This window comes from Triturus cristatus, chromosome 8 (genome assembly GCF_964204655.1).
Source record: "Triturus cristatus chromosome 8, aTriCri1.1, whole genome shotgun sequence".
In the NCBI taxonomy this organism is placed as follows: Eukaryota; Metazoa; Chordata; class Amphibia; order Caudata; family Salamandridae; genus Triturus; species Triturus cristatus.
The window spans coordinates 249,808,623-249,880,711 of record NC_140591.1 but is presented as its reverse complement, the minus strand read 5'-3'; positions in this window follow the sequence as shown (position 1 = coordinate 249,880,711).

Here is a 72,089-nt window from a genome sequence, read left to right as displayed (position 1 = left end):
GGGACCCCCATGGAAATTTTGCGAAAAAAGAGAGAGACCTTTTGGATCTTTACTCTTAACAGCGTAAAATATGGCCTTAATGAGGAAATTCAATGGAATGTTACTGAACCGTGGTGAAGTCTTTGGGTAGGTATCATCTTTTTTACCACCTTGAGATGCCAGCCATTCTTTGTCTATCGGTTTCTGAATCACACTGTTAGGAGTCTGTGGAGTAACTTACCGTTAGTATCTATAAAATCTGGATAACGGACGGTTGCCCGTTTATGAGATATGTGTTAGACTGCGATTACTGCCTTAAATCTTTTCAATATACCTGAATATGAATAGCTCTAATGAGTCCCTTGTAAGAGTAAAAATTCCTCTGTGATTGGTTTTTCTAAGCGGGACTTTAAAATTCGTGCTTTGGATAAATGTGGAGTCATTGATGGACCTGATTGTTTTTACAATAGTCTTTGTGTATGACTATTTTGAACTATAGCTTTTTCGTCCAAAAAGTCTGTCTTATTTTGTATATTTTTTCTTTTTGGAGTGATAGTATGTATCTCCTATGTAGATGGAGACACATATATATAATTTGTTGCACAATGTAGTGTTGAGTTTGGCGGAAATTAAGTGGTTTGATGTTTGCAGTCCCTGTCATATTTGACTGCTCAAAGGGAAACCATGCGATTATTTACATGACTTTCTGTGTACTGTCGTCGGATTCCTAATACTGATGACCTTCTATAGACCACTCTAAGATGGCGCTGTTGGAAAACGTTAAACCTAGAATCGTTCCCTTTCGTGGAAAGTCGTACGAAGGTGTGGAGTTTTTTGGAGACCTTGGTTGTGAGCTTTAACTTGTATATCATAGTTGGTCGGTTAATACATATCTCTTTAGGTAATGTACTATGGATTTAGTCTTTATGGTAACTTGGAAATGAGGCATTATGGCATGAATCATGCCTTTCTAAGATGGCGCTCTGGAATAACGTTACTCTGTTAGTCCTTTTTCCCTCTTTTTACGATCTGAAAAATACCATTACAAAATGGCGCTGACGAAAAAACATACTCTCTATTTGAGAATCGCTCTACCTTGGGGATCGAAAAATGAGGCTTTGGTCTTTATGGAGGCCTTAGACGTGAGTTTCGATTTGTGAAATATAGGTGGCCTATGATTACATATGTTTACGAAATCTTTTGGGGGGATGTAGCTTAGACTAGGCTGCTGTGGCAATTCATATAAGGAATTAGGGCATGTAATACATCTCTCTAAGATGGCGCTCTGATTAGCGTCAGTCCGTTAGTCCTTTTTCAGTGATTGCTTAACTCGCAGGTGTAGCTGCTTAGGCAATATTGGTAGATTTAATGCAGACTGGAGGAGTATAAGTAGAGACACGCATTTGGGTCAAGGCTCACTTGCTGACGGGAGGACGATCTGAGGACGCCTACGTGCTATCAAAGGACTTTGATATTTCAAACAATGGTGAGTCAGGAGGGAATGGTTTGAACCGTCATTTGAACTGGGGTAACTTTGAGTCCTTTTCTCCGTTGTTAGTACCTTTATTTAGCCCTTGATTTACCTTTAACCAACAGTTGGCTGGGTACTTGGTGATATTAAAAGACTAGGTACCGCAACCCTCCCTGAAAAAAATGTGGGCGTACATTTGTACGGAATAGTGGTGAAATTTTGGTATCGACCTTATATATACCTTTCAAGGAACTCTTTGATATATTTTTCTACATTCGCCTTCACTATCCTGGGTTAGGACTATGGGAATAAGTTTTTGATGAAGTAGTACACAGTTATGATTATCGGTGCCCGATGATTTTACTGTGGTCCCTTGTTTTTGGACCTAGACTCTACGTTGGGGTAACCAAGAATATTTGACTCTCACCTTCCCGTTTGTCCTCCTTATGTCCTCCTGTACCTTTGTCATCATAGGGACACCACAAAGAATTGTAACAGCGTGCATCTGTATCCTTGGGGATCCTTCCTATATCTGGGTTTGGATGAAAAAGAAATACCCTGATGATCTTTAAGCAATATCTTTCTTGAAGGTATTTATGACCCTTTGACTTTGGCAATAGTATGCAGTAAGGAATCCCCCTGTAATTAGAAGATAGGTGATAATGCAGTATACATTAACCTCTTTACACAGATATATGGAATACTACAGAATTATTGTTGGATGTACCGTGGCCTTACACTATACCTAGTGGGACTTGGAGGTTATCCTCACTGGTATGTAAACATTGCGCTGATGTAATAATAAGATCTAGTTATATTCAAATAGGGATTTAATATGGACAAACATAAAATGTAATTATCTTGATTTAGTCGTTGTGTCTTAAATTTTATTAGGGTATCGTCAGATAAAAAGGAAAACAAAGAGAAAAGGAAGGAAACTACTGTGATTACCTTTTACAGCACAAACAGCAAGCTTTGTAGATTCGATATTAATCCTCTTAATAGTAAGTATTTTTCCTTACCCTTCTGGCAGGACTAGAACAGAAAATATTATCTTTGTTTTTGGACCTATACTCCTTCAGTTAGAGTAGAGTACCATAGGGACTACTTCCTCCTACATCTTGATCATATAATTTCTGCCATAATGTACTTGTTTTTGATTACAAATAACAACTTAAATTGCATTGTTATGCATGTTGGCCTTCTAAAGCTATCTCTGGCTCTTTTTATAATTACTTTGGTTCACCTTGGTGCTTATATGTATGAATTGGCTCAATCGGTGTCTTTGTTGTAGTACATAAGATTCCTAAAAATAATGTTTTGTGGCTAGTGACTAATTAATTTTTCTATATATATGAACTCTTTTTAGGATATCCCAGGTTGGGAGAACTTGCGATACGAGAAGTAGCTGGTCCTGATGAAGGTGGTTTTCACGTTTTCTTTTGGCACCGAAACGCGTTGACCAAGTCTCTTTGTAGATCCTACAAACTTGTTGTAGTAGCTCCCTCTTGGGGGCCACAAGGACTACCTTATAATTAACAATGTACTAATTGGGACAACTATTGAGATTTATGTGTAAGGGGTGCTTTGTATGTGGTTGTATGAATGAAGAGTATGATTGTGCAGTGTTCTTCTCCCTGGGTTTTGTTCTTGTCATGATTTGGAATAATATTTTTGTATCAATGAACCAATATGAATAATGTGTAAAATATAGTGATGATGTTATTAATGAAAATTGATTTATATGTAAAATATTCTATTGTGTTTATATAAAGAAAAAGGAAAATAGAAAAATATAATAAACAGAAGTTAAAGATATAAATTGTTGTTCTTTATGTGCTAGCCCATGTTGACTAGGATCTTATGTAAAATAAAATAAAATTTTGATCATATATAGGAAATTAAAATAGAGATCGAGAGGGAGCATTATTTGTTAGGTTGTTTCATTTTCCCCTTTTCTCCCTGACCTTTTGGAAAAGTACTTTGTACAAAGGGGGTCCCAATACTTTCTGCACTGTACTAGGGTCTGACAAGTAAACCAATTAAGCAAGTCATGGAGTCACTAATCCATACATCAATTTACCATAGGGAGCACTTGCACTGTGGCATTGAACAGCAGTGGCACAGTGCTCAAAGCATCTATAACCAGCAAAAACACATGAGGCAACAGCAAAAAATGGAAGGGAGACCCACGCCAATTGTGCCAGGTCTAACACGTTTCCCCTCCAGTTGAAATGTGGGGAGAACTACCCTACCTCCTGGGAGTTCTCATCACTTAAGTGGAAAAACCTGGACAGACCATCATCATTGGCGTGTTCTGTACCAGGGCGGTGTTCCGCCGTGAAATCCATCCCCTGTAGGGAAATTGACTACCTCAACAGCTTTGGATTCTCACCCCTCATCTGTTATCAACCATCTGAGGGGCCTGTGGTCTGTCTGAACCCAGAAATGTGATTCCAACAAAAATATGGTCTCTACTTTTTCAGTGCCCAGACCACAGCAAATGCCTCACGCTCAATTGCACTCCACCTCTGTTCCCGTGGAAGTAACCTGCTACTGATGAAGGCTACAGGTTGATCTAGGCCCACTTCATTAATCTGTGATAGAACAGCCCCCACACCATGCTCTGAAGCGTCTGTTTGCACAATAAACTCTTTTGAGAAGTTGGGTGCCAGGAACACAGGCACCATGCACATGGCAGTCTTCAGGGCATCAAAAGCTCTCTGACAGGTGTCAGTCCAAATCACTCTCTTGGGCTGCTTCCTGGAAGTCATCTCTGTCAACGGTGCAACAATGCTGCCATACCCCTTGACAAACCTCCTGTAATACCCGGTGAGTCCTAAAAAGTCTCTCACCTCTGTCTGGGTTGTAGGGGGTTCCCAAGCCAGGATGGTTTCAATCTTGGGCTGTAGGGGCGCCACCTGGTGTCCCAAGTACACCACGGAACCCTGCCCGATCTGGCACTTACTTGCCTTGATTGTGAGGCCTGCTCTCCGCAGCACCATCAACACTTCCCAGAGGTGGTGCAGATGTTCCTCCCAACTGGCGCTGAACACTGCAATGTCATCCAGGTAGGCAGCACTGAACTCTTCCAGCCCAACCAACACCTGGTTGACCAACCTCTGAAAGGTGGCAGGGGAATTCTTCATCCCAAGGGGCATAACCCGGAATTGGTAGTGCCCATCTGGTGTGGAGAATGCTGACCTCTCTCTTGCCCCATCAGTCAAGGCGATCTGCCAGTGCCCAGACGTTAAGTCAAAACGTGCTGAGGTACCGGGCAGACCCTAACCGATCAATGAGCTCATCAGCCCTGGGGATGGGGGGGCGCGTCAGTCCTGGTGACTGAATTGAGCCCTCGGTAGTCCACACAGGACCGCAGTTCTGGCGTGACCCCCGGTGTGGCAGCCTTTGGGACCAAGACCACTGGGCTGGCCCAAGGACTGTTAGAGGGCTCAATCGCCCCTAGCGCAAGCATCTTGGAGACCTCCTCCTCCTTGATGCAAGCTCTCACCCTGTCAGTCACCCTGTAAGTTTTGTGCTTGACAGGAGGACTGTCCCCAGTGTCTACCTCATGGACGCACCAATCAGTGACACTGGGAATCAGGGAGACCAGGTCAGAAAACTGTCCCAGCAACTGGTGACAGTCATTCTGTTGCTCAGGGGTCAGGGTGGCAGAGGTTTACTCCATCCACTGACCCATCTTGCTCTGTTGCAGATAGGAGGTCAGGAAGAGGCTCAGTCTCCTCCTCCATTCCAGCAGCTGTTGCTAAGAGCATGCCCACTTCGGATCTCTCTAAGTGGGGCTTCAGGCGGTTGACATGCAGGACCCGCAAGTAGGTAATCGGAATTTTGCGCTCCACCACCTCAAATGGTCTAGTCCACTTATCCTGGAGCGCACAGGGCTCCACTGGGGCCATGACCCACACTCCCTGACCAGGCTGAAGCTGTACCAGAGTGGCATTCTGGTCGTACCACCACTTCATCTCCTCCTGGCTGGCTTCCAGATTCGCCTCAGCGAGTTTTCTGAAACGCCGAGTTTGGTTCCTGAATGCCAGCATGTAGCTATATACATCCTGGGGAGGTTTCCTGGGAGATTGCTCCCAGCCTTCCTTGACCAAACTCACAGATCCTCTCACTGGGTGTCCATAGAGAAGCTCAAAGGGACTGAACCCTAGAGATTTCTGTGGCACCTCACGGTATGCAAAAAGAAGGCATGGTAAGAGGACGTCCCACTTACGCCTCATAGGTTCCTCAAGACCCATTATCATTAGGCCTGGGCCAAAATTCCGTTCCGTTCGCGGAAATTGCGATAATTTGGCATTTTCGCGTTCCGCGGAAAGCGCAAAAATGTTAAAATTTCCGTATTCCGCAGCTTAGCGATAATTTGTTTCTTGCTCGCGCTGTAAAATAATACATTCTCGCGTGCGCGCGATCGCCTTACCTGAATCCCCGCGTTCGCCGACAAGTTTTCCCGATCCGGTCGCGTTCTCCACGAGATGTTGGATTGTTGGTAGCCATTTGCGCTGTCTCGCGACAGTTCGCGCCCGCAGTAACGTCATGCGTCACGCGATCACGTCTTACTTCTCGCGATCATGCACTGCGAGACAAGTGAAAACAAGATGGCCGCGCCCGCGAGCAAGCGCATGGGTAAGTTGGCGAGCCGGGACCACGCAGAAAATACCGCGAACGGGCGGGAAAAAAACTTCCGCATCTTCACGATATTTCCGCGTGTTTGCGGAGATTTTTAACATTTTCGCGATAATTTGCGAAAGTGAATTTCGCAAATTCAGCCCACCCCTAATTATCATGCCTTTTAGGGTCCGGTTGAACCTTTCAACCAACCCATTTCCTTGGGGATGGTAAGCAGTGGTGAACTTGTATGTTACACCACACTCCTGCCACAGGGACTTCATATACTTAGAAATTAAGTTGTTACCTCGGTCAGAGACCACCTCTCTAGGGAATCCTACTCGTAAGAAAATTCCCATCAGTGCTCGTCCAACCACGGGGGCCGTCACTGTCCTCAGAGGTATGGCTTCCGGGTACCGGGTGGCATGGTCCACCAAGACCAGGATGGACCTATTGCCCATGGCTGTCTTGGGATCCAGAGGCCTTACAAAGTCAATGCCCACCCTCTCAAAGAGGGTGCTGACCACAGGGAAGGGCTGTAGAGGAGCCGTGTGCTTCCTCCCACTCTTTCCACTTGCCTGGCAAGTCTGACAGGTCCTGCAATGAGTGTCTGAACTCTTGCGCATTTGGGGCCAATAAAAGTGGGTGACAAGCATTTCAAAGGTCTTGTCCTGCCCCAACTGTCCTGCTAAAGGCACATCATGAGCCAGCCCCAGTAGAAAGGCTCTGAAGCTCTGGGGTACCACCAGCACACGGGCTGACCCAGTCTCAGCAACCTTAGGCTCACTATACAGGAGAACATTCTCCCAGTAGATCCAATGTGATCCAGACTGATCACCTGCTGCCTGGTTTACAGCCTGCTGCTGCAAAACCACAAGAGAAGGGTACTTGTTCTGCTCCTCACAGAACTCCTCCCTGAAGAGACCTCCTTCCTGCTGCCAATGGGTCAGCTCAGGCAGGTCTCCCAGTTCAGCAATCTCTTCCCCGGTGTGCTCCAGGGCATCCCCCTCAGGGTCCACCTCCTCCTGGGACGTGGGAATCTCAGGGGCCGGTTTCCCGCACGCCCTACCTCTTCTCTTTAAGGCAGGCACCTGGGCCATTTTCTCAGGCTCCAGGTCCTCTTGAACACCCTTACTGCCTGCCATAGACCGAGTGGTCACGCAGGCCCACTCAGGCAAGCTCAACATCTCTAAATGATCTCTCCGCTCCACCTTAGCCCAAGGGGAGCTCACCAGATCATTACCTAACAGACATTCAACAGGCATGGCTGGCCTCACAGCTACTTGAAGAGTTCCTGAGACCCCCCTTCCCTACTCAAAGGGAACCTGTGCCACCTTGCAGTGGCTCTCTGTGTTGTCAGCGGCAACAACTGGGTAAAATGCATTTGGGACTACCTGCTCTTCAGACATCAGCCGACAACTGACAGCTGTCACACTTGCTCTGGTGTCTCTAAGAGCTTCTACCCTCTTGCCATTGATGGTCAGCCACTGCCTGTATTTCTTAGTGTTATCACAGTCTCCTAAAGAGACAAGGGACATCTCTGCGGGACCCCACCCACCTTGGGCAACCATCTCTTTCCCCAGGGCTACAGTAGCCAACTGCCGGGGTGGTGCACCAATGGGTGCTGTCTTCTCATACAAGGGACATCTAGCGTCATAAGAACAGTGGCCTACTTGACCACACTTAAAATAGGCCCCTTGTGAACAGGTTTATCTGTCGGGCCACTGCCTTCTTCTCAGGGGAAGGCTGGGAACCTTTTCCTTGGTTCCCTTGGGGATTACATTGGGGCCCTTTCTCGAACGCCCTCTGTTTACCCTTGTCCTCCCCCACTCTTCTGCTGGGGACCCTGCCCACCTTTGGCGAAGTCTCCCACATGACCCTTCTGGACCCGGGTGCTCACCCAACGGTCCCCCTCCTCAGTAAGATTCCTAGGGTTAGTTAGCTTGCTATCAATAAGATGCTGGCGTAGCTCTGGAAAACAGTTATTTGACAAATGCTCCCATGCTAACAAATCATAGAGTGCCTCAAACGTATCCACTTTGCTACCCTTCACCCAACCATCCAATGCTCTGCAAAAGAAAGACACATATTCCACCCAAGTGGTGGACTTCAGTTTTCTGCAATTTCTAAACCTTTGTCTGTATAACTCTGGGGTCAAACCAAATCTGGACATTAGGGCTCCCTTCATGTGGGTATAGGACATCTGCTCCTCTGTAGGCAAATCCAACAAAGTGTCCCTCCCATCACTAACAAAGCGGCCCCACAACCCGCTCCCCAATCCTTCTCAGGGACCCGGTGGGCCACCATTGCAGCTTCATAAGCCCTAAACCACTGACCAATATCCTCATTCTTGTGGAAATCTTTAACTACATCTTTGGGATGTAAGCTCTTGCTTCTACATGCACTGGGGGTATGCTGCCACCAGAGGGAGGAACCTCTAAACTTTTGGCCTTGAGTTCCAATTCCCTCAATCCTCTCTCATGCTCAAAATGCATTCTCTTTTCCTCTAAGGCTAGCTTCTTCATCTCTAATTCCATCCCAAGCTCTATTGGCTTGCTCTCTATGTCTTTCTGACCATTCATTGTGAGCCTAGCCTGCTCCAACGTATGCATCCTCTCCTTTGCTCTGTTCTCCAGCTCTCCTGGGGACAATCCTTTGGAAGAAACACTGCTGCCCACCCCTGAAGGTGTTTTTCCTCCAGCTAGGCCCACTGGCCCCTCAAGCTGCCCATTTAAATCCTCTGCCTCCATTGCTGGCTCCTCAGGATGCTCAAGGGCATTCCTAAATTCCACCCAGGCCCCCAGCGAATTTTGGAATTCCTCCTTCTTGGTGAGGCCTTTCACAGAGATTTTAAATTTCTTGCACAAAGCTTTGAGATGAGGCACAGTGTAAGTAACAATTCTCTCTTCTTCCAACACAATGTCTACAGATACCACAGATGCTGACTTGCTCATGGTAGCAAAAAGACTGGCAGTTGTCAGGAATCAAAAATAGAAAAGAAGTTCCAAGGAAAAATTCTCTCAAAGTATGTGGTTGTGTTATGGTCTGCCCTCACCAGTAGTGTACACCAATCACTGTATATGAATCACAAATGCATGTCCAAATCCTCACCGCTGACCACCAATGTTAGATTTGGGGGTCTCTATTTGGCATAGGTAGGTACCTGTGACAAATAGGGACCCTTGCGTCTAGTCAGGGTAAGGGGCTACACTTCTAAAATAACCCCTGCTCACCCCCTTGGTAGCTTGGCACGAGCAGGCAGGCTGATCTCAGAGGCAGTGTGTAAAGCATTTGTGAACACATACAGTAATACAGTGACAACACTACAAATTGACGCCACACAGGTTGTATTATAAAAATAAGTATTTTTATATAGACTTAACACAAGACCAAACTACAAAAAATCCACAATACTGTACTCAAAAATAGTCTCTCAAATGTTATAAAATAGCTCAGTTCTCTCAAGTTGCAAATGCGACACTTTACTCTCAATGTACCTTAGATGCATAGCGCAAAGAAAACAAAAGGGTTGCAGGGAAGGTGATGCGTCGGTTCCTTACACGCAGGGGAGTGGATGCGTCGGTTCCTTACTGCTGCGCAGGGGAGTTGATGCTCGCTTCCTTACTGTGTGGGGAGTTGATGCTCTCCGGTGCGATACGCTGACACCTCGATGCGATACTCTTCTCCGGTGCGATGCAACAAAATGGTGACTTGGTTGCGATGCGACAAGGTTGGTGTGATGTGTGCACGCCCGACGGCCGTGCGGCGACTCGATGATCCTTGGAGCCGCGACATGCCCTGTGACGCGCTTCTCCGGTGATGCGACAATGACCTCTGTGGCAGTGTCCCGATTCGGCGATGCGATGATGACAGCGGCAGCGGTGGCTCGCTTCCTCGACGATGTGATGACAGCGGCTGCGGCGGTGACACACTTCTCACTGTTGCGTCGCGCTTCCAGCTCCCAGTGACACGCAGTCTCTCAGAAGGCCCAGCACAACAGCAGGCACTTTAATTCCCAGCAAGGGAATTCAGGGGGGAGCTGGTTGGTGAAGTCTTGTATCCCTGAGACTTCAGGCAGGAGGCAGGAGGCAAGCTCTAGTTCAAGCCCTTGGAGATTCTTCTTCAAGTTGATAGAAAGGACACAGTCCTTTTCTCCTCTCTTTGGTAATCAAGCAACCACTGTAGGCCAGCCCCCAAACACACAGCACAGGGGTAGTTTCCTCCTTCAGCTTCCTGGTTCTTCTCCCCAGCAAAGGTTTGTCTTGATTCCCAGAAGTGATCTAAAGTTCTTGGGTCTGGATCCCAATATTTATACTCCTTTTCCCTTTGTTCTCTGAAGGCAGAGAGGCCTTTGCCTAGTCCAAACCAGTTCTAGTCAGTCCTGGAGCACTTTGTTGACATGTCTCCTACTTTCCTTTCACAGTGCAGGGCAGGGACATCAGACACACCACAGGAGGTGGAACCAGCATTGTGGAGGGAAGGCCCAGCCCTATTCAGGTCCCAGGTGCAACCCCTCCCACCCATCTAGATGCAGATCTCTCTATTCAGCCTTGTGCTGACTCACCCTGTCTCCTGGAATCCCCCAGCTCCTGTCAATCAAACTCCAGACAAGGAATACACAGCCGAGCAGAGGCAGGTTTGGATGGTTAGACAAGAACATGCCTACTTTCTAAAAGTGGCATTTTCAAACACAGAATGTTAAAACCAACTTCACTAAAAGATGTATTTTATCATTTTGAGTTCAGGCATACTAAACTCGAGTTTCTACCATGTTCCCTGAGTCAGTTAGGATTATAAAATGTAATAATCAAACTGCCCATTCTGGCCTATGGAAAACAGGTAGCCTTGCAATAGTGAAAAACAAAAATGGCTGTAATTCACTATCAGGAAATGCCACACACATCAGGCCGTGTCCTACTTTTTACGTACAATACACCCTGCCATTGGGCCTACCATAGTGGTGACTAATTTGTATAAAAGGGAAGGTTTAGGGACTGGCAAGTGGGTGCACATACCCAGTCAGCATGGCAGTACCAGACTGCAAGGATGTATGACGTTACAACGCATACTATTACAACGCATACCTTTACAACGCATTTTTTACAACGCACAATCCATTACAACGCATGACATTACAACGCAGGACACTACAACGCATTTTTAAAAACTACCTTTACAACGCATATCCATTACAACGCATACTACCATTACAACGCATACCATTACAACGCATAATATAAAATTACATTTAAGGTAAGTATTAGATAGTATAGGGTTAAAAATTACTAATCTAACTCCAGGGGGTGCAACAGTAGGGTAAGTGTTGGATAGTATAGGGTTAAAAATTACTATTCTAACTCCAGGGGGTGCAGCAGTAGGGTAAATGTTGGATAGTATAGGGGTAAAAATTACTATTCTAACTCCAGGGGGTGCAACAGTAGGGTAAGTGTTGGATAGTATAGGGGTAAAAATTACTATTCTAACTCCAGGGGGTGCAACAGTAGGGTAAGTGTTGGATAGTATAGGGGTTAAAATTACTATTCTAACTCCAGGGGGTGCAACAGTAGGGTAAGTGTTGGATAGTATAGGGGTAAAAATTACTATTCTAACTCCAGGGGGTGCAACAGTAGGGAAAGTGTTGGATAGTATAGGGGTAAAAATTACTATTCTAACTCCAGGGGGTGCAACAGTAGGGTAAGTGTTGGATAGTATAGGGGTAAAAATTACTATTCTAACTCCAGGGGGTGCAACAGTAGGGTAAGTGTTGGATAGTGTAGGGGTAAAAATTACTATTCTAACTCCAGGGGGTGCAACAGTAGGGTAAGTGTTGGATAGTATAGGGGTAAAAATTACTATTCTAACTCCAGGGGGTGCAACAGTAGGGTAAGTGTTGGATAGTATAGGGGTAAAAACTACTATTCTAACTCCAGGGGGTGCAACAGTAGGGTAAGTGTTGGATAGTATAGGGGTAAAAATTACTATTCTAACTCCAGGGGGTGCAACAGTAGGGTAAGTGTTGGATAGTATAGGGGTAAAAATTACTATTCTAACTCCAGGGGGTGCAACAGTAGGGTAAGTGTTGGATAGTATAGGGGTAAAAATTACTATTCTAACTCCAGGGGGTGTAACAGTAGGGAAAGTGTTGGATAGTATAGGGGTAAAAATTACTATTCTAACTCCAGGGGGTGCAACAGTAGGGTAAGTGTTGGATAGTATAGGGGTAAAAATTACTATTCTAACTCCAGGGGGTGCAACAGTAGGGTAAGTGTTGGATAGTATATTACTATATTATGCGTTGTAATGGTATGCGTTGTAATGGTAGTATGCGTTGTAATGGTATGCGTTGTAAAGGTAGTTTTTAAAAATGCGTTGTAGTGTCCTGCGTTGTAATGTCATGCGTTGTAATGGATTGTGCGTTGTAAAAAATGCGTTGTAAGTGTAGTGCGTTGTAAAAGTTGCGTTGTAAAGGTTGTTCCCCAGACTGCACACAGGCTCTGCAATGGCAGACCTGAGACACACTTTACAAGCTGCTCCAGAGAGTGGCACAATCAGTGCTGCAAGCCCACCAGCAGCATTGGTTACAAGCCCTGGGCACACGCAGTGCACTGTACTAGGGTCTGACAAGTAAACCAATCAAGCCAATCGTGGAGTCACTAATCCATACATCAATTTACCATAGGGAGCACTTGCACTGTGGCACTGAACAGCAGCGACACAGTGCCCAAAGCATCTATAACCAGCAAAAACACATGACGGAGGCAACAGCAAAAAATGGAAGGGAGACCCATGCCAATGGTGCCAGGTCTAACAGTGAGCCTGCGCACAAATATAGTATAGCTCCAGGTTGGAAACATCAAATCCTCCCTGGGAATATGGTCTTGTCCGCACATCCCACTTCAGCCTAGGCTGTTTACCACCCCATGTAAGCCTTATCATCTCGGTGCATAGCGCTGCAAAGAAATGCCTACCTGGGTTATATGGGATATGTAAAAATAAATATAGGAGTCGGGGGAGGACCACCATTTTAATGAGAGATGTTCTTCCTGCCATCGATAATGGAAGCGCAATCCATCTTGTGACACAGTTGGTAATGTTTTCCAAGGCTCTGCCGTAATTTAAGCACATCAATTTGGCACGGTCTGTTGTGATATGTATCCCTAAGTACTTAACGTCTGAATTGCACCATTCTATTGGGAAATCAGGATTACATGGTTTCACTGAATTAGTGAGTGGAAATATGTGGGACTTCCCCAATTAATGTGTATCCCAGAGAATTCTCCAAACCGAACAAACTCTCTCATAATAGGAATTAGATTCTGTTGAGGGTCTCGGAGATAGAGAGTAATATCATCAGCATATAGAGAGATGAGTATTTTCTGCATTTGGCAGCGCAGGACTTTGTCCTTATGGTGTTGTCTCACTTTGGCCACAAGAGGTTCAACTGCGAGAGCATAGAGTAGAGGGGAGAGCGGACATCCCAGCCTCTTGCCTCTTGAAACTGAAAAGGGCAGCGATATCTTACCATTAATAAGAACCTTGGCTGTAGGAGAGTTATATAAAAGGCACATCCATGATAAAAAACAATTTGGGCATTACCATGCATTGCGGTATGGCAGACAAATAATCCCACTCAACCGAATCAAAGGCCTTAGTGGCATCTAGAAAGACCGCCACGAGCCCCAAGTTAGGGTCTACATTTTGCAGTATAGCAAACAGAGTCTATGTGATGTCACCCTCTCTGGAATAAATCCAGCCTGATCGGGTAGCACTAAATTTTTCATCAGCAATCTCAATCTATTGGCCAGTATTTTAGCAAAGATGTTTGCGTCAGTTTTAATCAAGGAGAGAGGCCGATAGGAGTCGCATGTATCCGCAGATTTTCCAGGTTTGAGGAGGGATGTGATAAGAGCTTCCCTCGTGGAAGCCGGGACAGCGCCCGTCTCTTGGCTTCCTCAAAGACTTCTTTTAGAATAGGGAGAAGTTGGTTAATATATGTTTTACAAAAATCTTATTGGGAGTCTGTCGGACCCAGAACCTGATTCCATTTGCATAATAGAGGCACGAATTTCGTCATCTTCGATTGGAGCTGCTAGAAATTCCCTTTGTGCGTCCCCTAGCCATCTGATTGCTATGTCACTTAGGTAGTTAGTGCTATATCACTTAGGTAGTTAGACAAGTCCAGTGGTTGTTGTTGTTGTCTACGAGTACTATATATTTTAATGTAGTATGTGGTAAAGGTGTTGAGAATATCTTCATTATCTCATCTCATTTTCATCGGAGATTTCCATCACCTAGCTAGAGAAACGAGGTTTACAGATTCCTTATGCCAGGGCTCTACCTGGCCGCTCTCCTTCCCCGCACCTACGTGCCCTAAAATATTTCTCTCTAAAATGGGTTTCCCTTTCTGCAGTGTCTTTATATTCCGAGAGTTTGTCTCTGAACCTTGCTTGAAACTCTCCGTTTGTGCCTTTCTTCATTACACCCTCCAGTTGTTTCAGCTAATTTTCTAGTACCTGTAGGCTTCGCCTTATACCCCTCAAGACTCCAAAGCTTTTGGCTATAAAAAAAAACCCCACACTGTGACCTTAAAGGCCTCCCATACTGCACCAACAAGTACAACTGAGCCTACATTTCTTTGGAAGAAATCTGTGATTTCTTTTCCCAATTCAGTCTGGAAAACAGTGTCCAGTAGTGCCTATGGGTTAAGCCTCCAGGTTCTAGGGGTGGCATTTAATCCCGCAGGGGATAATGTCAAGCGGAGCATGATCTTAGTATGTGGAGAAGTGTGGCTCAATGGTTAGAGCGGCAGACCTTGAGTGGAGAAGTGTGGCTCAATGGTTAGAGCGGCAGACCTTGATGCAGAGCTCTGGTCCAGGACCAGGGTTCGATTCCCGCCTCGGCGGGGTCTCGGGCTAAATAATTCCTCGGACCTGATATTCTCGCCTCAGTGCCTATTCTAATCATGGGTCCCACGCTGCAACTCTGGGCAATAGCTTGCTTAATCTCCACAATGGCCCCAACAGCGCTGGGATGCCTGGCTTCACCATGGGGGTGCCCAGGAGTGGACACTTCACAGGGAAAGCCAGGAAGGGTTCCTACAGCAGTATGAGTACAAGCGCCGAGATGCCTCAGTGGTGAGTTGTGCGCTATACAAGTACCAAGTTTACAGTTTTTACAGTATGTCCTAGCCAGATGCTCTGCATTAGTTATCCAAGGCCCTATGCCACGGTTCACCACGCAGTAGTCTAGTCTCGACCATGTGGAGTGTAGTGCTGTATAATGTGTGCCTTCTTTTCTTGCAGGATGCATGTGTCTCCACACATCCACAAGACCATAGGCAGAGAATATGTCCAGCAAGATACCGTGTCATTTATTGGATGTAGTGTCATATTAAAGTCTCCTCCCCATATTACATGTGTGGACCCCTATTCAAGGATCTTTCCCCATAAGGTAGTAAAACAAGCATTTGCAATGCAATAGGTCTCGCATTTGCGAGAGTTTAAGCTACTGGCATGGTAAATAGCAATGCATTTCATTTATATTTTAAAAACCAACACATAAATAAAAAGCATTGTCATTTACAATGCCAATAGCTCAAAGTCTCATAAATGCGAGACTTATTGCATTGCAAATGCTGATTTTATTTTGCATACACATGTCACATGGTGGGAAAAAAAAGAACAGATGTTATTCTGAGACCTAAAAATGGTAGCTATATACTTCCAGTAAAAATTTTTAATTACAATAAAAAGAAATCACCATTGCAAATAATTGTAATAATGCTCGAGGTGCTGCACGGGTCAGACATGGACGTATGGGCGAATGAGATGTGATGCGGGCAAACAAACTGTGGGGTACCTATGTTTGGCAGCATAATGTCACGAGGTGAGGATACAGCGCAACTCGGATAGAGAGTGCGAGTGTACAGGAATACAAAATGCAGGTTGTGGGGAACAGAAACCAAGACCACAATATTACCATCATGGACATTTCTTGCCACAAATTATGTTGAATACGCACCATCGGAAAGTGGGCAAATATAGTTTGCCAATATATGGCATACCAAGAGAAAAACGGAAAAAATACATATATTCTGCTCATACGTAATTGACATAGACTCTGCTCACACCTAATTGACAAGTAAATATCATGCTCAGGTACCGTTTTCTGCTGGTTCTGATATTTAATGAATATTTCTGTCAGTATTTCCACATTGCATGTGCCAGGTAGACAAGCGTTAGTTTCTCAGTGGTTTTATGGATGTGGATTATGTTTGCTTTATGAAATGCAGAGGAAGGAGGCAGCTAGATCGATGAAGTGGATTCTGTGCAGGGTGTCTTTGTTTACCAGACTGACTGCAATGATGAGTGTAAAGCGCCCCTCCTCAGTGATAGGTTTGATGACAACGGAGCTCCAGCAAGCTCTTTAAACAAGGAGGGAGGGGAAGAAGTAGGGAGGGGGGAGTGAGAGCGGAGAGCGGGGGGTGGAGGAGCATGGAAAGAGACAACAATGAAACCATTAACAGCGTAGCGCTTGTGAAAGGGTGCCATGCTGATAATGTATGTATGCGTGCCACACACTTGTAAATTAAATAAACATTGGATAAATCTCACGAGCTGGCAACACAGAAAAGCACACATTAAGGAGGCTATGCAGTATGCTTCTGGCTACACAAATAGCCCACAATGTTTCCATATTGTTGTGCGGCTGATGTTTTAAATCGCCTGGGGCATGAAGCTTGTTCTGGCTGTGTGCGCCTGGCAGGCTGTAGAGAAGAATACAAGAGAAACTTTAAAAAGCAAGTGGGCAAGGGAGCTACTGTGCGCCGCAAGGCAGCTGGGTTCCGGGGAGAGACGCAGCTAGGAGGGTGAAGGGCACAAACCCACTCCTGCACTGGCAAGAGCTGTGGTGATAGAAAATGCGCAGCTGCCATTTTAAAAGATAAAACACAGCAGGCGCCCCGTTCATGAAAGGAAACATGCCGCGTGCCTCCTGTAGCAGCTGGTCGAAGTGTGGTTGGAAAAAAGCATAGCTGTTGTGCCTCCAAGAACAGCTTTGTAAAAGTGGAAGCACGGTCACAGGGGAAAAAGCTGGAGAACGTGTCACGTGCACTTAGACCATGTTCGTGATTAAAAGTTAACTCAAGCCCAAAAAATGCATTACGGTTGAGGAACGTTTGAAGTGAAGAGCTTCTAACAAATGTTTTATGTTTGGGGAAGTGCCGGAGAAATGTGTAGCTTTTGTGCCTGCAACAACTGTGTTGCAGTCAGTAAAGTGGGTTAGCATGTCACGGTGCACTTAGACCCCGTGACTGATCAAAAGCTAACTTAAAGAGAAAAAAAATGCATTACGGGCGGCGAAGAGAAGCAAGCGGAAGTGATCGCGTTTGCGATCAAACATCAAAGCGGCGAAAGTGAAAGTAATCGAGCAGAGCATCAAAGGGCTGGGTGAGAAGGGAGGGGGGAATGCAAGGGGCAGAGGAGCAGCTGTGCACGTGCACGCCATCGTGCACTCAAGCCCTAGGCCAGCAAAACCATGTGGGTAGCACTTTTGAAAGCCCACTTACAAAATGTTTCAAAGAGACAGCTTTTGCTGTCTCAGCGAGACCTAAAAAGTCTGGATCATCTACATTGGGCCCATAGCAACACACAAGTGTGACAGAGTGCAAGCCCAGCCTACCCCACATCATGCAATATCTCCCCCGTGGGTCAGAACTCATCCCTCCTGGAGTGTATGCAGTGTTTTTTATCTAAGGATCGCTGTGCCCCTGGGGTATGAGGAATACGAGGAAAAATATGGGATTATGGCGGGGAACAAAGTGTAGCATAGCGATATAGATGTGGTGTCTATCTAAGTATGTTAAGATTTGCCTACGTTTTCATGGGTCTCCAAGCCCTCTGACATTTCATGTCAAAAGATGTATGTTTAATACTGTGGCGTCTCGAGACATAGCTCCAATGTTACATACTTTCTGGAGAGAATTGTATACCCAATGCTGCCCACCTGTTTCTGTACATGTATCAACAAATTAGCCCATGTTAAGTTATGTCTTCTGTGAAAGTTAAACAGTGTTCCCCTTCCCACCCCCCCAACAACAGCAACCCAGACATGCTGGTATTTCTCCACCCTCCCGCCTACCAAAACAAACAAACCCATAAACAGTATGGTTAAATTACCCAAGTATATGGGGGAACGCCCTTGGGGGTATACTAGGGGGCACAGGAGGGAGCACTCTTCCCTGCTGCATGATGACATGTTCACCAGCACCCGTGGGAGGGAAGGGGTCCTAGTACAGTCCGCGCTAAAGTCCCATTACTTTTGCTACCTTGTACCCTCCCTTCATTTCTTTGTCCAATGTACTTATCTGAGAACAGCGTCGTAGCAATGTCCTTTATGAATGTCGGGTGTTGAGCTGATCACGCTGGAAGGCAATCTCCAGGCATGTTCTTTCTTATCTATTTTGATTGTTTCTTTACCCCCACCTTCCGCTGAGATCATATTGTTAGAGCATAAAGTCAGTATGATTTGTTTGTGCGAGGATGCATTGTACATTGGGGTATTATTTTTGATTTGTTTCCTCCCTGGGTCCTAGTCCGATTTTGGAGGAGACGGTCCAGACGGATTGTCCTGCGTTGATCATGGTGAAGCTTGTCACTTATTGTGTTTAAGGAAATCATCTACCTGCTGCGCGTTGATGAAAATTTTTTGTTTACCCTGATGTGTTACATGTAGATGTACTGGATACATTAAGGCGTAGTCTATTTGTGCCTGACTATGTTTTTGTTTGGTTGGGATAAGCTTCCGTCTCGCCTCTTGCACTGCAGCCGTGAAATCAGGGTATAGGGTAAATGTGTTGCCTTCAAAGTTCAAGTGTGTTTTTACCCTGGCCAACTTAATAGCCGTGCCCCGATCCCAAAAAGTAAGTAAGCGCGCAAAAATCGTTCGGGGAGCAGTTCCTGGAGGTGATCTAGGGCCTAGTGGGCGATTTGCCCTTTCCACTGTCAATTGCACCGAAAACGAATCAGCGCCAAAGATGTCACGCAGTAGACGTTCAATAAAGTCCTCCATGCACCCTGTATTTGTGTTTTACGGAACCCCAATCACACGTATATTGTTGCGCCTACTGCGCGCTTCTAAGTACTCATTTTTGGTGGCAATAACTTTGAGGATCTCCGCCTCTTTGATCCGTTCATCATGTTTATCTAATTTATGGACTATAGAGTCCATGCGTGTTGTCATTGAATCCATTTTGCTCTCTATAGAGGTGAGGCTGTGTTGCATATCACGTAGAAGGCTCTTGACATCATCCTCCTGCGTATCCGCTGAGTCCTGTGAACTCTTTGTGCTCATGTGATCCTGCTCATCAGAGTTCGAGCGCGTAATAGTCTTTCTGGCTTCAAAGGATAGTTTTGATTGTTTCCCGTCTGTCTTTCCCATGACTGGTGCAGTTTGACACTGGTGAACACGATCCAATTTGCATGTCCACTGTTTAAATCACTGTATTTTTGTACGAAGGGATCTGGACGCAAGTACCCCAGTTCCAAAAAACCTGCATCCAATGGTGAAGTATGGCACAATTGTCTCTTCAGCAGATTGTATTGTGTAGTGCAGTTTCTGTGACGGTTATGACAACAGGCCCTAGTGCTAATGAGCCAGTTGCCGGTGATTTTGCGTACCAGACCTCTAGATATGTATGCACCTTCACCAATATCGCAAGGCAGGGAGAATGCTGAGATGTGCTCATCTGTCTAAGAGTCCATCACTGAGTGCCGTTGCACGTATGTTTATCAATTAATATGCTCACTCTCTTCTTGCTGGTCTGAGTCACCACTTCATCTATACAACCAAAGCTCCTGCCACCTCAATGTGCGTTAATTTCTTCGCTTCTATCGCAAGATTGGCCAGTTTAGTAAAACGTGGTAGTCTGCGTTGGTGCCCCAGCAGGGGGGAAGGGCACCTCGCTACACCGCAGCAACGTCTTATACTTTGGGAGGAAAGTTTTGCCAACACACTACGTGGGTTTGCTTTTCCCTGGCTCCTGTATCGACCAGTCAATCACTCACCGCATAGTGGGAACTCCCAGCCGCCTTCCAGAATGTGTAATTGCAGCACTGTGTGCTTTTCGTAACGGCTCCACCCAGAGTACCACATTACTAAATTATTGCTCTTTTGTAGTCCGCTCGGCATACATAGCACAGCGAGTGGGGCAGAAGATCTTCTCCGCGCGGCTCTTCAGCCCTCCGCAATGCTTATTCAGCCGGCGTGGCATATACGCCGCATGGGCGCCTTGCGGCTCACGTTGTAGGCAAAGCCGATGTTGAGTACCGCAGCGTCTGTGCAGGACTCGGCGATGTCGTAGTTTGGGAGTGTTATTCCAGTGAAAAACACTCGCTGGTGGAGCAAAAGAGCGTTGCTAGTAAGCAAGAGTCAGCACGGGTCCTTAGCACCTTCCAAAGCTTCATACACTCGATCATGGGCAGGATAAATGACTGGATTATGCCACCGGGCAGCAAGAGCCTCACTGCAGTGCGGCCATCTTGGTCGTGCGTCACCTAGCGCCCCCAATTTTAAATAATAATTTGACCGAGTTGTCAGATTGTTTAATTTGGTTAGAAAAATAATCCCTCACAGTGCTACGCTTAAGCCTATGGAAGTTTTTCAAAGCCTCTGTAGGAGCATTTAGCCACAGGATCATAGGATTTTCTCCAGGAACGTTCTAGTTTCTTGCAGAGACTTTTCTCCACTCGTAATTCCATGGAGAACCATGGGGCTGAGGGTTTTTTCCTTGAAGATGTCACTGGCCTAAGTGTGGCCACTCTGTCTAAGGCGGAGGTAACCCAGCAATTGAAGCTAGATACATCACTGCCTGGGTCACCCGTCAGCTGGGGGGAGCAAATTGGAGTTTCTAGGGTGACCTTCCTCCAGTTTCTCCTCCTGTTAGAGATTGACCTGGAGCTAGACCATTTGGATTCGACCCAGAAGTTGAACGGTACAAAAAAATGGTCTTACCAGGTCAGGGGTAACAGTACCTCCACTTTAAGATTAGGATTGTTGGAGAAGATAAGGTCTAGCATATGGTCCACCTTGTGGGTAGGGGCGGTCACCCATTGTGTGAGATTTAAACCCTCTGTAGTTTCTACCAACAGAGATACCTGGGAGCATTTTTCATTATCCATATGGACGTTGAAGTCGCCTAGCACAGTGAAGTTGGCATGCTTCAGCGAGAGATCAACGACAATGTCACATAGCTATAGCAGGTGGCAGGATGGGGTGTCAGGAGGTCTATATACCAACATCCCAGCCACCGAAGAGGAGGGTGAGATTCCCACACAAAAGGACAGAACCTCAATGTTCCTAATGTCAGAAACTTAATCTCCTGGGCTGGCTGGGAGATCTACTAGTGGAGCTCTCCCAGCAAGCCCTCATGATAGCAGCCACACCCCCTCCAATCCTGTTACCATCCTGATTGGCACTAGCAATCCGAAAGCCGCCAGGTAACGCCAGCATCAGGTCGGGGTTAGAGTCCTCCCTCAGCCAGGTATCTGTCAGAAACATGAGATCCCAGGAGTTTGACTCCAGAGAGAACCAGATGTCCTCTGCATGTTTGGAGAGAGATCTACAGTTGATCAAGCAGGCCTTAATCATGGTGCAATTGGCAATGGGGTGCATTGTAGGGGGCTTTAATTCGGTCATACTGTCATTCACCCTCCCTCTGCTGACCGCCAGCATAAAGAGACATGTGCTGCAGCAGTAGTCATGGTTGACTGTCCCCAGGTGTTCTTGACCTTACCCAAGCATGCCAATATGTTCATGTTTAAAAGCTGATCTCTGGACCAGGCAATATTGGGCAAAGAAGAAAAACAGGCAGCATGGCTGGTACTGCCCGCGGTTCGGACGCGGACGGGCGCAGATGGGCTTGCCTTTGGCATGCCTTCGGTTTGGCGCATTCGCGTTGCGGCTCACATTAAGTAGGGGGTTGGATCGGCCGGTCAAGAACTAGACCGCCGACCTTCAAGATAGCGCCCAGTGATGTCCAAGCAGGGACAGGGAGAAACATTTCTAAATAATGTATCTGTGGGATTATGCAGAGATGTGTGTCAATGCAGATTTGTAGAGAAGAAGAATATTGGAAATAAGCAACATCTATTCCACTCAAACATGAAAATAACTTGTGCCAGTGTGAAAGAACTTTTTGTGCTCTCCTAATAGAACTCAAGCAGCTTTAAGTATCTGACTTTCTGCAAGCTACTACAAAACTACAAAGTGTGAATTCCCTATGGCACGGGTTAGAACTAGGGAAGTTCACCCTCTTCAGCTTCTTGAGTGTCACTCCGTCTGCTCTGGGTTTCCTATTAGCCTGTATGAATTTGAAAACTAATTTATCTACTTCTTTAAGGAAAGCACTGGACCATGGAATGGACAATCCTGGAACAGGACAGAGAACCAAAAAATATAGCTTTGTTTTTTGTGGATTCCAAAGGCCCTTTCCACAACAAACAATGCTCACATCACTTAATACCATTTTCTTTTATTTTTTTCACTTTTAATGTCCGTGATTACGGTTTCATTCACAGAGCAGCATATTATTATCTTGATAAATCATGGTCTGTATTTCTCCCAAACTAACAGGAGCTATGACAATGTACCTTCTTTCAAGAGGATTTTTAGACAAAAAATTCAGTTTTTCCTAAGACAATACCTTCTGATCATAGAGAAAATGTGAATTTTCACAATAAAAAAAGGTATAAGTAACCGTGAGTAGGTTCTTGTGCCAGCTCCCCCTGCAATAGTTCTCCTGTCCAGCTTGCCCACAGTCCACTAACCTTTGCTGCCTTAGGTTGCGCTTGTTTCCTGCATTCTTTTCCACTCGCATTCTGCTAGTTATTCAGCCTTTTTCTGTCCAAATCTGCCCTCTATTTTTGCCTCTCTCTGCTTGTTCTGCTCATTATTTTGCCTCTTTCGGCTTGTTTCTGACCTTATTTTGCCTCTTTCTACTCGTTTCTGACCTCTATTTTTCCTCTTCATGCTCGTTTCTGTACTTCATTTTTCATCTTTCTGCTCATTCTAACCTTTAATTCCTGTTTCTGCTCATTTCCTCCCTCTTCCCGCAGTTTCCCTCCTCCCACCACCCAGTGCCCCGGACTACCCCAGGACATACTTAATGGAGGCTGAAGTGCTGCCCCTCCTGAGCTGGTCCTCCTTTCAGCTCCCCCTGTGCCAGTTCTCCTGTTCAGCATGCCTGCTGTCCACCACCCTCTGCTGCCTTAGGTTTGTCCTTCTGTTTTCTGTTTTCTTTTCTGCTCGCTTTCTGCTTGTTTTTCTGCCTTTCCCTGCCCACTACTGCCCTCTATTTTTGCCTCTGTTCTTCACGTTATTTTGCCTCTTTCTGCCCATTTCAGACCTTTCTGCTAATTTCTGACGTTTATTTTTCCTCTTTCTGCTTGTTTCTGACCTTCATTTTTCCACTTTCCTTTAATTTCTGATCTTTATTTTCCTCTTTCCCTCCCCACGGACCTACTTAATGGAGGCCGAAGCATGACCCCATCGAGCAGGCCCTCGTGTCTGCTCCCCCTGCAACAGTTCTTCTGACCAGCTTGCCCACAGTCCGCTGCCCTCTGCTGCCCTAAGTTTGTGCCTCCTCTGCTCTTTTCTGCTCATTTTCTGTATTCTCTCTGCTTGTTTTCCTGCCTTCTTCTGCCCATTTCTGCCCTCTATTTTTGCTTCGCTGTGCTTGTTCTGTCTGTTACTTTGCCTCTTTCTGCTCGTTTCTGACCTTTATTTTGTATCTTTCTGCTAGCTTCTGCCCGTTATTTTTCCTCTTTCTGCTAGTTTTTGCCCTTATTTTTTCCTCTTGCTGTTTGTTTCTTCTCGGTATTGTTTCTCTTTCTGCTCGTTTCTGACCTTTATTTTTCCTCTTTCTGCTAGTTTCTGACCTGGCTCTTCAACGGAGACGTCGCATCCACAGCGCCCAGATTCCCCTTGTGTTAACAGTGCTGCGCTTTACAAATGCTGATTGATTGATTGTATGTTTCTGTTACATGCGCCAAAATGCCATCATTATGTGCCATAATCCCACTTTGACAAGAAGAGGGTACATATATTTCATTCTTTTATCCAGTTTTAATTGATGGAACAAAAATTCTGACACCACAATAATTAATATTGGTGACAAGGGACACCTCTGCCTGGTATCTCAAACTAAGGATAAAATGGTGGAAAACATCTCATTGGAAACAACATGCACCTAAGGATCAGAATACATGACCCATTTTGGTGGAAACACTAGGTTGTCCCGGTAACACACAAAAGAGATCTGAAAGGAAGTGCAGGTACATCTGTCAAGGGCTATCTCTGACTGCCTAGAACTTCCCACCCACTGAGAACCAGGCACCATGCTGGAATTCTTTCACAAATGTCTAATGCTAACCGGGCACAGTAAGTCTCTAATAAACTCGCAAAGATGTAGCTGTCACTATTTATAAGCAAAATGTGCTAGCAACTGCAGGAAGCTGACTCTCTATATGCCAAACCAAAAAGAGGTATAGTGTGCAGATAGTCCAGTGAATCCCCAGAGGCTTTGCAGAGGCTAAAGTAGATAATACTAATGCTCTCTTTTGTAGTAGTGATAGACTTATCAGAGTGCAGTGTTAAGCATGTGTTGAACCTTACAGTGGCAATAAATGAGACACACACTCAATGAATAAATCCGAGTTCAGTTTATAAAAATAATACTTGGTTATATTTAATTTGTAGAACCACAGAACCTCATCTTAGGAAAATATGTTTTTAAATAGAAATACTTTTCGGTTTCAAAAGTGGACAGAGTGCAATTTTCAGGCTTTGCAATGTTAACCTATGGGAGGAAGAAAACATTCAGTATCCATAGGGATATCATTGACTTACAACAAGATCAGTCTTCTGAAGTTAAGGTCAGTATTGGGCAAGGTTCAGTTCAGCACCAACAGTACTCCACCAGCACCATCGGGCGGCCAGGTGCAGGGTGCAAGGTCAAGGTTGGGCACCCAATACAAATCAATGGGGATTGTGACAATCGGCCAGAGGCTGCTTACATGTAAGTAGCAGCAGCTTGGGGGGCCAGTCTCCGGGGGTTGAAGCAAGCACTGATGGGGCCCAAAGCAGCACCAACACTACACCACCAGTGGCACAGGGGCAGCAGGGTGCAGGGTGCCAACACAGCGTAGTGTGCCCAATGTAAGGCAATGGAGAATGGCTAAAGCGTAAAGGGGCTGCAGGCTCAGGCCAGGAGGCTGGTTGAAGAAAACCATCAGCTGCAGAGGTAAGTTACGATGCTCAGGGACATAAAGACAGCTTTTGTCCTCTTCACCAAGGACGGCCCGGTGGCTTACCGGAGCAGGTCGCGGTTGAGGTGGTCTCTGGCCAGGAGATTTCAGCTCATGGAGGACTCGGGCTCTGGAGCACTGGGGAACCTTGCTGGAACTGGTGGGCTACTTGGACTGGGGCCAGGGGCATCGTCTACAGAGATGGAACTGGGGGCAGGCTTTGCAGTTCTTCAGGTCACAAAGGGGCATATTAGCAAGGGCTTTATCGCTGCTTTAGCAGCACTTTTTGCCGCTAAAGCGGCGATTTTTTTATTGCCCTATCAGCAAGCTGTTGCTAACAGGCGTTAGCGACAGCTTTCTGGTGATAGCGGACGGTTTTCCTATCGCCTTGCATGCCAGCGATAATTATCGCTGATGACATGCAAGGTAGGCGTTCCCAAGTAAAAGCGACTGAAAACAGTCGCTAACACGACTTCCCCCTTTTAGCAACGCAGGCGAAGCGATAAAAAAAGTCGCGCTAAGCTCGATTATCGCTAGTATTTAACATCTGCTAAAAACATGACTTACCTGTTTCTTCAATGGGAGGTGGATTGTCCACCATGGCGTTAATACGTGAATATCGCTGGATTTCCAGCAATATTCAGGCATTTCGCCGCTATCGCTGGATATTTTATCACAGTGGAGATAAACGTTGCTAATAGCGTGTTATCTCCGCGAAAATATCCAGCGATAGGCAACGATAAAAACAAACGCGCAAGTTGTTGCTAATATCCCCCAAAGTCTTTAATTTGAAGATGGTTGCTTGGTAAACAGATCCACTGTTCTCTAGAGGTTTGATCTTTGTTTAAGGCCATCTGTTCACCCAGGATTCTGGAGGTCACTGGGCTGCAGGACGAGTCATCTTTTGGTGCAGGGTCGTCGAGGACTTCAGACAGGCATGTGGGGATGGGGCCAAGTCAGTTGGTTTCTGCATTCTTCTCGACTGGTGCAACTGTGTAGTGTCTGGCTCTTCTTAGGTCATCAGGAACTGAAGTTCAGGGTATGTGTATGCCACCTAAATACTAGATTTAGGGGCATTACAAAGGAGTGACAGATAGTGGCCATTGGGCACCTCACCTGGAATGTCTACTCCCTCTATCCTTCCCACCTCCTGCGGGAGGGGTACACAGACCTAGCCCTGCTTGGCTAAGTCTCACCATATTCAAGATGGTGGGCACTGAAAAGTGTGCTTCACATCGCTTCCACCGCCTGAGGAGTGGAGTTGTCAGAGGGGGCACACCTCCTATTCCTTCTATGTTTTTCCACCTGTTCTACTGCAAAAAATGGGGTGAGGACAGGAAGGGGGACTGCTCCCTCTAACTGGAGAGTCTGGGGTAGCATTAAAAAGGTGGCAAGGCCTTTGAAGCTTCCTGCCACGGATGGTTCTTCCTGATGAGGGGGAGGTGTGAACACCTCCACCAAGGAAATACATTGTTTTCGACCTCAGAGTGCAGAGGCACTCTCCCCATGGGGTCATAACACTGTCTAACTGTAGCAGGCCATTCGGTGACCACACTAGGGGTTTGGAGGTTTCAGGGGACCACTCTAAGGGGTCTTCTGTGTGCAATTTTTAATACAATTGGTACTGGAAGCACATTTATTATGCTGAGATATTAGGTGCCAAACACAGCATACTTCAGTGAAGTCATCATGGAGTTGAGGAACTATTAATGACGAGTGTCTAGTAGCCCATGTACTTACTATGGCTTCCCTGGTCACTTACAATATCCAGCCATCAGCAAGGATATTGCCAGGGCATATCTGCTCATTCAGATATGCTCTCACAGGAGACATAGTGCATCCTGCCTTAGGCCTGCTAGAGTGGTGTCTTACCTATATCTCATGCAGTATCTATGGGCATGGCACACAGCGATGTATGCCATGTTGACTTTTCAGTTTTGTCTGCGCAAAGACATGCAAACAGCAGTTGCAGAGTGCATGTGCTTGGTGAGTGGTCCCATAGCGTGGCACAATTCAAGCGGCAGCCCTCATTGACCCTCTTTAACCACAAGGCCCTTGGTACCAGGGGTACCTTTTACTAGAGACTTACATGTGAGCTAGAGGGGTTCCTCTGTGTAAACAGCAAGTACAGTTTAGGGTAGGAGATCTGGCACAAGGGGACCTGGTTGGCAGGGACCTTGTGCTCTTCATTCGAAACTACATCATTTTCCAGGCAAAAAGTGGGGGCTATCCATGTCCAAAAGAGACACTTTCTACAGCAACGTTTAGGAAGAAGTCTGTTTTTTGCAAGAATGTCTTCTTCTTACAAGAAGGAACAACCTGGTTTCCATTATTTTCAGAATTAGTTAAATAGCGCCAGGATCAAGAGAGACAAAGCTATGCTACACCATTTCAGATGACCATCAAGAAGTCATCTGTCAATGGGACCTTCTTTTTTTGCAGATGTTCCTTAGCAGCCAGGACGTCCCTCAACAATACATTTTCTCCAAAAGATCTGGAATAATTGGGCCTATATGTTTCTTATGTATTTTGTTTAGGTAGACATTATTATATGTTATTCAAGGTCACCCTAACAGTGTAAACATGTGAAAAAATTGAGCGAACATCTGCAGTATTTTTATTTATCGCCCTGGATGCCTATGTTTGTTTAGAAGAGAGGAAACATTGTATATTTTGTGTTTTTTTGCTCATCTTGTTGGCTGTCACCCTCCTAGCATTGTTACTGCCCACAATTAATTTTTAAGGGGACACCATGGGCTTTTTCAATAATTATCTTGTTCACGTCTGTTAGAAATAGAGGTCTCTAGTTGGCAGATGTATGCACCTTGTCCAAGTAGGGTCCCTTGCTTCTAGTCAGGATAAGGGAGTTACACACTTTAGATAACCCCTCCTCACCCCCTTGGCAGACGGGCTTATCCCAAAGGCAATGTGCAAAGTATTTGCACCCGGACACACAATAATACAGTGAAAATAATATAAATGGACACCACACCAGTTTAGAAAAATAAAGTCTCTTTATCTAAACCGAACAAGACCAAAACGACAAAAATGCAACATACATAATTAAAAATATGACTTTTAAAAGGTTTCAAACAATTCTGTCCATAGAAATCTATGGATGCGTGATTTCACACTACGAGTCTCAAAGCACAAGGCCAAAGAGCCGCAAAGAAGGGAAGTGTCGAAAAACATAGCCGATGCATCTGTTCCTGGTTCCTTGGGGAGGCAATGCAACAGTTCTGCTGCACGCAGGGGAAGTGATGCGTCAAATCAGGACTGTAGGGGAAGTGATGCGTTGATTCCAAGATGGTTCTGTTCTGCGGGGGCTGCATCGTAAAACCTGCAGCACAGGTGCCATGGGTGGAAATCTGGGATGCGCTGTAGGTCGAAGTGGCGGCGGCAAACAGGCTTGATTTTTCAGCCGCGGTCACACAGTGAGTCAATTCTTTCAGCCACAACAGGGCCACCGCTGGAGTCTGTGTGGTGATCTTGGACTTCGGCGGACGGTGCACTGAACTCGGTCGTCTGGAGAATCATTCAGCCGCTGGCAGGTGCTGCGTTGATTCTTTGGCCACCTGGCGGCAGTGCGTGGAAATTCTTTGCGCACGACAGTGTGGCATCAGAAAAACACACGCTGAAAGGGCAAAATGCCAATTTTCTTGGTCTCTTAGGAGGTCGAGGCAAAAAAGTCAGGGGAAACCATGCCAATCAATCAATCAATCAGCCTAGGATGCCAAATCTAATATTTGTCCCCTCCAGCTGAAAAGTGGGGAGAACTACCCACCCTCCTGGGAGTTCTCATCTCTAAGTAGGAAAAATCTGAACAGTCCATCAGCATTGGCATGTTCTGTACCAGGGCGGTGTTCCACCATAAAGTCCATATCCTGTAGGGAATCGAACCTCCTCAACAGTTTTGGTTTCTCATGCCTCATTTGCATCAACCATCTGAGGGGCCTGTGGTCTGTCTGAAGCTGGAAGTGAGTCCCAAGCAAGTAGGGTCTTAGGGCCACATGCATCAAACTGTGCATTTGCGGTTCCTAAATTGCGATTTTTATGAAATCGCAATTTAGGGATCGCAAATGCTTATGCATGTAGGAATCGTAAACAAATTTGCGATTCCTACACATTCATTATTTGAGATTCGCAAATTGTTATTCGCAAATAAGGAATTGCTTCCCATTTATTCTTATGAGCCTAGAGGCCCATAGGAAATTCAATGGGGATTGCATGCGTAATTTGCGAGTACCAAATAGGTACTCACAAATTGCGCATGCAATTTCAAGGGTGCCAAAAGGACATCCTGATGCACCCCTGAAATTGCAATTTCAACACATGTTGCACACAAACATGCCCACTTATGTGCATTTTTCAAAGTTCTCGCAAATTACCATCAACGTTGAATTGATGGTAATTTGCGATTCTTAATTGCGGAATTTTTTTGGGGGGGGGTTGTTGCATTGCATTTAGGCAATCACAATTTGCGATTCCCTAAATGCAATCGCAATTTAGGTAATCGTAATTTCAGTGATTACTTAAATAGCGATTTTTGCATTTGGGATGATGCATCCCAAATGAAAAAATTGCAGTGGCAAAGGGGCAGATTCGCAGAATCTGCCACTTTGCGACCGCAATTTACAATGATGCATGTGGCCCTTAGCTTCTTCAGCCCAGATCACAGCAAAAGCTTCTCGTTCAATTGCACTCCACCTATGTTCCCTAGAAAGTAATCTCCTATTAATAAAAACTACAGGTTCAGTTGAGGGAACTGCACCCACAGCATGCTCCGAAGCATGTGTCTGCACGACAAATTCTTGGGAGAAATTGGGTGCCTTGAGCATGGGTGCCGTGCACATGGCAGATTTCAGGGCAACAAAAGCGGTCTAGTAGGCATCATCCCAGATCACTTTGCTTGGCTGCTTCCTGTCAGTCAGCTCAGTTAAGGGGGCAACAATGGTGCCATACTACTTAACAAACCTCCTACATGAGCCGGTGAGACCTAAAAAGGCTCTCACCTCAGTTTGAGTCTTGGGGGGCTTCCAAGCCAGGATGGTGTCAATTTTAGGTTGTAGGGGCACCACCAGGCCACTTCCTACCTGGTGCCCTACGTACACCACAGACTCCTTCCCTATCTGGCACTTATTGGCCTTGATAGTGAGGCCCTCCTTCTGTAGGGCCTTCAACACTTCACAGAGGTGATGCAAGTGTTCCTCCCAGCTGGAGCTGAACACTACAATGTCATCCAAGTAGGCAGCGCTGAAATCTTCCAGCCCGGACAGTACCTGGTTGACCAATTTTTGGAATGGGGTAAGGGCGTTCGTCAACCCAAAGGGCATGACATGGAACTGGTAGTGCCCTTCTGGCATTGACATTGCAGAACTCTCCTTGGCCCCATCAGTTAATCAATCAATCAATCAATCATGGAACTTATATCGCGCACTACTCACCCGTAAGGGTCTCAAGGCGCTTGGGGAAGGGGGTCTGCTACTGCTCGAACAGCCAGGTCTTGAGCTGTTTCCTGAAGGCCAGGTGGTCCTGGGTCATCCGCAGGTGGACGGGTAGGGAGTTCCAAGTCTTAGCTGCCAGGTAGGAGAATGACCTTCCTCCAGCGGTGGCTCTCTGGATGCGAGGGACGACGGCGAGGGCGAGGTTAGCGGAACGTAGCCGGCGGGTGGGCGTGTAAAAGGTGAGGCGGCTGTTGAGGTACCCTGGGCCTAGGTCGTGGAGGGACTTGTGTGCGTGGGTGAGGAGTCTGAACGTGATCCTCTTGTTGACAGGGAGCCAGTGCAGGTCTCTCAGGTGGCACGAGATGTGGCTGCGTCGGGGGACGTCCAGGATGAGTCGGGCGGAGGCGTTCTGGATACGCTGAAGTCTTTTCTGAAGCTTGGCTGTAGTACCGGCGTAGAGGGTGTTTCCGTAGTCTAGTCTGCTGGTGACGAGAGCGTGGGTGACCGTCTTCCTGGTCTCGGTCGGGATCCATCGGAAGATCTTTCGGAGCATGCGGAGGTTGTGGAAGCAAGCTGAGGAGACGGTGTTGACTTGTCTGGTCATCGATAGGGAGGAGTCCAGTATGACGCCCAAGTTGCGTGCGTGGTCCGTCGGTTCAGGTGCGGTGCCTAGTGCCGGGGGCCACCAGGAGTCGTCCCATGCGGAGGGTGATGGTCCCAGGATGAGGACTTCTGTCTTGTCCGTGTTCAACTTCAGGCGGCTGATGTTCATCCATTCAGCGACGTCTGTCATCCCTTCGTGCAGGCTGGCTTTGGCGGTGTCGGGGTCTCTGGAGAGGGAGAGAATTAGCTGGGTGTCATCGGCGTAGGAAATGATGTTGAGGTTGTGTTGGCGTGCGATGGCAGCGAGCGGTTTCATGTAGATGTTGAAGAGAGTGGGGCTGAGCGACGATCCTTGCGGGACGCCGCAGATGACTTCGGTGGCCTCGGAGCGGAACGGAGGGAGGCGTACTCTCTGTGTTCTGCCGGAGAGGTATGAGATGATCCATTCCAGAGCCTTCCCTTGGATGCCGGTGTCGTTGAGGCGTTGGACTAGTGTGCGGTGGCAGACAGTGTCAAATGCTGCGGAGAGGTCTAGGAGGATGAGTGCCGCTGTTTCGCCGTTGTCGAGCAGGGCTCGGATGTCGTCGGTGGCTGCGATGAGGGCGGTCTCGGTGCTGTGGTTGGCTCTGAATCCGGACTGTGATGGGTCGAGGGATCCGTTCGTCTCGAGGAAGGCTGCCAGTTGCTTGTTGACGACCTTCTCGATGACTTTGGCGGGGAAAGGAAGGAGCGAGATGGGGCGGAAGTTCTTGAGGTCGGTCGGGTCCGCTGTTGGTTTCTTCAGCAGAGCGCTGAGTTCGGCGTGCTTCCAGCTCTCCGGGAAGGTTGCTGTGTTGAAGGAGGTGTTGATGATGTCTCGGAGGTGGGGTGCGATGGTAGAGGCTGCCTTGTTGAAGACATGATGGGGGCACGGGTCGGTCGGAGATCCGGAGTGGATGGTGTTCATCATGCGTGACGTGTCTTCGGGGGTCACCTCGGTCCATGTCTGGAGGGTGGCGGCGGGGTGTGAAGGTACGACCGATGGGTGCGGGGGTGAAATGTCGAAGCTGTTGTGGATGTTGGCGATCTTGCGGTGGAAGTACGAGGCGAGGGAGTCGCAGAGGTCCTGTGAGGGAGTGATGTCGTTGTTGCCGGTGCTGGGGTTGGAGAACTCCTTGACGATGTTGAAGAGCTCCTTGCTGTCATGGGCGTTCTTGTCCAGTCGTTCCCGCAGAGATTTCTTCTTGGTGGTGCGGATGAGCTGGTGATGTCTGCGAGTGGCGAGTTTGAGTGCTGTTCTGTTGTCGGCGGTCTTGTTGAGGAGCCAGGCCTTCTCGAGGGTGCGGCAGGCCTTCTTGGAGTCCTTAAGTTCGTCGGTGAACCAGGGGGCCTTCTTGCTTCTGGGCCTGGTGAGGGGGTTCTTCAGTGGCGCAAGGTCGTCGGCACAGGAGGTCAGCCACTGCGTGAGGTCGAGGGCAGCTGTGTTAGGGTCCGTGGTCCTGACAGGTGGGCTCTGGCTGAGGGAGGTGGCGAGCTGGTCGGCGGTGATCTTGCTCCAGTTTCTGTGGGGAGCCTGCTTCGGGTGATGGTGGACCGTGTTCTTTCTGAAGCTGAAATGGACGCAGCTGTGGTCGGTCCAGTGAAGTCCGGTGGAGTGGCTGAAGGTGACGTGCTTGCTGGACGAGAAGAGTGGGTCGAGCGTGTGGCCGGCGAAGTGGGTGGGGGTGTTGACCAGTTGCTGAAGTCCGAGGTTGGCGAGGTTATCCAGCAGGGCGGTGGTGTTGCGGTCATTGTTGTTCTCCAGGTGGAAGTTGAGGTCCCCGAGGAGGATGTAGTCGGCGGAGGGGAGGGCGTGAGGGCTGATGAAGTCGGCGATGTCTTCGCAGAACTGTGCGCGTGGTCCCGGGGGTCTGTAGATGAGGGTGCCTCTGAGGGTAGTCTTGGGGTCGGTGTGGATCTGGAAGTGCAGGTATTCGGCGGCGCTGAATACGTCGATGGAGTCAGTCGAGATGCGAATGGTGCTCTTGTGTACGATGGCGATGCCTCCTCCGGTCTGGTTGACGCGATCCTTCCTGATGATCTTGTAGCCGTCCGGGATGGCTATGGCGATGTCGGGGGCTGAAGAGTCGTTCATCCAGGTTTCCGTGAGGAAGGCGACGTCTGGAGATGCGGTGTCGAGGAGGTTCCAGAGTTCCACGGCGTGTCTGTGGACGGAGCGGGTGTTCAGCAGGATGCACTTGAGGTGGTTGCTGTTGTCCGTCTTGGTGGGCGTGGTGCTTGTTTGGAGGCAAGAGAAGTTGCAGGATCGGCAGGCGAAGGGTCCATGGGTGCGTCGCGGGGACGCTCGGTAGCATCTGGGGGCTCGGGCGGTTTTGAGTGCGATGAGTGTAGCGAAGTCGTAGGTCCTGCGGGGGGGCTGGCGGGCGCGGGGACCAGGGGGTCTGGCGCTGGGCGCGGTCCAGGCGCGGACGGGCGCAGACGGGCTTACCTTTGGCGCACCTTCGGCGCTCAGTCGGTACTCCCGCTGCGCGCGTCCGCTGCGCGGTCGCTGGGGGGGCGTCATAAATAAGGAGCCGGGAGGGAGGGTCAGCGGGAGGCGGGAGCGGGGTGGCCAATGGGCAGGGAGGGGGGGCGGGACTGAAGGAGGAGGCGGGAGTGGGAGTGTGCGCCTGGGGCAGCGGCGCCGCGAAAACGGCGGGAAAACCGGCGGGAAGCGACGGAGCCCAAGGAGTGACCAGGTAAGTGGCGGTGGTCAGCGGGCGTGAGGAGTGAAGGTAGCGGCGTGGGTAGCGACCAGGAAGCAGCAGGCGTTACCTGGGAGGCGGAGGCGAGATGCAGGCAGCGGCGTCAGGTAGGTGGTGAGGAGCGGCAAACAGGCGTCAGGCAGCGGAGGCAGGTAGGTAGCAGCAGTGGGAGGAAGCGTCCGTCTGTGAAGGCACAGGGGGTCGCACTGACCAGCCCGCGGGGTCCCCTTAAATAAGGAGCCGGGAGGGAGGGTCAGCGGGAGGCGGGAGCGGGGTGGCCAATGGGCAGGGAGGGGGGGCGGGACTGAAGGAGGAGGCGGGAGTGGGAGTGTGCGCCTGGGGCAGCGGCGCCGAGAAAACGGCGGGAAAACTGGCGGGAAGCGACGGAGCCCAAGGAGTGACCAGGTAAGTGGCGATGGTCAGCGGGCGTGAGGAGTGAAGGTAGCGGCGTGGGTAGCGACCAGGAAGCAGCAGGCGTTACCTGGGAGGCGGAGGCGAGATGCAGGCAGCGGCGTCAGGTAGGTGGTGAGGAGCGGTAAACAGGCGTCAGGCAGCGGAGGCAGGTAGGTAGCAGCAGTGGGAGGAAGCGTCCGTCTGTGAAGGCACAGGGGGTCGCACTGACCAGCCCGCGGGGTCCCCTTAAATAAGGAGCCGGGAGGGAGGGTCAGCGGGAGGCGGGAGCGGGGTGGCCAATGGGCAGGGAGGGGGGGCGGGACTGAAGGAGGAGGCGGGAGTGGGAGTGTGCGCCTGGGGCAGCGGCGCCGAGAAAACGGCGGGAAAACCGGCGGGAAGCGACGGAGCCCAAGGAGTGACCAGGTAAGTGGCGGTGGTCAGCGGGCGTGAGGAGTGAAGGTAGCGGCGTGGGTAGCGACCAGGAAGCAGCAGGCGTTACCTGGGAGGCGGAGGCGAGATGCAGGCAGCGGCGTCAGGTAGGTGGTGAGGAGCGGCAAACAGGCGTCAGGCAGCGGAGGCAGGTAGGTAGCAGCAGTGGGAGGGAGCGTCCGTCTGTGAAGGCACAGGGGGTCGCACTGACCAGCCCGCGGGGTCCCCTTAAATAAGGAGCCGGGAGGGAGGGTCAGCGGGAGGCGGGAGCGGGGTGTCCAATGGGCAGGGAGGGGGGGCGGGACTGAAGGAGGAGGCGGGAGTGGGAGTGTGCGCCTGGGGCAGCGGCGCCGAGAAAACGGCGGGAAAACCGGCGGGAAGCGACGGAGCCCAAGGATTGACCAGGTAAGTGGCGGTGGTCAGCGGGCGTGAGGAGTGAAGGTAGCGGCGTGGGTAGCGACCAGGAAGCAGCAGGCGTTACCTGGGAGGCGGAGGCGAGATGCAGGTAGCGGCGTCAGGTAGGTGGTGAGAAGCGGCAAACAGGCATCAGGCAGCGGAGGCAGGTAGGTAGCAGCAGTGGGAGGGAGCGTCCGTCTGTGAAGGCACAGGGGGTCGCACTGACCAGCCCGCGGGGTCCCCTTAAATAAGGAGCCGGGAGGGAGGGTCAGCGGGAGGCGGGAGCGGGGTGGCCAATGGGCAGGGAGGGGGGGGCGGGACTGAAGGAGGAGGCGGGAGTGGGAGTGTGCGCCTGGGGCAGCGGCGCCGAGAAAACGGCGGGAAAACCGGCGGGAAGCGACGGAGCCCAAGGAGTGACCAGGTAAGTGGCGGTGGTCAGCGGGCGTGAGGAGTGAAGGTAGCGGCGTGGGTAGCGACCAGGAAGCAGCAGGCGTTACCTGGGAGGCGGAGGCGAGATGCAGGCAGCGGCGTCAGGTAGGTGGTGAGGAGCGGCAAACAGGCGTCAGGCAGCGGAGGCAGGTAGGTAGCAGCAGTGGGAGGGAGCGTCCGTCTGTGAAGGCACAGGGGGTCGCCAGTTAAGGCAATCTTCCAGTACCCAGACGTCAAAATAAACATGCTGAGGAACTTGGCAGCTCCCAACTGATCTATGAGCTCATCAGCTTTGGGAATGGGGTGTGCGTCAGTCCTGGTGATAGCATTGAGCCCACAGTAGTCCACACAGAACCGAAGATTAGGGGTAGCACCGACTATAGCAGCTTTTGGAACCAAGACCACTGGGCTAGCCCAGGGACTGCTGGAGGGCTCTATCACTCCAGGCACCAGCATCTTAGAAACTTCTTCCTTGATGCTGGCCTTGAACCTGTAAGTTAACCTGTAAATCTTGTGTTTCACAGGCAGGCTGTCCCCAGTGTCCCCATCAGATGCTGGCACAGCTCTGTAACACAAAGACTATACAAGTGCTCCCATGCCATTAAATCATACAACCTCTGATAGTAAGTTACCTTGCTGGTCTTCATCCAACCATCCAGTGCCTTGCAAAAAATATTCAAACATTCAACCCAAGTGTTAGACTTAATTTTCCCAAAAGATCTAAACTTTCCCCTATATTGCTTGGGTGTGAGCCCATACCAGAGACATGAAGCTTCCTTCATGTTGGGATAAGTAAGGGTACCCACCTCCTCCAGGTGTGTCAGGATCTTATTCCCATTGGCCTTAAAGTGTCTCCACAAGCCCATTCCCCAATGCTTCTCCAGGACCTCATTCGTGTGAAGTGCTACCTCATAACTTGCAAACCAAGCATAGATGTCCTTCCCCTTCTGAAAATTCTGTACCAGATCCTTTGGAATGTGTACCTTCCCCAGAGGCTGCACTGGGTAAAAACTGCCACCATTTGTCCAGCTCCTTTAAACTTAACTCATGAGCCAACAACAGTTTTTTTTCCTCTAGAGAAGGGGGCCTGTTCCTTCTCTTTCTTCTGCTGTTTGTGCTCCATTTCAAACTTTTTGATTTCGATGTCATACTTAAGTTACTCAAGCTCTCACTGATGCTCGCTCTCCTGTCACCTGTACTCCAGCTCCTCTATGGACAGATTTCTAGAAGACACGCTGCTGGCCGGCCTGGAGGACCCTCTTCCCACAGGCAGACTCCCTTTGCTGGTTTTCCCCATCCAGATCCATATTCCCTTCATCACTCTCCCCAGCTTGTCTTGCCTCCCCCCAGGTACTCAAGGCTTCAGCTGCTCCTTCTTCCTAGCAGAGCTCCTTATGGGGCAAACAAACCTTTTGCAAAATTGCTTGAGCTGATCTCCTTTGTATGATTGTAACATTTCAATCTCAAACTGCAACTCTGCAACATTACTTGCTGGTCTCCAGAGTGAGACATGGTTCTTGGATACTTCAAAGGTTACCAGAGTAGGACAACAAATCAAACAGTAGCATGTTATCAAGTAATGTTCTGCACACAGCTGTAGTGTACTTGAATCATTGCATGTCAAGTGCAAATACAAGTCCAAATCCTCACCACTGACCACCAATGTTAGAAATGGAGTCTCTAGTTGGCAGATGTATGCACCTTGTCCAAGTAGGGACCCTTGCTTCTAGTTAGTATAAGGGAGTTACACACTTAAGCTAACCTCTGCCCCCCCTTGGTAGCTTGGCATGAGCAGATAGGCTTATTCCAAAGTCAATGTGTAAAGTATTTGCACCCAGACACACAGTAACACAATGAAAACACTACAATTGGACACCACACCAGTTTAGAAAAATAATGTATCTTTATCTGAACCAAACAAGACCAAAACAACTAAAATCCAACATACACAAATCAAAATATGACTTTTAAAAAGTTGCAAACAATTCTGTCCACAGAAATCTATGGATGCATAATTTTACACAATGTACCTTCAGATGCCTCAAAATTCACAAGGCCAATAGGCCGCAGAGATGGGAAGCGTCGAAAAACACAGCAATGCGTCAGTTCCTGAGTCCTTGAGGACGTGATGCAACAGTTCTGCTGCATGCAGGAGAAGTGATGCTCTGAATCCGGACTGTAGAGGGAAGTGATGTGTCAATTCCAAGACAGTTCTGGTCTGCTGATGTTGCATCGAAAAACTTGCTGCACAGGTGCGATGTGTGGAAATCAAGGATGGGCTGGAGGTTGATGTACTGGCGGCAAACAGGTGCTGCATTAATTTCTTCAGCCTCAATACCATGATGCATCGATTCCCATTAGCTGCACAGCTGGGCCTGTGCCGGAGTCGGTGCGGTGATCTCAGACTTCGGTACACTGAACTTGTATTTTTCAGCCGCTGCAGGCGCTGCCTTGATTCTTTGGCTGCACGGCGGTGGTGCGTGGAAATTCTACTAGTACGGCAGTGCGGCATCAGATATTCAGGTTCTGGATGGGCGATTAATCAGATTTCTTAGTTTCTTCAAGAGATTTCAGCTCCCAGTAACAGGAATAAACTCCAGAGGCCCAGAAATGGAATAGGCACCTCCTGGCAGGTCAGAACTCCCAGCAGTGGAGTTCAAGGAAGCTGGTGGTAAAGTCTTGGTGTCCCTGAGACTTCATAATGGGAGGCAAGCACACACAGCCCCTTGTCAATTCTTCACAAGCAGGTTCACAGCAACTGCAGGCCAATCCAGCAAAGCAACACACAGCAAAGGGACAGTCTACTTCTCACAGCTCTTCAGCTCTTCTTCCTTGGCAGAGGTTTCTCTTGATTCCAGATGGAATCTAAAGTTCTGGTGTTTTAAGTCTAATATTTATACCCCATTTTCTCTTTGAAGTCTTTGGTGCAAGAGTTTCTGAGCTCAGTATAAACCAGCTCTATCCTCCCTGGCCCAGCTTCACTCCAGGAGGTGGAGACAGCATTGAGCAGAGCAGACACAGCCTATTCAGGTGCTAGTGAAAACTCTCCCCAACACTCTGAATGCATAGAGGTCTATACAGCTTGGCTCTGGGTCATCCAGGAAAGGCAGGACACAACTCAACCCCCCCTTGTGAGTGTCTACAGTGTATGCACATCCCCAGCTCCCGCCACTCCAAAACCAGACAGTGAATACACAACAGGCAGAGGCACACAGGATGGTTAAACAAGAAAATACCCACTTTCTAAAAGTGGTATTTTCAAACACACAATTTAAAAACCACCTTCACTACAAGGTGTACTACTCAGAGAGCCAAAGCTCCATTTTTCCATCTTGTCCCAATGGAAAGCTTCACTTGTAAGATGTTACAAGGCAGGTCCCATGTTAACTAGTGGGACAGAAAGCCTTTCAATAGTGAAAAACGAAATACACAGTATTTCACCATCTGGACATGGAAAACACACCAGCACATGTCCTACCTTTCACATACACTGCACCCTGCCCATGGGGCTACCTTGGGCCTACCTGAGTGGTGCCTTACATGTAAGAAAAGGGAATGTTAGAGCCTGGCAAGTGGGTGTACTAGCCAGATTGACATAGCAGTTGAAAACTGTGTGTGCAGACACTGCAATGGTAGGTCTGTGACACCTTTGAAAGGCTACTGGTGTGGGTGACACAACCAATGCTGCAGGCCCACTAGTAGCATTTGATTTAAAGGCCCTGGGCACACACAGTGCACTTTAATAGGGACTTACCAGTAAATCAAACGGGGCAATCATGGATCACCAATCATAATCACAATTTACACAGGGAGCACTTGCACTATGACACTGATCAGCAGTGGCACAGTACCCAAAGCATCTAGGCCAGCAAAAATTAAATTCAGCACACAGTCAAAAATGTAGGAGGTAGAGGCAAAAAGTGATGGTAAACTACGCCAAGGAAGCCAAGTCTAACAATGTCCCAAATACTTGGCTGGGCATGTTCTCATACAAAGAAGATTTCTTGCAGAAAATAGAATCTGTAAAAAGGTCTTTTTCTTCTAACTGGCAATGTTAAAACACAGTCTAATCCCAAATGTGGAAATATCTCAAATCAAAGCCAGTGGTGACTGGTGGTTGATTTGATTTCCCAGTTGACCAACTTTACTTTCTAACAATTGCCAGGCTCAATGGTTTTTAATTGAAATGTATTCCTTGCAGAAACAAAGCTGTAGATTGTAGAAGATGTAGCCTCTCCTACATGTCTTCTAAAGAAATGCCAGCCTCCCTCAAGTGTTATGTTGGCACCTGAAAACTCAAGCACATGCTATCTTGGAGCAACCAAAAGGCAGTATTTTCGACATCGGATGACAAATAAACAAGAGAGAGCTATAACCATTCTATACCATGCCTTGCAAACTATCCACCTTTTGTCTTCATTAAAATTATATAATGTAATTAGTAATAGGGGCAAGTCAGAAAGTCCATCAAGAGCTTGCGAGGGTGGAGGTGGTGCTGGGAGCACTGGAGCAGGCTGCGGTGACAGACACGGCTAGGGCAACAGGGCTTCATTCAGCACGGATTGAATATGCAGAACAACGGGAGTGCTTGTGTGTAATAGATTAATGTTCCTACATTTAGAAATCTCTTGCAGAGGCAGACAAGTTGGGCACATTACTGGCCCAGCTCATCAAAACCTCCATTCTTGAAATAAACACGCTGGCGATACAACACGTAACTACCCAGAGTTCAATTAATGATACATTTCATGACTATTATAAAAATGAATACACGGACCGTCCTACAGCTGAACCCCAAGCTATCACTGACTTTTTAGACGCACTACCCCTTCCACAAGTAACAGAATCAGATCGGGTATCACTAGCTGCACCGGTGACTGCCGCCAAAATTTGGGAGGCCATTAGAGAACTCCCCTGTAATAAAACCCCAGCACTCGATGGTCTGCCGGCGGAGTTTTACACCACCTTCTCCACACATGTAGTTTCTCAGTTGGAGCATCTCTACCAGCCTTGGTGACATTACTACAGAAGCCGGGCAGAGATCCCACTGACATTACAGCTTACAGGCCCTTGCCATTGCTGACGACTGAGTACAAGGTTCTGAACAAGATGCTGGCCCGGTGATTACTCCCACTTTTACCAAAACTCATACATGCAGACCAATGCGGCTTTGTACCCGGCCGTAGTACATCACTAAATATACGGAGAGTCTTTTGTGTAATGGATGGACTTACTGCTACACGCCATAAAGCGGGCTGCCTTTCGCTTGACCTCCGCCAAGCGTTTGACACTTTAGGTTGGAACTACATACTGGTCGCCCTCTGACGGGTTGGCATGCCCATGCCTTCCTCAGATGGGTTACATTGCTATACTCCTCCCCCACGGGGAGAGCATGCACTGGAGTCCATATATTGAATGCTTACTCCATCCATTGTGTCACAAGACAGGGATGCCCACTATCTCCAACGATATTTGTACCCTCGCTAGAACTACTAACGCACAAGCTTTGGCGGGGTGCTCACGTGTGGGGTGTTCCAATAGGGTCTGCAATATATGCATTGTCAATATATGCAGATGATATAATTGTATACTCTAAAGATCTGCCAAATAACCTACAGACAGTAGCACAAACGTTAGATCTTTGAATCCATTTCTTCACTGGCTGTAAATGTGGATAAATATCATGCGTTTTTCTTTGTGGATAATCCCCTGGCCTTAACAGTCCCATTTGGAGACAGATTGATCAGAGTAGCATCTACCACATTCAAATACCTGGTGATCCAGATATATATAGACCCATGAGACCTACTAGAGGGGAACCTGCAGAAAGCAATAACTACGCTGTGCTCCCAGGTATCCTTCTGGAGCTTACTGCCGCTCTCCGTGGCTGGACACCTCGCCATATCAAAAATGGTGAAGCATCTGTCCCTACTTTATCTCATCACTAACCTGTCGGTAGTAGTCCTGACACAATACTTTAAAACAACAAACACTATAAAGACGGACTTAATAAGGGGGAGTGGCCGAATATGTATAAGTTTAGCAAAGCTGCAGCTACCACCAGACAGCGGGGGTATGGGAGCACCAGATTCCAAAGCTTACTGTGTGGCTCGGCATATGCAGTGGCTTTCATACTGACTGGTGAGCCATAACCTGCAAGGGATATGCTTACGCAGGGCACACTACAGAGACTGCTCTGCCCCCTGGTTCAAACCCCCTCAGAGATCCCTTTATTGTTAAAAGTGGCTCTCACATATTGGAAAATGGCCCTAAAATATACAGCACAAACGGTCCCGTATGCCCCTAATATACTTTTATTGGGGCTTCCTACCTCAGTGGGGACACTGACACAGCATCGACTACACAAATAGGAACAGGCAGGTGTGACGACAGTGGGGGCATTGTTTGGAGATGGGATGCTGCTGAGTCATGCTATCTTTGTGATTGAGCAGGGTTACCTGGTTCATTGTTTCTCATACACAAAAATATTAGTAAGTATATCAAACATCACTGGCCTCCGGAGGGAACCTGGGCACCAGAGGGAACAGAACTTCCGTATATATTCACTCCTCATCATTGGTAATGGTAGGCATCTGATACGGTGGCTATATCGAGGCTTCCACACACATTTAGCAATATCTCTGGCACAATTACAGACCCAGTAGGAATTAGTCTGGACAAAGAATAGAATTCTCTACTTGAATTTCCCAAGAAAATCCGCCGAAATACTATATTAAAATGTATACAATTCTCAATTGTCCATCAAGCCTACCTCACACCACATAGGTTACACGCAGTGTTTCCCGCTGTCTCCACAGCATGCAGACGGGCACCACACTGGGGCAAGTAGAAGGAGGTACTAACTGGCGAATAGCTGGGAGCTGTCTTTTGGGTCTATACCCACGTCCAAAAAGCTACAAGATACAAGTGAGATTTGCAGATTTGGAACTTCTCCTAGCAAAACGCCTCATTACTAGCAGGTGGATGTCAGCAGCCCCCCCCCCACTGTCGTGTCATGGAGGGAGGATGTGGAAAGATGGGGAATGGCGGAGAGCGGGGCACTCCACAGGGTGAAGGGGCGTGCTGTGGGTGATGTGGTGGGTGTTCCACCACAACACCCATTGTATTTGACGCTGCCCCCTATGTACAAGGGTGGCATACAAGGGAGGCAGCGCCAAAATTAAGGCAAGGAAAATCCTGGTCTTAAGTTGGAGGAACGAGGAGAAATGCATTATTTCTCCTCGTTTTTGCTTTTTCCATGTGTGCTGCCTAGTGTAGCCCACATGGAAAAGCAAAATGCCATGGTTTGTTTATGTACAGGAAGGTGCCCCTTCCTGTACATAAACAAACCTTTTTTTTAATGCCATTTTGTAACTTTCATGTGTGCTGCATGAAGCTGCACACATGAAAGTTACAAAATGGAATTTTAGCATTGTTTATGTGCAGGAAGGGACACCTTCCTACAAATAACCAATCCTCCCCTGCACACAGACACCCTAGCACTCTGTTGCAAGGGTGCCTGCGTTGGCGCTAATTAGCTCTATCGCAGGTGGAAATGCAAGGCTGCACCACATTCTTATAAATATGGTGCAGCCTTCCGTTTCCAAAGTGGCAGAGTGTGTTGTAAAGCCCAGGAGGCTAACAGCACGCTCCGTCACTTCATTGTACATATCCCCCATAGAATCTCTGGGGCTTATTTACAAGCCCCTTGCACCAATGGGGCGTCACTTTTTCCCATATTAAAAGTGACATACCGGCAGCACAAGGGGCTTGTAAATAAGCCACTCTGTTTTCCATATGTGGCTCTTTCCGGCTTATATGAACACTGGATACTAAAGATTACTTTCAGTGTAAGTCAGCTCAAAGTTTTCTCTTGATCATGAACCTCTTTTTTTAACTCCTTCTAGAATTGATCCCATGAAAGTCACAACCCTGGGCAATCTTCCAGATTAATAATTGCATTGCTTCTTCGACTATTAGTTCAAGAGGAACAAGTTCTACCAGCTCATTGTCAATTCCTCTGTATTGAACTATCGGTGCGAGCCACCATATATTGTTCCTTTAAATCTTACTTCTTTGCCCATTTTGGCGCCTTTTAGCCCTCCTATGTTTACTCTGTCAACACTTAGTAAAACACAGTTTTACCATGTTTACAAACACATCAAGAGATTCTCTCTTCCCTTGTCCACCATTTCTTCTATTGCACCGTGTTAAAGTGCACCGCCAAACAGCTTCCATGATTACCCGTTTACGAAGGTTCCTTTTCGGTGCACCTTACTGTTGTTTTAATACCTTGCTAGTCGAAACAGTGTTCTGTTTTAGTAACACCTAATTGAGTCTTCATATTTGGATTGTTATTTGTTAAATATTTCCTTATGTGCGATTTTTGCAGCTGATTTATGCTTATTTTGAATTGCCTTTTTGCAGCCTTGATAAACTTGACAAGACGAAACGTGTGGGCTTTTGATTTATTGTCTATAGTGGCGTTTGTAATTTGGGCTATTTTTGAAAAATAAAAGACAAAACATTACATAATATGATCTTCACGCCTATTGTGCACATTTTGTTTATTGAAATTGAGATATAACTAAATTGCGTGTGCATCACAAAACAAGTGACATGCATATGTGTATGCTGGTATGTTTTCTGTTTCGGGTGTTCTATAACATGTTACATGCATCCCTGCAGCACCTTCAGAACACGAATATTTGATTTCATTATTTAAACACTAGACATGATACATGATATAAAACATCAAAGAAAAATGCCTTTACGCTGGCTTGAAAAATTCCAGAATGAGTGGCCCCCTGCATGTGTTGATCCTTGTGGGCTTCAATGAACTGTTATGCTGACATTGCCCCTTCCGTCGGTTTTGGAATGAATGCCTGTACACAGCTATAAACTTTATTGACTCATTCAGTAAACGCTGGCTTCAGTTAAAATAATACAGAATTGCATTGCCATGCCAGAAGTGTTTATTCTTTGGGAAAAGGCTTTCTGTGGCTTTAAGTGTGACCAGAAATAGCCTCTGTAACTAAACGTATTGAGAACTTAAAGAACATGAGCCCAACCTGTGGGAAAAGCCCATGAATAATACCAAAAAGCAGTAGAAAAATTCCCAAATTGCAAGAAGCTTCCTCTTTCCACATTAATTCAGATCCAATAGACTCGATCCATTTATAATTTGACATTTGTCAAATGATGGGAAAGAAATTAAAATATGAGAAGAGAGCAAAATGGGTTTCATAATGTTCAAAGAGGGCGTATAGCGTGTCAAACACAGCTATGTATTTACTATTTGTGAAATAAATGCTAAAATCATGTCTAGATCTAGAATCCCACACGTCCAAACAATGTACATCATCAGAGAGAGATCAACCGTGCTTGGAGGATTGCTGGGTTAAAAAATGAGCTGATTTGACCACTCCTAATTCTGCCAGTTGGTTTTATTCATGACTGCAGGCTTCATCAATCGGATGTTTAACCACTTTTCAAAGGCCTTTTCAATATCACGGAATATAATGTCCTTAAATTTACAGTAGGATGTTTGCCCATATTTCAGCTAATAACCCTCTGCCAAATCATCAAGTACAGATGTCTTCTGATGAGGTCTGCTTGACTAGAATGAGCCAGCTCAGGGAAAGCAACTACAAACAATTCACAAGAGCTGTAAGTCTAGACTTGAATAATCAGAAATATGTTTCCATAGTTTTCTTCTTCCTTTGAAGTAAAGTATATATTTTTTTTAATATACAAAGATTCCTATCACTACTCCTGAACAACATTTATGAATTCCCACATACGACAATGTGAAGGCATTTGCAAAATTTGAATGAACATAGTCTACATTTCCCCTTGAAAGAATGTCCTTCGTGAGTGCAATTTTTGCTTTGTATTTTTATTTCTTTGAGAATACCCTTCCTCTACCTTTACAACAACCTTGGCAGAATTTTTTTCATTTCCACTGTGGAAATAGATATACTCCAGCCAGGAATAACTCCATGGAATATTTATTTAATATCCAAAAGCAAGCATGCTTGGGAGTTTTCCCACATTTACCAAAGCATTCCCATCCTAGAATGACACATCCTACCTCAGTGAGAAGATTTACTTGCATAAAAAAGTATGTGTATGTATGTGAGTTGATGAGTAGAAACCATGCTTTTTGAACCTACCATACTTAACCTAAAATACCCAACTTACCTCCCCCTCTTCTCTGTCTATATCATTTCCTACCCTGAGGTGGGTCTTTTGTGAAAAAAGAGTAGCTATGTTTACCTGGAATTTGACAACATTGTAAATATAATTCATTGGTAAAAGCTGTATCCTGGAAATTATTAAAACATTATTAAATTAACACAACCCACACATATGCATCAAATAGTTCTCACATTCTAACCATTTGCATTTTAATAAAAGATAACATTCACACAATATTTTATTCTCAATGCACTTACAATAGCATAAAACTAATAACAAATCAGCACTGGCACCACAACTACTGTCTAACGCAAACCCTTAACACTAAAGGAATTAAACTAGAGTTCAATTAGCTTCCATATTTACTAACGCTTAAAACCTACCTTAACAAATAACAAAAAGGTTCAAAAACAGCAAACACAATTCTATTAGCACTAATACTCTTCCATTTCTCTTTTTTCATTTACTAACTTCATACTGCTGTGCAACTACATTTCACATAAACAAATGCACACGTGAGTAATAATTAAGAATGTAACTTAATTTACTGTCAATTCCGTCAAAGTTGAAATGTAATGTTGTTATTCTGATTCTAATGCTGTAAGCACTTAGACATCAATTACAATTCAAATATATTGTCCAACTAAATAAAATATCTATTAAATGATTCTGCTTTTTCAGCAATTTTTTTAACACAACTAACAATTTATACACACAACATAAATAAAAGCTAGATTAGTTGACATTGTCAATGGTTGTTTTTCCAGTGTTTGTGTATGTGTATGTGTTTGTGTGTGTGCATGTGCATGTGTGTGTGTGGGCATAACAAGCTCCCAATTGAAAGCTGCATCTCGAAGGGACTGAACCTCAACACCATTCACATAGCAATTGTTTGGTGCTGCAGTTAGAATGTAAGATATCTAAATGAGTTGGAGTTCACCACTGAGGTCTGAATTTAGCTTCCAGGTCTCAAATTTAAATTTCTGTTGAGCCCTCTGTGTCCTCACTGTGCCAATTATACGAGTACTGCTCGTTTAGGACTTCATAAGAATACGTATATTTGACATGAACAAAATAAAATGTCACATTTCTTTCAACTCAGTTTTCAAAAAATCACCAGCCAACATTTTGTTTTATATTTCATATGGATGGGCGATGAATTCTGCTCCGCCGGTGGAGTTTACAGAGTTTTGCCCACTCTGCATTGAGCATGGAATTCCGAAAAACTCAGAGCGGCGTTTTTCCTCTTGCGTGGCTCCCCAATGTTAAGTTGGCGAGTGAGGAAAATCATATGCTAGATCCCCCCCCGGCGAGATTTCTCGCATTGAGAACCTGCTGCTCGCGTTGAGGAAGCTGCCACTCGAGTAGACACCTACTTGAGAGGCAGAAAGAAGCAGCTACCTCTTGCACTGCACGTGGTGCCATTCACGCTGATTTTACAGCTTGGGGCAAACAACCAGTGCTAAAAATCAATGCGAGCAGCACAACTTACTGCACTCTGCCACTTGTGGAACTCCGAGGAGCGTGACAGAGTTTTATCAGCACTTCGCTGAGTTCCCCATTGCAGAACTCTGTAAGCTAACCCCAGGAATTATATTTTACTGTACTGTGCAGATGAGGGCAACATGACACCTAACTGGGTTTACCATAAAAAAGAGTTGACAATACACTCAAATGTTTGAACTGTGGATGTTTATATGTCATGGCCAATGGAAGATTTGGTGACATGCTACTGGGGATTTTCATCCTTTAACAGAAGGGTGGAACAGTTTGTCTTCATCCATTTCAGCCCTCAAAAATGCAGAATGATAAATATGGAAGAAAGGAAGCTCCACACTTCTGAACATCTCAATGTGAATTTGTCTACAGGGGTACCTTGCAAGTTTCCCATAATTAGTGGCAAAGGACCATGTGTGTGGCAGAGAGTGATAGAGCATACTATATACCTTATATATGCTGCATTGTATGCCAGTACAAAACATGCATGCTGGAATGGTGAAAAGATTTTCCGTGCTCCAAGCAACACATCATTTTGTTATTGAAGTCCCTCTCTGACACCTAGGTGCCGATTCCGATCCTGTAAAAAAAATTACCGTACGACTGGTATCCGTATTTATTTACGTCACACAAGTACCGTACAAACTGCCAAGTACGATTGGGACGTAAAAAAGAACTACGAATAGTGTTGGGAAAAGTCTACGCGAGTGCGTCGGAAAGTGTCCACATCCGAATATCGTCGGGAAAAGTGTACGAAAGTGAGCCGGACAGTTTCACTTACAAATCGTAAAACACAAGTCCGAGCGCGCAAGTACGATCCCGACCGCCCGTCCGAATACACAATCGCACGTAAAAAGGCCCATACGGAGCCAACGCAGTAGCACACATGTACACGGGTAAACTCATGCCCGTGTACGAGCCGTACAGCCCCCCCACACCCAAATATGTCAGCACCGTACAACACCCTGTCCGCACTGCACCCCAGGCCCGCAACTGTACGCGCCGTACCCCCATGTACGTGCAGCACCCCCTCATGTACGTGTCGTACCACCGCATGTACGCATTGTACCCCCAGCCCCCCCACCACATGTACGCACCATACCCCTGCACCGCATGTACGCACCGTACCCCCAGCCCCCCACCGCATGTACGCACCGTACCCCTGCACCACATGTACGCACTGTACCCCCAGCCCCCCCACCGCATGTACGCACCGAACCCCTGCACCGCATGTATGCACTGTACCCCCAGCCCCCACCGCATGTACGCACCGTACCCCTGCACCACATGTACGCACCGTACCCCCAGCCCCCCACCGCATGTACGCACCGAACCCCTGCACCGCATGTACGCACTGTACCCCCAGCCCCCCACCGCATGTACGCACCGATCCCCTGCACTGCATGCACACACTGTACCCCCAGCCTCCCACCACATGTACGCACCATACCCCTGCACCGCATGTACGCACTGTACCCCCAGCCCCCCCACCGCATGTACGCACCGATCCCCTGCACCGCATGCACGCACTGTACCCCCAGCCCCCCCACCGCATGTACGCACCATACCCCTGCACCGCATGTACGCACTGTACCCCCAGCCACCCCACCGCATGTACGCACCGAACCCCTGCACCGCATGTACGCACTGTACCCCCAGCCCCCTCACCGCATGTACGCACCGATCCCCTGCACCGCATGCACGCACTGTACCCCCAGTCCCCCCACCGCATGTACGCACCGTACCCCAGCACCGCATGTACGCACTTTACCCCCAGCCCCCCCACCGCATGTACGCACCGTACCCCTGCACCGCATGTACGTGCCGCACACCAACACCGTACCCCAGCCCCCTCACCCAGCATCGCGTATGTCCGGATCGTACCTACGCGAAAAATACTCTCACAGAACCAGGACACTGTAAAACAGCACAAGGAGGGTCAATCCGACTCGCACAACAACACAAAACACGTCGACATGACAAAATACATCTCAAAGACTGACCTGGCACATCCAAACAGGCGAACAGAGGCCCCAAATCACAACCACCACTGAGCTCCTTGTCAACGAAGTCATCAGAGTCGAGCCACAGCTGTTTGGAACATTGGTCAGACAGACCAGCATAGCTGCAAAATCAACCATGTGGCAGAGGATTGTCGACAAGGTGAATGCTGTTGCACCCGTCCGAAGGACCAGGCATGAATGCCAAGCCAGGTGGTACGATCTGCGCAGGGCGGTCAAGAGGAAAATGAATGAAGAACATGCCCAGACCAACATCACTGGAGGTGGGCCGCCCCGCAGACCCGTACACTACCATCCCTGGGAGAAGAAGGTGATGGCCATGCTACCGCCGGTGGGGCTACACGGAGTCAAAGGAGTCGCAGAGCCTGGTGAGTACACAAACAACTCACGTAACTTGGGGGGAATGGCATCCACACCCCAACCACCAGAGGCGCAACTAGAGCCAAACATCGGGGAGGCTAAGAAAAAATTTCGGGGGGGGGGATGAATCTTTTAAGCCATAGGCAGAGTGGAGCTGCAGGGGCTCTTAAAGGGGTGAAACAACAGCGAGGCCTCATTAACATGCAAATGGTCTGTTAAAGACCTGTGAAGGTCTCGGGTGCGGCTGTGAGTGCGCCGGGAAGCTGTCTCATCCCGGGCTGCCACACACGACGGGGGGGGGGCTGAAGCCCTGTGAGTCCAATGGGTGTTGCGCGCCTGCCAACCACAACAAATGCACGCACCTACCCCCAAGCACTCACCGCACACAACCACACCCAAAAACCACGCCCATGCCACTAACGTCACCATTCACCCATCACAAATCAAGGCAAGGCCATGTCCAAGGCTACAACAACCACAAACACAAGACTGGATGTCCGGGAAGCTGGGAGGGTGGGCCACACACAACACATTGTCAAAATGAGACGCAGACAACAATGTCCTCAGCCCATATGGCATAGGTACATGCCCATGCACAATGCACAGGGACTGGCAAAGTACTGACAAGGTAGCTGACACTGGGCCCTGCTGTATGCAGCACAAGGCCCTCCTGGGACCACTGTACACCCAAACACCAACTCCACAAGCACAGGTAGCTAGCACAGGAACTCACACACACTGTCATGCCAGCATGCACCATGAGGGGACACACACATCACCTGGGAGACCCAATGACAACTCACACTACACACAACAGCACGCCCGGTCACACCCCCCCCTAACACAAGCACAGCCCCCCCAGGGCAGACAACGGATTCACACACTCCCACAATGGACATGTGACACAACAAGACCAATCCAGAGCCAAGTAAGCATCAGAGCCAACTATCTACAGGTCACACACTCAGGAGAACATCCCAATCTGTCCCCCGCAACATGCCCATCCCCAAGTGGACACTGAGAGGAATGCTAGGGACATCCAACTACCTGGGTGAACTGTGTCAACTTGAATATGTATGAAACATGGATGTGGCATGAAACAGCATTAACATTGTCTCTCTCTCACACACAGGGCAACGTCGACGATCTCCCCCCAACACTGGGGGGGAAGAATCACAGTCCCAGGCACCGCGTGAAGACGATCCCACCGGCAGCGACGACTCTCACCACTCCGTGGATGACCCCGACCAACCTGGCCCCTCTGATGTACAAGCCCCTGCAGAACCTGCGTCAGGTACATCTGTGCCAACTCCCACCCCCATTCCTGCCACATCCCAGGAGACACCCAGGAGCCCTGCTCGCACTGAACAACACAGCCAGTCTGACCAGGAGGGACAAGGTTCTCAGGGCACCCAGGAGGAGGCAGGCAACCCTGCAAATGCCATCCCTCAGTGGTCCCGTAGACCCGATGTGCCCAAAACGGCAGGCCAGGCTTGTGTGGGCAGGGGTGGTGGGAGTGGAGGCAGGCGGAGGCGCGAACCTGACCAGCCAGCTCAGGACCCCGATATGTCACACATACGCAACATCCTGGACTCATACCGGCGTGACACCAGAGGCATGGACCAGGTCGTGTCCAGACTTTCCGGGATGCAGGGGACCCTCGATGAGATAAAGAACCTGCAGGTCGAGCATCATGCCAGTCATCAACAACACCAAGGACGGATGGGGGCAAGACTGGCTGAGCTCCTGGCAGTGCACAGGGATGTGAGCCAATCAATCCGTCAGATCGCTCAAAGCCTGGCAAACCCTCCCTGTACCACCAGGCGTAGACCGGCACCAGACACAGGGAGGGACGAGGAGGAGGAGGATTCGTCTGACGGAGCGTCCCTAACATCGTCAAGGTCTGCATCTGAGGGTCCCGGGAGGAAGGTGGGTCGTCCACGTAAAAGACCGTGAGAGTCAGCGGACCATCCCCATCTCCCAGGTCACCTGGCCTGGCACCTGGCACCTGGCCCTCTGGCGCAACAGCAGCACCTCACCCAATGACATTCTCTGCCACATGGATTTGCTGGTCACAGTCTGACCAATGATGACCAACACTGTGGCCTGGACTCTGATGACTCCAACTGACAAGGATGCCATCTCCCCCTGTGAACTTTGGATTCTATTCCCCCGGTAGAGCACCTTAGCACATCTACCAAAAGACTCACTCCACCAAAAATAAATTCATATTGTTCTGCACATGAGATGATGCTGTCATTTTGCATTATTCAACGACATATGTGTGTGGAAATGTCTAACTATGCTGAACTAACTCCAGCCATCCATACCCTGGGATCAGAGTCTGGTACAGGACACACATGGGTCACAAGGTATCATTCAATGTAGGCATGGAGCACAACACTCACCTGTGATGGCCTCTGGCTGCTGAGGGGGGCTTGCTAAACTGTGCGGACAGACCTATTTGGGAGATCATCATCAAGGCGTAGAGGTCATGGCCCATGTGGAGGTGCCCAGGGAGGGAGTCCCAGGTATGTGTGGCCAGGTGGGAGAACAATGTCCTGTATGCTGGAGTACGGTGGATGTGAAGAACGGTGGCCAGGGCAAGGTTGGATGCACGGAGATGGCCCAACGGGATCTAGGATGACAGACGTACAAGGTTGGTTTGGGTCGGGGTTGTGGAATGCCTCCTGAGTGTGGGTGGGGAGTGTGGAGGTCATCCTGCAGCAGACAGTGATCCATTGCAGCTATCTATGCTGGACGGTGAGGTGGCTGGGGCGCAGGGTGTAGAAGCTGAGGTGTGCAGATGCCCCCTGGAAGTGGACCAGTTTCCTGGGAGTTCGGATGTACTTGCTCCGTAGAGGGCAGGGCAGTATATGAGACGGATGTTGTCATGGACCTGGGGGATGGTCTGTCGTAACTTGGAGTGGATCTATCTGTGGATCATGTGCATAATGCAGAGGGCATTGCAGCATGAGGTACAGATGCTGTGGACTAGCATGGCATATGTGAGCGAGCCAAACATGATGCACACCATCTCGTGTGTGTGGCCACTGGGTGCTTGTGCAGGGCCCGCAGCAGCAGGCACCATCTCCCTGATAAATGCCCCATTTTGCACACAAAGACTAGGATGTTAGAAGGACAACTGCAACAGGCGCGTGTGTAAAGTAAGGAGTGTCCAGTGTCACATGGCACACCCAGAGACAATGCATGCACAACCACCAAAGAGCCATTACACCGGATCAGGAAACTGAAGGGCGACCTGCGCACAGGAGACACACCCTCAGCAGCTGGTGATGGCCCATTGTGTGGTCGACCTTGCTAAAATACATACACTACCATGTACTTCATGCCCAATAGAGAGCCTAATCCATGAGCAACTGCATGCATGTCGCTAGACTACACATGGACTCCTATGCATTATCAACAGCAAGTATGCCAAAGATGCCGCATGCCAATTGGCAAGAAACCTGCATTGACAGAGACGAGGCACCTTGGAGTGTGACGAACACCTTTATTACTCAGCCTCACACCAATGGAATTGCATCCATTGGAACAGAATCACAGGTCATTCGGCTGACCATGTGTGACCTACACTGGACACCCCCTGCAACACACATTTGTGGTAAATCCTACAGAGCTGGCACACAAGTGAAGGGGTTGAGCCTCACACCCCTTGCTGCACACGGAGAGTGTACAATTCCCCATTGAGCCTCATATGGGGATGTCCCACACCATGTCCACCATTGGCATCCCGTATGTTCCTGAGGGACGTCATACACACATTGATGCCTTCATCAGAATCCACAATCCATGACAGATGACTGTCAGGAAGGGTGACTATCAATTCATGGGAGCCATGCAACACGTCAGGTGGCCCATGGTGAGTCGACATGTATGCACGGTAACACAACATGCACAGGAGCAGTCCCCACATATCACAAACACGTACCACCCACAAAACGCCTTGCTGCACTCCTTACCCAAAATGACTTTTCACCATGTCTGTGGATGTAACTCTGATCCAGCACACGTTGCAATACTCATGAGGAATAGCAGGAGTGCAATGATGACATGAGCAGACGACAGCCGCAAGAACCTGGGGAGGACAGACACACAACAATTCAGCGAAGAGCTAGTAATCCGCAGACATGTACATGCACTCTACAGGATTTATGTTGTCACCATGCTAATAATGAATTTTGTGTACCCGCTAAAATTTGGAAAATGACATCATCACTTGAATGACACATCAGAACACACCTCCAAGTCACATAGCACACAGTCAGCTGGACACACACATTGCAACACATGCCACACAAGGCTCTAAGCGTGCACAGTCAGACACAGGGACTCACCATCATGAGAAGAAGTTGCGGATAAGCTGACTCCGGATGTCCTCATCCTCATCCTCATCCTCACTTGCCCCGTGCCCGAGCCCTTCATCCTCCACGGGTGGATTATCCAGCTCATCCGGATCCAGGATGAGTGGCACGGCCTTCTCCACTGCCATGTTGTGCAGCATACAGCACACAAGGAAGATTTTGCAGACCTTCACCGGGGCATATGGGAGTGCGCCGTCGGTCTTGTGAAGGCACCGGAATCTGCTCTTCAGGAGTCCAAACGTCCTCTCAATCGTGCGCCTCGTCTGCCCATGGGTGTCGTTGTACCGGTGTTCTGCGGCTGTTCTGGGGTTGCGGAGCGGCGTCATCAGCCATGGCATGTTGGGATAGCCAGCGTCCCCTACATGGAAACATCATGGACAGAAGTGGGTCAGGAGAAGCAGTAAGATATTAAGATACCGCTAAATACAGGACTAACAGAGTATACCCACCAACAAGACATGCACGTTCGTTGCGCAGCTGCAGCATCATTTCAGGCACCCTGCTACGCCTCATGATGTAGGCATCGTGTGCTGATCCTGGAAAACGGGCACAGACATGGGATATCATCATGTTAGCAAGACATAACACAAGGGCATTGATGGAGTGGTAATGTTTGCGGTTACGGAAGGCTACCTCCTGTGCGTGTGGTGGTACCAAAGCCACATGTGTCCCATCAATGGCCCCAATGACATGGGGCATCCCTCCCAGGGCATAGAACTCACCCTTGACACCTGTCAACTGCTCACGAGTTGGGAAATGTATGAATTCATCCAGGTGTAACAACATGGCCTCTAACACATCATGCAGGACACGGCTGAACATGGTCTGGGACATGCCACCTACATCAGCTATGGTCAATTGAAACGTACCCATGGCAAAGAAATGTAGGGCTGCCATCACCTTCATCTTGGCTGTCAGTGCAGTAGGATACCTGTGTAGCGGTTGGAGGTGTGGTTCCAGCCTTGTGGTCAAGTTGTCAATCAACGGTTGGGAGAAGCGGTAGCGGCGTATACAGTCACGTTCCCTCATGGCAGCCAAGTCTGGCATTGATCGGGGGAGAGGCGGTGCCCTGCAGAATTTTGGAAGGAATAACGAAGATTGAGTACAGCACTACACCACTGTCAATGAACTGAGCACATGTTCAACAGCTAATACACATATGCTACATACAGAGTCTGTACTTAGCAATGCATCCAGGACATGTATGCCAGCCAGGTGACACCCCTACCAACAGTCAGCTCCACACGTGGGTGCTCAAGGTCAACATGACATGCCATGGAACTAGCTGTGTGCCAGTGTAAGTGAACAGGCAGACGCATTATAGGAGTGAGAGACAACCACATATGTGCATAAGAAGGATGTTTCATCATACAGACCGGTTGCGGAACACTAGAGGCACAGGTCACATGTCCTTCAAATAGGACAGTCCACACACCTTGCCATGAAGGGGTACATGTCAGGAATGATCACACATACATTGAGACTACGCAGATATGTCCTTGTCTTGCAAGTCCATGTGCGATGCATACATACACCTGTTACGTCTGATTCCACATGTGGCCTGGTGTGCGTAATAGTGTGCCATGCCCATCGACACGCACACACATGTTGGATGCAGCAACAGCAGATGCATGTCACGGAACAACTACAGCAAGCTCATGGGAACACATGACACAAACATGACATAGTCACATCGTGCAACGCCGGTAGTTACATGTCAGGTGTCATAATCAGTGTCCCTGGCATCAGGGGACAGTTGCGGGTGTAGGTGACTGTGCCATGCCAGTGATGCAGTGCTCGACTGTCCCCAGAGAGTAGCTCCTCTGTATCAATTGATATCAAGTAAATTTCTGTTGTGTCATGCTCCCCATTGTTTCCCAGTGGCATGGTGGGTAAACCAACTGTGTGGTGCAGGGCCTACATATGTTTGTAGTATTGTAGATGTCACTCATGTTGCTGTTCATGCTATGCGCTGTGTCCTATGTAGTTTGTACTCATGTGTCATATGTATACAGGTGTCTGATCATTTCCTGTCTCTTCACCTTGCCCACAGCATCGTCGGGGGAAACCGAGGGAGACACTGGCACGGACGTGGGGGAGGGATCTAGCACCGGGGCCACCAGTGCTGGGGAGTCTGGCGCAGCAAGTGGCACGGAGGCTGAGGGGAATCAGGCGGAGGACCTGTCCAGTCCCATCACTGCCCTCCCATTTGCTCGGGTCCCTTGTGTCCATGCTAGGCGACAACAGGTGCGTGAGAGACGGCAAGGAGGTGTATTTAAAAGGTGAAGGGTGCACTTCCACTCCGGATCATTCTGTGGTGTGTAGGCAGATTAAATTGCATGGTGCTTGTCATATGCACGCTCATGATTTAGCTTGGATTCTGAAGTGGATTCGTGTGCCAGTTATGACCCCGTCTTGTACGCTGCTTGATAACGGTAATTATGTGCTGTTCAATGATGAAGCTTGCTGTGGGATGCTTCCGGGAATTCCTCACATCATGACTGTATCACTACGAGCACCCCCGCATGGCCGGCTCGATGTATCCATCTGGCCTTCCATTCCAACCTTGAAAGCATAGTTCAACAAGAGGAGCAGAATAAGGGCTCTATTGTCTCAAAAACAAGTTGTGTTGACTTCATCCCGAGAAACATTTGTCCTTCACGTAGCTCACACGCGCACAGAGGTGCAAGCGCTTTTGGACACTGATCTCCCACTACATATTTGGGACTGGGATTCAGACTATCTTTCATGCCTCGTCAACAAGTGGCCTGGATGTTTTTTTCTAAATTGTGTGATTTGGCCTCGTGACCTCCTTCCATACTCTGTTTGGTGTGTTCCCCGCATTTCATCATTCGATTTTTTCTAGCGTCTTCGGAGGTCTCCCTTTGCTTCTCGCACTCGGGGCTGGGGTGCTAATATTGATCTGCGTACTACGCTGTGGCTTCACAACTTGCGTTACAAGACAGCATGCACCGGCTGCTCCATCTTCGGCAACAGATGCTTGAATTCTACGGCACTCTGCCGCTGGCGACCTTAAGCAGTGCCTATGGATTGTCCTTCCGGTTTCCCTTCTTTACCTGCGTGCAACCTGTCTTTCATTGCCTAGATTGTCCATTCGAATGGGCTCTGGATTTGTGCCTGACTAACTCGGTGTCTCCTGACCCGGATTATGATCGACTGATGAGCCCCTTAGTGGCTCATGAGTTGGACTGTTCTGGCGTCAGGATTATGGCCTGTGCTGCAGCACATGGAGTCCTAGGGAATTGGGACATCGGAACGGCTGCAACTGAATTCTTATCCAGAAGTTATCTTGATGTCCCCACCTGTTGTCCACAAATGGTGCTGGATGCCCCGATTGTTGAGGAACACGTGTATTCTTTCCCCCTGCTGAACTGGATGGCAGATAATTTTGCGGAACGTTCTAATGATTTCCTCTTGGAAGCTGTTGCAACTTATTGTGCTTATACCTCGATGGATTGACTTTAGCCCTGCTCATTTCATGGTGCATCAATCGATGTTATGTTTTTTCCCCTTTTGCATGGTTCATTTCCCTGCAACATCGTTCATCATTGACATTTCTTTTCTGACTTTTTCGCTTCCCTTCTATGGACTTCCAGTTCATACCCTTGGTTCCGTTCTATCAAACTTGAACTCTGCGTTCTCGATTTTGCGCCCCTAGTGGTTAGTGGTACGAACAAGGGGGGGTGTAGTCCTGATTCCTATCTCCCTATGTACAATGCTAAGTTGGCACCACCGCGTTAGTTGTTAGTGAGCCATCTTGCCAATTTTGTTGCTTTTGCACGCGACACTGTAGTTGCGTGTTATCAATTTTCAAATGCCTACTCGAGTTTGCTTCACATGGGGACTGTCTGTTGTTTGACATCCTTCACAGTGAGCAGCGAGCTTGTACTGTACATTGTGTACACAAACAATCTGGGTGACTAGACGGTGCATGTTGTTGTGTGCAGGTTGACCGGCCCACTATTTAGCCATTACATGCACGCAGCTGCAGATACCTGATAGACGAATGCTTGCCATATTGCAGTGCAGCACGTTTGAGTTTCATTGTGATGGGGAACTTTCGCAGGTGAAGAGACTAGATGATCCTGTGATGTGATACCACTGAGCTGATCTGTACGGTGGGGGGTCCCCCGTTAAAGCCTAGAGACCTTCTATTAGTCGAATGATACTACTATTGGTTTACTGGCGACAGGAAGGTTGCTGTTTCCACTGTCATTTTCTCATGATTGCTCCTTTCATTGTCTATGATATTGCAACAATGCTGATGCTTATGAACTTAACCATTTGTCTGCTTATGTTAGCCACAGTACTGCATCTTAGGACGCGAGGTTCATTGAATGAACTCTTTCAACTTTAACGTGTCTGTGTCGATTCTGTTGTGGACTGATCTGAGAATAATGACGAACAGGTGTGTCTGATTCCCACCATTCCTGAGAATATTGTCATGCGCTTGTTCTGGGTTGTCTATACATTGGGACCGCCGAGCTCAACCTCGGCTAACGAATGGGACACTGAGCTAGTCGGATAAGGGCTTCTGGGTTCTGAGGGGAGTTTGTGGTACATCAGACAGGTCTCCTTCATGCCAGGCACCGCACCCCCTGCCCCTGTCTCCCCTGCTGCCGTCAATGCAGAGTCTGCGACATTCAGCGCCAGTTGCAGGTTGGTCAGACATCGCTCCTGCGTGTCCTCCATGGCCACACCAGACTGCTGACACGGATGGTGTCGTACATGGAGGGCATGTCATCAGCGATGTCTGACCAACGGATGTTGCTGAGGTCCATTGACTCGTCACTGACGGCAGCAGTGGGTCTCCTGCAGCGCTCCGTCCCCCCCCTACCCCGGCACCATCCGCACTTCCCACTCCCATGCCTGTCCCATACACACCCAGACGTCCCCATGCACGCACCCCGCCAGACACAGGCAGCACAACACCAGGGACGGCCAAGCGCACACCTCCTGTCACGCACCCACAGGGGGGAGAAGGCAGAGGCACTGGGTCGGGGGAAAACAGCAGCCATGCTGTCACAGTAGGAGTCCGCAGTCCTCACGACCCACTACCTCCAGAACCACTCCCCTTGGCTCTCCTGCCCAACAGTCGGACAGAGAGTCCTTCATGGCCAGTCCGTCCCCAGCCCCAGTGTGACACCACCCCGCAAGCGTTTGAGGGATTCCCCGGGCAGGGTAGTTGATTCCGCCCCCCTGTCCACACCCTCCCCCAGTTGCGCTGCGACCCATCCCTCCGACCCCCCCCCTCCTTGGGGCCTGTGGTTCCTTCGGGTGCAGGGGAGACACTGGAAGAGCTTGCTGCCGTGTGCAGTGCCATACTGACCTCCTCCTTTGCCGCTGCCCCACCCCCTGTGGTGGAGTGGTCCGTCCCTACACCCACTACACCTACCCGTGCCCCTCCTTTCCCTGCGGTGCCTGGTTCTTCCCCCCCACATGATGCCCCCTCTCTGTGGATGATATGGTACGTCCCAACGTGTCCCCCCCCAGGACTCCGCATCTGCCGTGGCCCATGGGCTTGGTGAATAGTGTACTGTAGCTACTTTTCTTCGAAATGCTGAATGTGGTTTTTTGTTTTTCCTTTGCATACTATGGCTTTACTGGTATTGCTGTTGGTGCTGCTGCTCCCTGAGTTGGGGTGGTGATGATGTGTTGTGTGTCTGGGAAATGTTGTAGTGTGCTGCTCATGGGGTGGACCCTGGTATCTGCATGCCGTCACAAGGTGACTGCATGTATTCTTAGGTCATGTTAGCTCTTACTGCATGGTGACATTGTCCCAAGGTGTGTTCCTTACTCTGTGGCACCTGCCATCTTCCCTGCAGGGTGTTTCCCAATTGTTGTGCTGAGCTGTGTCAACATTTCCTCGGTGTGTGACACATCCCTTCGACTTTGGCCATGCATGCTCTGCTATGTCTCCACCTGCATCGTTTGTGGCATCCTTGCTGGACACTGTACTTGTGTATGGAGTGTATTGACATGACTTCATGTGGACATTTTCCCTTTTCACCACTATGCATGTGTGTACTCCCTGCCTCACACACATGTGTTACGTGTTCTGCAGGGTATTTGGGCACCTGACTGACAATTGTGGGCATTGTATCTGTGTGTACTCCACCCTTTTCCTTCCATGGGAGGCTACAACTTGTTGGCTGCCCCGGCACCTGTACATTCCTGACAGTGTGTGTTCCCTTAGGCTCTCTTAGTTTTGTGGTGTTTGACATGAGGATACTGTCTTGTTGCATGATCTCAGTGTGTGTATTGTGCTGCCTCCGCCAGGGGTGGGTATGCATGTGTAATTTGTCATCACACCCACATGTGGTGTGTCATGCAGTGGGGGAAGGACATCCAGCCTCATGGGAGTGGGACACTGCAGTCAGTGATGTGTTGTCATGGCACTCTCAACATTGTGGCACATTGTGTATGCCTTCATGTACCCATGGAGTTTTGCTCATCGGAGGGTGATGTACACACCCCCATGGCTCTGTCCACTGCTGGGGGTCCTCTGCACCCACCCCTCATATGTCTGGGCACTGCTGGGAGTGCTCTGCACCCACCCCTCATATGTCTGGGCACTGCTGGGAGTCCTCTGCACCCACCCCTCATATGTCTGGGCACTGCTGGGAGTGATAGGCACCCACCCCTCATATGTCTGGGCACTGCTGGGAGTCCTCTGCACCCACCCCATATATGTCTGGGCACTGCTGGGAGTGCTCTGCACCCACCCCTCATATGTCTGGGCACTGCTGGGAGTCCTCTGCACCCACCCCTCATATGTCTGGGCACTGCTGGGAGTGATAGGCACCCACCCCTCATATGTCTGGGCACTGCTGGGAGTCCTCTGCACCCACCCCTCATATGTCTGGGCGCTGCTGGGAGTGCTCTGCACCCACCCCTCATATGTCTGGGCACTGCTGGGAGTCCTCTGCACCCACCCCTCATATGTCTGGGCACTGCTGGGAGTGATGGGCACCCACCCCTCATATGTCTGGGCACTGCTGGGAGTGATAGGCACCCACCCCTCATATGTCTGGCCACTGCTGGGTGGGATAGGCACACACCCCTATGTATGTGTCCACTGTCGTGGTATGTGCCGTACCCACGCGCTGATAGCCTGGGTGCGGCCCAACTTTGGGGGTGCGGCCCGTACCCATGCCTTTGGGACGTGGGTACAGGCCGTACCGCCATTGTTGGTGTGACGTAGGGGTAGGCGTGGTACGGTCCGTACACGCGTACCCCTACATCACCACTACAATGTTGGTACGGGCCGTACCCACGCTCTGGGGGCGTGGGTATGTCCCGTACCACCATTGTGGTGGTGACGGGTACGCGTCCACGTCCACTTCCGTTGTGGCGGGACGTGGGATTGGTGGACACGCCCCCCGAAGTGACCAGACCATGGAGGTAATTATTGTGCAGGTTGTATTAGTGATTTGTGGGGTGTGGGTTATGTTTCCTGCCCCTTGCACCCCCCCCCCTTTGCCCCTGGGGGTTGTTCTGACCTTCTGCGGCGTCTGCGGCGGTTTCTGTACACGAGGTGGTAGGCTATGAGGGCTGGGATGACGCGTAGGTTGGGGTCCATCGCTGTCCGTCGCGTACCGGTGCTCCTTGTTCGCGTCGTCCTCAATTTCCCGGCAGTTTTTGGCTCCCGTAAAAACTGCTGCGTGCGGAGTGACGTCGGCACGAATCGTACTTGCTGGTCCGTAGAACGCTGCCTGACTCCGTCCGGACGTCGCGTATGCGCCTTCCAGATTCAGATTTGTATGTATTTTTTAGCCGGTCGGTGTTTTTTACGACTCTTACGGAAATGGTGTTTCTGTGCGAATCGTACTTGCGAGTTTGTAAGGTGTTTTTCCCGGGTACGAGTCGGACGGAAAAAACGCTCCGTACGACCATTCGTACCAGGGTTTTACAGGATCGGAATCGGCACCCTAATAAATACATTTTAAGCCTTTGCTTGTGATATGCACCTAATGATAAAACTTGTTGCCCAGCATAATGAAAACTCTGCAAGAAATAAGGAGAAATTAATAATTCCATTGTAAGACCAGGTATTACCTGGCCTTAGTTTTGGTGCTGCTCCAGCCTTGTAAATCTGGGGCAGCGTCAAAAGCAATGGGTGTTGCGGTGAAACGCCCAGAGCAACACCCATTGCCTGCCACTTTGCTGCAGCAGCCTGCTGCAATCCAGGGCATATTTACAAGGTGGTGTTAAGCCATGTTAAGTAGTTTAATGCCGCCTTGTAAATATGGGGAATGGCGCAACACCACCGGAGCGTCAAAAAAAGTGATGCTCCAGTGGCGTGAGCGGCTTGTAAATATGCCCCAACGTTTTTCTCAAATCAACTTGCGGGAAATATAGAGAAATTCTGGACAGTGTGGTTCATCCTGTGGGTTAAAAACTTCGGTTTGTCCTACAACTACAAAATCAGTCTTTAATATTCAGGGGGCGATTATGACGTCAGTCGGAAAGCCCCAACATCTCCTGTTTCAATTCCGACCACCTAATAACAATGTAGGCGGTCGGAATTGAAACTAGACGATCATTCCGGAGGGATTCCGATGGGCTAAAGGAGCCCTTCAGCCAGTCCGAGGCCCCAGCGCAATCCCTGAGGACGGCGTTTCCACGGTCGGAATTACGATGTCACTTTCCGACAGGTTTCCCATGTCAGGCTTTACGACATGGTAAGCCTGTCGGAAAGTGACTTTGGGATCCCTACCAGGGCCCCCATTTCTCCACGGACTCCGGTTGGGACCAGAGGGGGCATCCCTGCACCTCGTGGCAGGCACCATAAGGCACCATAAGGTGGGAATGAGATTAACAGAATCTCACATTTGTCCATGGGAGCTTGTGCTACGGCCGGTTTACGGCCTCAGCACAAGCTCCCTTAGAGAAATGGTAGTATGCCATGTGCGGTCGAAATGTAATGGCGGTGTCGGGATCACCGACCGGAGGTCTTTGCCCGAATCACAATTCCTTTTTGTGATAGGGAGATGTGAAACAGATAGAACAGTATTGTACAATAGCTACAGAAATCATAACAGTGGGTGGAGTCAACGGAGCTACTTAGGTCCTCATTACAGCTAGTACAGAATTACCAGGTGGTAAAATTGCCACAGGGGTAAATTTGTTAAGACACACAGTTATGATCTGAAGTTATTTGTGTGTGGAAGAACATAGGGTATAAAATGACCACACAACTGGATTCAGTTTGCACTTGAGGTTTTTTTTCTAAGCACCTTGGAAGAGGGAGTTAGGAGCAGGTTTACTGAACAATGCAATATCCACAGTTGTTGTGCTGCGTTGTGTTGTGTCAAAGGGTGAGAGAAATAATGGCGGTATTTCCACTAAGATAAAGTGCAGTTTTATTCTCCACCAGTGGTAGTGCACTTAGTCTGCTTGGTCCCAACACTTTCAAATCATTTAATTAAGCGTTGGCAGCAAGTTGTAATATACCAATGGGAGTCACTTGCACTAGCAGCTAATATGAAAGATGGCAAGCACTTTTGGGCCACAGTCTCGGATATGAGACTTAAAAACTTGACAGTCTCCCCGATCTCTTGTCACATTACAAGTGAATCATGGGAAGATAATTTTAATTAAGTTTATGCTGCTCCCCCAAACAGGGATACCTTTACTATAGACAGTAGGAAATTTATAGAGGTCAGGTTGACAGTGGACGAGGTTGAAGAAGCCTTTACTCAAAGTATCGGAGGTAAAGCCCCGGGGCCCAACGGAGTACCCATCGACTTTTTTAAACTTAATATCCAACTCTGGTCTCCTATTTTAACTAATGTTTTCAGCAACCTGGCGCGTACAGACATTCCAGACTCCTGGCACACTTCTAATATTGTCCCTATATTTAAGAAGGGTAACTGTGAAGACCCCAGTTGTTATGGGCCAACCTCATTGATAGACACAACAGTCAAAATTCTGGGACGTGTCATCTATAATAGAATCCAGGAGTGGGCTCAAGCAGAATCCATTTAATATTCCCCCCAACACAGTTTTAGAAGAAAGATAGGGACAAATGAGCAATGCGCCAATTGAAATGTTATTGTAGTTAAATTAAATATACTCTCGTCATGCGTGTACCATTATGCATGGCCTTTATGGACTTAAGTGCCACTTTCGACTGTGTTAACTGAACTAAATTATGGCACATGTTGTTACACAAGGGTCTGGATGTATCTCTTGTCCACTTTCTTGCATATCTCGATAGTAATATCAGAGCCAGAGCTAGATTAAGTCATAATGGGAATGTGTCTCAAGATATTGAGTTTGCCAGGGGTGTCCGACAAGGGTGCGTGCTTGCCCGGCTCTTGTTTACATTATATATTAATGATCTCCACCCGGCCTTAGCTTTGATAACTAGTGATGTCCCATTTGTCAAAGGGAATCCATTACCCGCACTTTTATATGCGGAAGACACTGTGCTAATAGCTTGGACCCCAACTCACTGTGGCTCTTAGTATCTGCGTTCACTGATTCCATGACTAATCTTGATCCTAGAGCTAATTTTGTTAAATCACACATTATTGCATGTGGTCCACACTGCATTCAATTGTCCAGCATGCAAGTGATTGAAAACTCCCTAACTAGTGTAATGACATTTCCATACCTGGTTGTTATGTTCTCCGCTTCGGGAGCTTGGTCACCTAATATTGCACACCGTAGAATGCAGTTTTCAAAGGCAATTGGTTCATTATTTTCTCTCCCCCAACCTCGTGGTGAGGTGCAATTGAAGGCCATGCTGCAAATTTATAAATCTCAATGTGTCTCCATCGCCACCTACAGCTCTGAAATCTGGGGGCCACTAATTGTGAAACCTTATAAAATGAAGGAAATAGGTTTTGCAGACGACTCCTTGGAGTACCAATTTCATCTCCTCATATTATCTGTCACAATTAGCTAAATCTATTGTACAGAATTGAAACTAATAGAATGAGGCCTTTACCATTTTGACTGTCTATTTGGAACACTGAGGAGTCAGCACTCACAAGAGATATAATAAATGACTGCCTCTCGGCACTTCCGTGAGTATTTGTCACGCGGAGTTGGGCCTCTCCTTTGCTTCAGATCTAATACAACTTGAGCCTGTGCTATTATGGCACAGACTCTGGACAAAGGAAGAGACAAAACTAATCAGAGACATCGTTCTGGACGTTTTGAAACTGGATGGGGCCCTGAAGATCCTATGGATAAGCTATGTTCGAAGGTTTTTTCAAGATCTTGACCATCCAGAGTACCTCACTAATCCCAGCAACATCAGGGAAATACCTAGGAAGGAAGTAAAAGCAAAGAGCTTGTCTCTACTAGCCACCGCCAGAATATCAACTGAAATTGCAAAACCTACAGTCCTGCACAACTAGTTGATTTTAATTACTTTTAATATACAACCCTACCTCATCTTGGTCCTGAGTGATTTTGATAGGTTCCTTTTAACTCGCTTCCGCTTGGGAATTTTTTATAGATTAGTTACTCTGCCCAAAGCGAATGACTGGTCCCAAATCGTACAGTTGTGCCCTTGTGATAAAATCTCTAAGCAGACCTCGATTCATGTTATTCCTTTTTGTAAATTTTATTCTAATGCCAGGAGAATGAGTATAGTCCCCATGTTAAAATGGTTTGGGCTTCGTCAATGTTGACCTGCCCTTCTGGCATTACAACAACTAGACAATGTACATATTGTTTTTAGAATGGTAACTTTTTAAAAAAAAGTTCAGTGTCTAAGAAAACAATTGTCTCTTTTTTAAATGTTTTTGTTTTAAATTTCAGGAAAGCCTGTGAAGTTTAATAATGTCTTATTTCTTCAATGAATTTTAATTAACTTGTTTAAATGAATTTTATATGAATTTTAACATTTGTGAAATGCTGCTATCGTGCTTTTAGGATTGTTTGTTTACAATCGAATAAAGCTTTCTTGACTTGACTTGACTTGACCGCCTCTCTTGTGATAACGGCCTCCGAATTCCTGTTGGCATACATTAAATTGGAATTAGGAAAAATTGCCATGCAGAAGGCTTTTATAGAGAAAGACCTGTGTCCTACTTTTAATAAAAAGGTATTAGTATCAGTTTTTTATGAAATAGCCCAGGAAAACTGCCTTAAAAACGTGGAAGGGAAACCATCGATTACCACCTATCTATCTTTGTGTGCTTATGCGACATCCCCGTCTACTTAGAGCAGCCTTGCAGGAGATGGGAGCGCTCTCGGCTATTCAGGTTTCGACCCGACACCGTTAAATATTTATTGTGTTTTTCACTTGTGTATCAACCAAACCATGCAGTGATTCCCTGTCAGTCCCACAATAAGTTAGGTCAAACAATGCCACATTTTTTACTGTCTTGTAAATTTTATGAATTTTATACAAGTTTAATCTTGATTACACTTTTTAAAAGGAAATACAGTGATATTAGGCAGTGTAGATCTAAGTTTTCTTCTGTTATTCATTTGTGTGACAATGAAACATGCCTAAACATAGGTTCATTTGTAAGACTCACTTTTAGGGCACATAGCACTTCATTATTTAAATAATTGCTGTCATCCATAATTCCACTTCTGATACTAAGGGGTCGATTCCGATCCTGGATTTTTTTTTCCCGTACTACTCGTATCCGTATTTTTTTACGTACGATTCGTACGTGAAAAATACCTACGAATCGCCTCGGGAAAAGTCTACGAGACGTCCCCGGACAGTTTTACATACAAATCGTAAAACTGAAGCCCGAGCGCGCAAGTACGATCCGTACCGCCCGTCCGAAAACACAAACGCATGGAAAAGGCTCCGTACGGAGCGAACTTTGTACGAGCCCTACCCCGAGTACACTTGTGCCCGGGGTACGAGTCGTACGGCCCCCCCCAGCCTCCCACCCCTCCCGCGTACGTCTGCACCGTACCCCCACCCCATATGTACGGCGTGTACCCTCCACCCCCCATATGTATGGTGCGTACGCCCCACCCCCGTATATACGGCGCGTAACCCCACCCCCCCGTATGTACGGCGCGTACGCCCCACCCCTGTATGTACGGCACGTACCCCCACCCGCGTATGTTCGCACCGTACCCCAGGCGTACCCCCCACCGGCGTATGTACGGACCGTACCACAGGCATACCCCAATCCTCGCGTAAGTACGGACCGTACTCCAGGCGTACCCCAATCCTTGCGTATGTACGGTCCGCACATACGTGAGGATTGGGGTACGCCTGGGGTACAGTGCAGACATACGTGGGTGGGGGGTACGCCTGGGGTACGGTGCGGACATACGCGGGTGGGGGGTACGCCTGGGGTACGGTGCGAACATACGCTGTTGGGGGGTACGCCTGGGGTATGGTGCGGACATACGCGGGTGGGGGGTATGCGCCGTACATACGGGGTGGGGGGTACATGCCGTACATACGGGGGGTGGGGGGTACGCCCCGTACTTATGGGGGTGGGGGTACGCGCCATACATACGGGGGTTGGGGGTACCGGCCGTATATATGCCATGTTGGGGTACGCACTGTACATGATGACACGTACGATGTGAGTGATGGCGTGTACGTCGCGTAGCAGACCCCCTTTCGTCGTGCATCGCAGCGTACTTAGCTTTTCCGGCACTTTTAGCTCCCGTAAAAATATAGCCATGCGGAGTGCTGTAGGTATGAATCGTACTTGCTGGTCCGTAAAACGCTGCCTGACTCCGTGCGGACGTCGCTTACGCGCTGTCCAGGATCGGAATTTTATGTATTTTTTAGCCGTACGGTGTTTTTTACGATTCGTACGGAAATAGTATTTCTGTACGAATCGTACTTGCTGGTTTGTACGGTGGAATTCCCGGGTAAGAGTCGTACGGAGAAAACGCTCCGTACGACCATTTGTACCCGGGTTTTACAGGATCGGAATCGGCACCATAATGTTGAGCTACATTCTTTTGTTACTCAATTTTCTGAAAATGAAAAATATTGATCCTGTAGGTTCGTCCCGATATGCTGTGAGGGCCAGCCATGGTCCATGCAGGTAACAGTGGTAGGGTGCTGGGGCTGCGTGGGGGGAATTTCGAGGGCCGATGCTGAGGGAAAATTACATAAATAATGAATTTTCCCTCAGTATCGTCCCTCAAAATCCCCCTCAGTGCTGCCCCACCGCTGTTACCTGCACGGACAGCAGCTGGTGAAGGCACATGGCACTTTATCCTCTCATAGCTTGCCCTCTCTAATATAAAGTCGAGGTGGAACTCACGGGGTTTGAATGACTAAGATTATGCATGCTGTTTGTGTAATTCGCGTATTATCACAAATTATTGGTTTTCTGCAATTGCAGAAACTTCAAAGAAACAAGCTGTGTGTTTCAGTGACAAATGACTATTGTAATTTTATAAACCTGAGTGCATTTGTAAAACTGGCATGACTTGGACAAAAATCTACCTTGTAGAAAGAAGAGCTCTGGATAGCGAGGCATTAGACCTCTGGAAGCCTACGGTTCGAAGGTAGGTGTTACTGAAAACCACACACATGATGGAGCCCTATCTTGTTCTTGTTAAAAACAACAGAGAGCGCTATATGCACACAAGGTTTAGATTTAATCTTCACTTATTGTTGGCCTCCCCCAGAGGGCCTCTGGCTACGACAAAGTGTCTCCACAGGATACCCTTCATGTTGTAATGTTTTGTAAATATGTTGTTGCTCCAAGAAGAACTTTCATTATTCCAGTTTTGAAGGATAAGGGTTTATCTCAAATCTGTCCTGTCCTGGTATTTTTACATAAGTTCATTGATGAATTGGTGATTTTTAATGTTACTTGTTTTTAAAAATCTATTATTTATCTCAGGAATTTGCTGAAAGATTAACAGTTTTTTTATCCTCTGTCATATTTTAATGGCTGTTACATTGTGCTCTAATGATTTTTTTGCACACGTGTACTACTGTGGTTCTTATGAATCCGAATAAAAGTAAATTTGAATTGAATTGACTATTACAATAGCAACTTATATTGCTTGAAGCAGTGATTCAACAATCACCATTTAAAAGGTTTTTAAAGCAACCGCAGGTTCCCCTCTGCGCCAATCATGCGAAAAGGGCAATAGAGGATTTTCTGGCACAAATTTCAGTTTTATTTGAGAGAATAACTTCTGATCATCGAGAAGATTTTTTACCATAAAAAAGCTTAAGTAATGTGGATAGTTTTGTCACGTGCGTCAAAATGCCATAATTATAAGACACTATACCACTTTGATAGGAAGGAGGTGCATCATTATTATGCTTTTGTCCAGTTTTAGTTGATGGGGAAAAAATATGACATCACAATAATTAATATTGGTGAGAAGGGACAACCCTGCCTTGTATCCCAAACTAAGGATAAAATGGTGGAAAACATTTAGTTGGAAACAATATACACCTAAGGATCAGAATACGTGACCCATTTAGGTGGAAACAAGAGCCTGTCCCCGTGACACACAAAAGATGTCTGGAAAGAAGTCAAGGTACTCTGTCAAGGGCGATCTCTGACTGCATAGAATTTCCCACCAACTGAGACCCAGGCACCGTGCTGGAATTATCTCACAAATGTCTAATGCTAAAAGGGCACAGAAAGCCTCTAAAAACCCCACAAAGATTTTGCAGCCACTATTTATAAGCAAAATGTGTTAGCAACTTTCAGGAAGAAGCTTGTTATTTGCCAAAATGTCATCTTCTTACAAGAAGGAACCACTTGGTTTCCATTATTTTCTGAATGAGTTAACTAACGCCAGGATCAAGAGAGACAAACCTTTGCAATACTATTTCAGAACGACCATCAAGAAGTCATCTGTCAATGGGACCTTCTTTTTTTGCAGATGTTCCATAGCAGCCAGGACTTCCCTCAACAATACATTTGCTCCTAAAGATCTGAAATAATTGAGCCTATATGTTGTTTAAGTATTTTGTTTAGGCAGACATTATTATATGCTATTCAAGGTCACCCATAACGGTGTAGAAAGTTGAAACAATTGAGAGAAGCTCTGCAGTATCTTTCTGTATCTCCCTGGTTGCCAATGTTTGTTTAGGAGAGAGAAAAAGTTTCATATTTCGTGCTTTTGGTTCATAGAGTTGACATCACCCTTCTAGCATTTTTACTGTCCACAATAAAAAAAAATTGTGGACACAATGGGCTTTTTCAATATTTATCTTGTTCATGTCGCGATTACTTGCCATGGTTTGTCCTCCTACAACGAAGATTTCTTGCAGAAAATGGACTCCCTAGAAAGGTCTTGTTCTTCTAACTGGCAATGTTAAACCTCAGTCTGATGGTAGGTTTGGAAGTATCTCCAATCAAAGCCTGCGGTGACTGGTGCTTGATCTGATTCCCCAGTTGACCAGCTTCACCTTCTAAGTATTGCCAGGCTCACAGGTTTTGAACTGAAAATGTATTGACTGTAGAAACGGAGCTGCCGATTCCGGAAGATGTAGCCTCTCCTACATCTCTCCTAAAGAAATGCCCACCTCCCTCAAGTGTTACGTTGGCACCTGAAAACTCGAGCACATGCTACCTGGGAGCAAACCAAAGGCAGTATTCTCTACATGGGATGACAAATAAAAACAGAGAGATTTGACCATTCTATACCATGCCTTGCAAACTATTCACTTTTTGTCTTCATGCAAATGATGTGAATCTCCCCAGGCTTCCAGAACTTAGGAAACCAAACTGCAGCACATCTGCTTCTGCCTTTGGCCAATGACAATGTAAAATTGGCCACCCTCTGAATACAATGTTTCTTTAATTCAATCACATTCAAAGTAATTTATTTCAGTAAGAAAGTTGAAGGAGTGTTTTTTAAACATAGGGTTCAGAAATGTGTAGCTAGGTGGAACTTAGATATATGAAAAATCTATTGTGCACATCAATAGTGGATGTTTCGCAATATGATTTGGCTGACATTCCAATATTGTATATTTAATATTCAGATCAGAAACGTGGATTTTACAAGTAGAGCTGCTTGGTCACCTACAGTCAACACCAAGAAACATACACAAACATATTGGAAGTCGTTTCTGTTTACACATATGCAACTGCTGCTATCATTCAACAAAAGCACCTTTTCCAGGTTGGAAAGGGAATTAAGACCCCATGTTTATGGACTTGTAGACAACGAAGCTTCTCCAAAGGTAAAAACCCAAAAATCTCTTTAGAGAAAAAGAAGTTAAACAGCCACGTTTTCGCTTGATTTATTCATGCAGGTTTCTCACATGTAGGAAACTTTGGAATGTGTTTTGGGAAGAAGAATGACAGCTTAAACTCAAGACACCTCTGGATTTCAAGGAATACTCCCAAAATTGAGGTGAATTCCCCAAAAGTTGGAAATCTATTCCAAGAGTAGAAGAAAGCCTATAGCTGTAGACTTCTGATGTTTCAAAGCTGGGCTTTGTGAACCCGGACATGAGAGAAGACTCACTTTTTAACATTCACCGCATACAGCTTTGTTACTAAACAACTTCTTATAACTAGGCAGATTATTCTCTGTCGCGTGCATGTGATAGAGCATCACTCCGGCTAGGCTAACGAGTGACGTTGGTGCCCTAATGAAAATAACACCAACCACACAATTTAATATGTGTATGTTTTTTAATGAAAATATAAATAAAACTAAAAGCAGGAACATTCCTTGGACAACAGGACAGTGGCCTTCTTTCAGACTTCCAGCCCATAATTCTTCATAATTGATATTGCAGTCATAATGTTAAGGCCATTCCACATATGCATTATAGCTGATACAGACAGATGACAAATAACGAGTTTCAAAGTGCGATTTGCAAAATACTTTTTCTCTCAACAGAATTCAAAGTTTAAAAAA